General features: G+C 42.6%; 2 protein-coding genes across 3 annotated transcripts; both read right to left on the minus strand.

The window, feature by feature from the left end:
- Window positions 1-1,389: 1,389 nt before the first annotated feature.
- Window positions 1,390-4,673, minus strand: LOC306780504 (voltage-gated potassium channel regulatory subunit KCNG1-like; the record flags this gene model as incomplete). The annotated part of the gene is made up of 2 exons (XM_079272903.1): window positions 1,390-2,262; window positions 3,900-4,673. 2 exons carry the CDS (start codon window positions 4,671-4,673, stop codon window positions 1,489-1,491), a joined length of 1,548 nt encoding a protein of 515 aa, XP_079129029.1. The 3' UTR covers window positions 1,390-1,488.
- Window positions 4,674-28,949: 24,276 nt separating this feature from the next.
- On the minus strand, window positions 28,950-47,910 carry nfatc2a (nuclear factor of activated T cells 2a). 2 transcript variants are annotated; one of them, XM_079273008.1, is made up of 10 exons: window positions 47,708-47,910; window positions 44,943-45,876; window positions 44,645-44,813; window positions 42,371-42,573; window positions 42,079-42,251; window positions 40,628-40,768; window positions 38,643-38,698; window positions 38,383-38,515; window positions 37,491-38,198; window positions 28,950-31,133 (listed from the first exon to the last, which is right to left on the minus strand). In XM_079273008.1, the coding sequence occupies exons 1-10, from the start codon at window positions 47,763-47,765 to the stop codon at window positions 31,078-31,080; spliced, it is 2,631 nt and encodes an 876-aa protein (XP_079129134.1). In that variant the 5' UTR covers window positions 47,766-47,910; the 3' UTR covers window positions 28,950-31,077. The 2 variants fall into 2 exon arrangements, with proteins under 2 accessions (XP_079129134.1, XP_079129133.1); XM_079273007.1 differs by lacking the exon at window positions 47,708-47,910 and adding an exon at window positions 46,225-46,449.
- Between the last annotated feature and the right edge of the window lie 4,392 nt (window positions 47,911-52,302).

The following is a 52,302-nucleotide window of genomic DNA, read 5'->3' on the forward strand; positions in this document are numbered from 1 at the left end:
TTTACCTGCATCTGTGCACAGTATATTGTATTCAAATGATTTCATCAATAAAAGTAAAAGGTTTGTGTATTTCACTGGTTCATACATAGTTTTACGTAGCACACTTTGTTCGTCAGGATTAAATCCATCAGTGACTGGAGTGTGACTCAATAGTTCTTTATCTTACTTGGCAGTTTGCACTCTTTGCTGCTGCCATTACTGGTATAAAATTGTCATCTTGTCTGACACAAACTCATAAAAAGAATAAAAAAGGTCCTTAGATAACGGAATCTACACATTCTTCGGAGTCACAAACCAACAACATCCTTCTCTCGATCTATAGTTCCTTCCAGTTGATCAACAGGCCGACACATTCCTGAATGTGTTCACTTTTTTAGATTGCCGGTGGCTTTTGATCGTACAACATCCTTCAAATGAATAGATCTCTGAACTCTCTTCAACAAAATCAGTCACATTTAGGTTATTCAATGAGAGTCTTTTGATCACTAATGTAACAATATGTTCTCACTTTCATTCAATGAGTCTCTCCCGATGTGGAGTACACAGTATTCCTCATAATAGCACACTCGTATTGTGTAAATGTAATGTTTTTGAATTCCTGTACCTCTTTTATAATATGATTTGTGTCTTTTAAGTCTACATGACACTCAAATAAGCAAATCAATCTCTTAACTCTGTCATAGAATGTGTGGAATTTTAATCCAAAAAGTAAAAATTGTGACTTTGCACCACTGATTGCTGTATTGTTGTCCTTCTGCATGTGTGTTATGACACCATGCATGCTGTCAATGGGATTGGATGTCTACCAAGTGTGGACTTTTTTTTTTTATTATTTAACCTTTGGGACTGAACGAAAGCAGAGAGCATCTTTACTGACGTGACACTGGTTAGCACGACATCAACAAATCCATTAAAACGTCAACGATCAACGATGAGAAACATCACTATGTTGTTGGATCATGAGGACACCGTGCTCTTCAGCTGTATTTTTTTGTCAAATGCACATTTCACATATTGGAATTACGTCATTGTTATGCTCGAATGCTTTATTGTGGGTTTCTTTCGTAACTTAAGACTTCCATTTGATATTCTGTGACCATGTAATGTTTCATTCATCTTTTAAATCATGAATCAATCATAAATCTTTTGAAGGAAACATTTATTTAATACTTAAATAATATATATATGTGTTCCTAATATTCTTCTAATCCTCTTCTCTGTGTGTTCGTCATGTTTATCCAAAAGTACACTGCTACACAGCACGGCTGCATTTCTGGGAAGAAAAAAACAAAATCAGTTTTCTCTGTATCTTGTTTTTAAGACTTCTCTCTCCACCCTTCCATCTCTAATTCTTCTTCCTCACTCCTGTACTTTATTTTCAGAGTCTCTCTCTCCTCTCCATACCCCCAGTCTTTCTTTGAAGCCTCCCTCTTCTTCTCCTCTTTCTCTCCCACTCCCACTTTGTACGTCCTTCCCTGTCCGACAGTGTCACTCGTTCATGTCTCTGGTGTTCGTCGACGCTATGGGGAAGAGCATGTCACTCTCCAAGGAGAGGTTGCTGCCCAGGCCGGCCATGCGGCTCCGCAGCAGGAAGTGCGTCCTCCTCTGCAGCACCCTCTGCTGCTCCTGCTTCAGCTCCACGTAGGACCGCGAGAAGGTGTGGAAGATGGAGGTGACGGGGAAGGCCATGAGGAGGATCCCGCTCAGGATGCTGCTCAGAGCCACCACCTGGCCTGGGATGCTCCTCGGCACCATGTCCCCGTAGCCCACGGTCGTCATCGTGATGACGGCCCACCAGTAGGTAGCAGGGATGCTGGTGAACTCCTGCGTGGGGGCCATTTCATTCTCAATCAAGTACAGCAAGGGCGAATACAGCGCTATGGCCACGCACAGGAAGAGGAGGAGCAGTCCAAACTCCCGCGTGCAGCGGCGTGCGGTCAGGCCCAGAGTCTGCAGGCCCAACGAATGGCGAGCCAGCCGCATGACATAGAGGATCCGCAGGGCTCTCAGGACGCGCAGCACCAGTCCCACCTTGTCCAAGTAGCTGTTGCCGGAGCCCTTCTTTTCTTTGGAGGTGCTGTCCACCACCAGGGTGATGTAGTACGGCAGGATGGCCACCACGTCTATCAGGTTCAGCGGCTGCCTGAGGAAGGCCAGCTTGCTGCGGTCTTGAATGAAGCGCAGGGTGAACTCCAGGGAGAACCAGGCCACGCACACCGTCTCCACTATGAAGATGTTGTAGCACATCTGGGAACATTTGCCCTGGTAAAGACACTTGAGTTAGCATGGTCATCATCAGCATGTGCGAGTGGTAGCTGTAGTCACTAGAGGGAACCACTTCTATGTGAAATGAAGGAGCGAAGGACTCTGGGAGGCTGCAGCATTGCACACAACGTGCACAATGTTTCTCCAACAAACAAAACAAAGAAAGGAAAGAGATTTGCTCATCATAGACGAAGCTATGCCAGTTATGATTTAATGTATGAGTCGAGCCATGAAAACAGAGCAACTGTAACCTCAAAAATGGTCCTTCTTTATCATCTATGTTTTAAGCTTTTTTTTGGAAAGCTTTGTGTTTTGTGTGACACGGTGATGATGCTGAATCAGTGCGTGGCTGAGAAGGCTCAAAGCATTTCAAAGCACATGGCACGGAGCCTTTGAACGCAGTCCATATCAGGGAGAAATATCATTGTGAAACACACTCCCACAGAGGAGGAGATGGTTTGAGTAGACCCATACAAGCACCTGACAACTCCAGTAAACCTGTCTCTCACTCCGAGAGAGGAACACTTACACACTTTTAATCAGAGGCGTCGGAGTTGTTAGAATGCAATTACTGGCACTTTCAATTAAAAAGCGTGATTGAAACATACACCGAGCATAGCAGGTTCAAATACAAGTGTGTCAGGTCGAATAGAACACTGGAACTTCATCAGTGCAGTCGTTGTATTTCTTTCATTTCGTTTTCATTATCCCGGTTACATTTTCCCAGAACATTGCCTGATGATTGACTTAATGACTGTACAAGAGATGATGTTAAAACTCGTCCCACGTTTAAAGCGCTTAATGCACTGGAGCACCCACACGATAAATGAAACGTAAAGAGTGACAGTCCAAGATTAAAGTAACTACTGGATCTGAAAGGTGAGTCAGCAGCATGACATATACGTTTAGCAGTATCTCAAATAAAAACCGTTGAGCTTTTGGTTTCGCTCTCCGCCCACTGACAGTACCCCACATGCAGTATCTGTACTTGATTTCCTGAGTGCGTACAAGAAGTAAAGGTAGAACATTTAAAAACTACTAAAACATTTCTTTTAAATGGAAAGCAAAGTGGTGGAAGCTGCTCTCCACTTCCATCCAAAGTAGATATTTCTACAAAAGATAGATTGATTCATTTTAATTAAAGAACTGATGTTCACGCACTCTGCAAGAAAATATTGTGTGTGACTCAAATATTGTCCTTTATATTTGACTGAAGAGGCCAGTGTGCTAATTATGGTTGTGATTGAAGTCAGACAAAAATATGAAAGCAGATTGAGACGTCTTCAAATCCAATTTTGTTTTCTTAAATGGCAAAACAACCTGCTTTCTAAGCAGCAGGCTGTTTTAAACGACATGACAGATGAGACATGCCGTCATTAGAATGTTCTAATGACTGCTTTTCAGAATAACATGTCAATTTTCAAAGCCAATCTCACCAGTGTGGGGTTCAAATGTTCACTGTCTATACTTTGGTGTGACTTTATGACAGACTCACAACAGACAATGAAGTTGTGTTGGGCCATGTCTTCACTTTTACTTCTCCTCTCTGACATGACAACACTTGACTCTGACAACAACATGTTTTGTACTTAGTAACTTTTTTTGCGTTATGTCAAAGTCATGAGCCTACTCACCGCCTCCTCCTCTTCCCTCATGGCGGGCATGGTGCTGATGGATAGGTTGACGGCAGTGATGGTGACAAACATCACTGACAGACAAGCAAAGATCTTCCCCGGCAGGCCTGAGTGAGGCCTCTCCACCATGTCTCTTAGCTTGCCCATGTACCGATTGAGTCTGGACTCTGCTGCGTGTCCACTGTCCGAATCCAGCAGATCCTCCAGGAGTTCCTCCTCCTCCTCCGCTCTCTCCATCGCTTCAAACTCCTCCACGCGCTGCAGCAGACGCCGGCGACAGCACCACTCCATGCTCTCCTCGGGGACCCCCCAGTAGAGCAGCTCCTCCCTGAAGGAGAGGGCGCACATCTCCCTGAGGGACCGCAGCTTACCCGCCCGCAGGAAGGTCAGGATGGTACGGAAGGCACAGGGGCTGCGGTCGAAGAAGAACTCGTTGTGCGCGACGTCATAGTCATCACAAACACGCATGATCTCGTCAAAGCTGCTGCAGAGGTGCAGCTGGCCCAGACGAGACAAGGGGAAGTCCTCTAAGGTGGTCCAGGGCAGCTGGTAACGCAGGCCACCCACATTGATGATGGCGTGGAGTTTACGGGCGCTGGACAGCAGGGTGTCGCCATGGATGGAGCTGAGCTCAGGGGCACGCTGCGCCCTCTTGTAGAAGGCCCCCTTTTGAGCCTCCTCTTCATGTAGGGGAGGCGGCTCAAAGGAGGAATCAGAGGCACAGCTCAGGGCACTGTAGTCATAGTCGGAGCCATCACCCGCCAACAGGGTCATCTTTACTGGTCCACTCACATCCCTGTGCTCAGCCTGCCACCATCACACTGTCACCTTCAGAGGGGAAACAGAGAATGAACAGATTAGTCTTATACAGAAGGGCATTTGTATTTTAAAAATGTATTAAACGGACGTGTATGGCTTTGATGTACTTAAAACCTACTTAAACTCATAGGGACTGTGTGAAGAGTCGGAGCAATACTGACACTGTTATGCCACTATAAACATTGACATCCCTTTTACTTAAGGATGAGTAATACCACGGTGCAGCAGTATTGCAGCAGGAGGCACTTAGATTATTGATATTTTAATGGCCACATGAAGGCAAAGTCATGTGTATTATATTTCATGCAGGCAAGCATAGACCTGCTCGAAATATTCCACCACAAGACCTCTGATATTGTTAAGAGAAGAAATGTATTGTAAATCACTGCAGTTTTTCATGGTGGTTAACCAACCTCGTTTTTCTAATGGTCAAACTATGTCCACCCAAATTTCAGGCAACATCAGAAAATCCCTGTAATGATGGTCAAACTTTGTTAAAGCTCTGAAAATGCAGTGTTCCAGTAGTACAAAAGGTTTGTTGAAGGGAACAGTTGATCATTTTAAATGTTTCTATAATGTTCGTCAAGTTAGATCAATTGACTGCTTTGTATGGACAACAGTGAAAAGACTATTCTAACATGTAAACTGTATAAAATAGGGAAATAGTCTCTGTGACGTCACCCATTGATTTCTCAGGTATCATTGTGGAGCTTGGTGGCTCCAGCCCTTGCCATCTTGGCAGTGACGACACAGCTTAAAAGTGGAAGTATTTTTACTGCCTCTCAACTGCGCTCAACATGGCGACGACGTCAGCCATTTTTTTGTAGCGGGCTGTAAACATTTCTGCTATAAAGTTGGTTGTTAACATGGTGATCTATGGGGACTGACCCGCTTTAGGAGCCAGACTCAAGTTGCCATTTGAGAAACCTCAGTTTTTGCCACTGGCCTCATTTTTCCACATCAGACGTTGCCACTTGGGAACTACGCTCATTAGCTTTTCTGCTGAGATTTTGCTGTGTAGACTGACACCACTCTCATCTAATTACGGAGCAGCAGTGTCGATTAGCTTAGCACAGTTTAGCTTAGCATAAAGACTGGAAGCAGGGGGCAAACAGCTAGCCTGCCAACTTTGATTTCATCTTTTGTACGAGTTTAACTAATTTCGATGGAACATGTTAATTATTGAGCTTTAGCGCTGCTGGTACACGGATTTTTGAACTGTGGAGAGAACCGGTCTTGCTGGCTGTCCCTACTTTCGTTCGTTATACTTAGCTAAGCTAGCTAACTCTGGGCTACAGCTTCATGGTTAGCGCATGAACATGAGAGATGTATTGAACTTCTCATGTCACTCTTGGAAAGAAAGCAATTAAGCGTGCTTCCCAAAATGTCAAATTACAAAACAATTAATTAAGCTTCCAAACCTACAACCTTTATACACTAATTGCATTACAAAACCAACATGTCTGTGCCATTATCAAAGCAGTACGAATATGTCAGTTATGTTTCATTAAACATGATCACTGAACTTGATACATTAGGCATCGAGGGATAACAATTTCACTCCCAACTGCGTGCATGAACATCTGTTACCCACAGCAGCCTGGGAATTATACATAATGGCCTGATGTTATACTGGCTGTTATAATTCACTGAGCTAACTGCTTTGTGCAGCTGTTGAATACAACGATGATTCCACCGTTTCTTCTCGGCATTGAGATGCTTTTCAAGCAAAACCAGATAGATAAATCAACAGAGCGAGAGACAAAGAACAATGTGTCTAAAAATAGGAGAGCGAAGGAAAGAGAAGATGTTGACTGTATGTCACCAGTGCAGGGGGTACCTCGTGGCCTGTGTCCAAACTAATTTAATCAATTACAGTAATTTAGGGGGAGGCAGGTTAGCCAGTCTGGAATTAAAATGTCAGTGCCTGGATTTGCTGCACCACCAATTCTGGGTCAGGAAGGAGGCCTCGGTTTCTAAAAACGGGGATGTGAATGTGTCACTGAATAGTTATTAGGCACCTGCACTGTCAGCCTCTGTGAGCCCCTGATTATAGTCAGCACCATCTCCCTCCCAGGAAATTAGAGCAAACTCTGCAACACTCTGCCTGTATTAATAACCTACACTACATCCTAATGGTGTTTGATTTCGGGCATTATTTGATAGTTCACATGTGGAAAAGAATGTAAGACTGAAATATGTCTCTAATGGATCCTTAGTTGCACGATTTCCATATTTTAAGCACAACTATTGTCTATCACATCATCACTAGGGCCGCTTAATAAAACCAACACACAAGAATAAAAAAAAACATTTCTTAAAAACAGAGTAAAATCCCTCCTTTTTGCTGCTACAAATCCGTAAAATTCTCACATCCTCCCTCCATGCGGCGGAGGTTATCGATACGCCTACAATGCACCACCAGTGTGGATGTGCACAGGCCTCAGCCACTCTCCAACTCGATTAAATCACACTTAACCCCTTGAGGCTGTTTGATTTCTCCCTCTGCCTCAAAATCGACTGTGCTTTTGCCTCTCCACAGTCACAGGAGCATTCTTTAAACTACTTTCCGTTGTGTTGTGTTGTGCCTCAGATGTCTCCTCCGGGGGACGAAGTCTATCTCGGACGGAGAGATGAAACACTGCAAAGACAGCGAAGGCTGTTCTCCCCACCAGATCGGCTGAGGTCTGGCCTCTCTCTGTGCCAGCGTTATCACAGCTAAGCCACAGGGCATGTTCTCCAGATTGCCTGGTGAGTCACTGGGTTGTGAGTCTCTGGTGCTTGACTGCATTGAGCATGCATTACCCACAGTGCCCTCCTCAAGAGTCCTTGAAGAGCTTCACCATTGGCAATGTTAATTGCATGATTCTAATGAGCGTAACAATGATAACTGTCACTGCGAGGTCAAAGCAGAGCAAATCTTCAAAGAATACTGGAGCCTTTTAGAAGGTGAAGTTCAGTCTCTGCCGAGAAACGTGGGCGACAATCCTGTTCATTAGGATGCTCCTGATTAATAAAATATATTTCAAATGAACACGTGCAGAGCATGTATCTCACAAAGAGACATGCATAGCTCAGTTATTAATGATGACTATTTATGGCTGCATAACTGCATATTGGTGGAAGTGCTGCAAGAGTCGGGATTGGACAGATTTTTCCAATCTGTCTCTGAATCGAGGATTTGCAATTCAATGACTCAGTCTGTGAAATACAAACACATGGTAATTAAATGGGTGATCAGGAATTCTGAAGGAAATCTGAAGCTCAGAGACTTACAATTAAAGGAAACATATTTAACAGCTGTTAGCCTTCCGGTGACAGCTGTTCAGAGTGCCGTCTTATTTTCACGCACATAAGCAACCATATCTATTCTTATTGGCAATGTAATAATTTATCATTGTACAAGAAAGCTCTTTGTCAAAGATATTTCAGAAATGATCTCTCTCTCTCTCTCTCTCTCTCTCTGGCTAAATGGCCATTAAGATCCCACGATTTCCCTTTTTCCTCGCCTACAACCAATACTCCTATCTCCTTAACAGCTCACTGTTCTCTAATGGACTATAAGAGGGTGGCTTTCCAGAAATGGACTTGAAACTACCAAGACCCAACTTTCTATCTCTTTCTCCCTCTGGAATCTGATTAAACGCTGAAACAGTCAGGCATGCCAGAAGCATTTCTACCCCAGGAGCCCTCTTCCGCACAGTTAGTCCAGCAGGAATAGTTGTAAACATAAATGTCTCTCTTGGGTTGTAAGTGGGCGGCATTAATGCATACTGAACACCCTGGAAGAAGCTATAGCTCCAGGGCAATATGTGTCTCCCTAACTCTAACTCTGTTGCTCTCCATTTCTGAGGCGCAGAGATGTATGCTGTGGATATAATGCACTTCAATAATGAACTATGTTAGCATTAAAAATTGTTTCTTTTGTGTTTTGTTAACTGTTCGATCTGAAACCCACACATGCGTTTGAAAATGCATCTATCTTTTTTTTTTAACAAGCTTCATGATCATATTTTAAATGCTGAAAAGACAGTAAGCTTTTGAAATGGCCTTCAAGTATTTTCTTTTCCCATCTCCATCTTTGGGTAAAATATTGCCGTAACAAAGAGCAAATGAGAAGCATCACACCTCTGCCATTTTCTGTCCACAGTTTATTCCCCAGCCCATCCCCTGTCTGTCTGCCCGTCCTCTTAAAGCACTCTATCCCCCAGACAGAGTCTGAGCCGACCCACCAAATCCCCACATTTCTGCATCACCGCTCCACATTACGCCTCAGCACTCCTCTTAACCCGAACAAACTGGGACATACAATATCTAATCAGCCTGCAAAACATCTCACCATCACCTCAACTTTACACCTACATACATATGCACTGTACATGGGGTTTTTTTCTGAGTGGATGATTCTACACTCACCATATGCAAGTGCTCAACTAACTTGATTATGTAAAGATTGCACAACATTAACTTCTCTGCATTGTCTGTGTGGGCATTCACCAATTATCTCGTTTCACATTTTGATTCCCTTTTCCAGCTGCCGTCAGGTAAACTGTTTCTTTTTTCTCACAGGCAGATCACGAAAGTGGTGCAGAGGCCGGGCATGTGCAGGCGGGCACGACCTCATACCGGTGAAGACCTGACTGTCTGTCTGTGACAGAGTGTTTCTCTGCACCGGGACACAGAGCAGGTTCCCGGCAGGATGAGGTGACAGAGGGTTCAAGCAATGACCGATCAAAGATAGGTGACGGAAAGCTCTTAGCACCATTACACTGAGTGAAGGAGTACTTTAGTTGATGGGATGGATGAAATGAACCAAACTACCACACAGGGCTTTCTTTCCGGCTGGGTTGATAGACGCAAAGTGAGTCGACATGAAGAAATAAGATTGCGTGATGGGCAGTGCTTTAAATGTTTGGTGTTGAGTGCAGAAAATGACAGCTTCCCTGTCACAGAGTATGACAGGCCAGGCCATATGAAGAAAAGGTGCAAGTGACAATTGGTGTCGATAGGTCTATTGCTCAGTTTAGACATTATATGAAAGAAGCAAATTCACAGCCTGCAATGGTTTTGCAAAAAGCTGTGATTGCGGAGATATAAAATAACTATCCTACTTCCACTTTCACAGCAAATCCATCACTCGATTTGTGTCGAGTCTGAGCCTTGACTGAAGATCTCTTTGTGTACCCACTGGTGCTCCTGGGAAATAGTGTTGCTGGTGGTACCGCAACTCTTCAGTCCGCTTTAATGAAACTTGAGAACATGTATCCCAGATACCTTCGACATGAAGGCACCTGGGAATAGCACATTATAATTACCGTAGTTTGTGGTCCCATCTTTGCGGGGGAGAATCAGACTATTAGCTGTTAGAACAAGGGAAAAGTCATAAGTTCATCTCATTATGGTCACAATTACCTGGAGGAGGGAGAGAGGATGATCTATTACATATCATACATCGCTGATCCAGGGAGGCATTTGCGTTGTGGACTCATAATCACATTATGGGGCATAATCTAACATCATCTTCAAAATGAGACCATGTGCTGTTTTGAAAAATGATCTCTCACTGAAACATAACAGCCATGAGTCAATGTTTGGACAATGTTTTTCATTATAAAATTGAATACAATTTTTTTAAATTGGTTGCAATTTCAAATGCCTCTGTAAACGTATATAGAGCAGACCAGGGAAAGTATCTCTATAACAGTGAACCTGGTCTCTGATATCAGAACATCCTGACTGATCATAACATGCTGTAATGCAGCCTTGTTACCATGGTGTAGTGCAAGGTATCCAGTATGCAAATCACTCTCATATGTTAAAGACATATTGTAGATGGGTCAAAAGATCTAAATTAAAAATAATGCCACTTTTAATCTTACTTTATTAAAGCATTAAACAATCAACAATGACTGGTTTTAGAAAAGAGTGCACTGCATAATCCACAAATCGGTTTTGTTTTTGTAAAGTGGGAAGAAAACCATGGGATGTACAATAACCCTCACGAATTAAATACAATATCCAAACAATGATCGAAATATCAAACCTAATCGGCTGCAAAAATATCAGTCAGCCCAGTCATTTCCAACTTCTCTGTGAAAAAAACCCCACCGTGATGCTTGTGACAACTCTCAAAGTGTGACTTACAACTACAAAAGTGTGTCTTAATGCACAACGAACGCCAAGTTTGACCCCATGATTATTGTGAAATATAAATATAAATACTCACTGTGCTCCAGAACCGGTTCCTCGGGCAGCTGTTAGTTTGCTGAAAGCGTTGAGAAGAATGCACATGAAGGAAAGCATGAAATCTGTTTTCAGCTTCTGTTGCTTCCTCCGCTTACCTCTGCTCCATGAATGCACATCAGGCACTAGGCTTGTGGAGTACGAAGTGGTTACTTGATGATCATGAGCAACAGGCTGCCCTCCCCTCCCTCATCCCCTCATCCCCTTCCCTTTGCCCTCGTCTCTCCCGCTCCCTCTCTCGCTCAACTCCTTGCTCGAGCGCTGACATCAGAGGTGGGTGTGCCATTATACCAAAAGCTTTTGAGAGAAATCCATGGCAACCACCATCTAGAGAGCCGTGCATCCCTTCCACCTTTGAATGAGAATATTCCCAGTTTTTGTTCTTTTCTTCCTCACAAGAGGCTTGTATTAGTCCGGTGGGTTAACCGACTGAGGGGAAGGGAGGGAGGGAGGAGAGGAGAGGAGAGGAGGGCCGCTGACTCAAACTCACCAGGGTGTCCAATTTTAGACAAGTGGTGGGAAATGCTATCATGAGGTGTGCTGATAAGGAGGAGGGGATGGCTCATACAGAGAATACTCATCACCGCAGAGCAAATATTCTCTTTATGTTTTTGCTTCTTATCGTTTGTTCCCAATGGCCAGTGACGTGATGTCCTCTCTTGAGGCAATGGTGTTTACATTGAAAAAAGGAGGTGGTGTCCAAAGTGATTGAGTAAATGCAATTTAACAGAAAACGATATCAAATAGATTTGACATGTGTGCATCACAAAACATTTGCAGTTGCGTGGCGCGTCAGCATTTTGTCCACTGAGCGTTACCTCAAAACTGTGTTTGAGTTCATTCTACCTGTATTGATCGACCTGTCTTGGATGGAAACTGCAGGAGTAAACACACATGACAAGTCAATCTCATTGGATTATTTTCACTTCAGTGCTGTTATTACGCATAATGGGGAAGGGAAAAAAACAAAATGTGCATCACTGTATATGACTAGTGCTGAAGAAAAAAAAAAGAGATTATTTTACGACTATAAGCCGAGCACCGATCGTGTGTTTTCATAAAGAGATGTAAAGGAAAGGAAGCATGTTATTCATGCGAGTTATTATGTCTCAGGAGCAGAGCTGTTTTCTAGCTGGGTGACCAAAGGCAACTGAAGAAAATTATACAGACCAAGAATGAGAATACAACATTGTTGCAGCACAAAATCATCAGAAAGACCATGGCGCATGAGATGCTGAAGCGCTGATGTTATGCTGCAATATGAGAAATGTCTTTGTCAAAACAAACCAAGTCAAATGAGTGTCATCGACATGCACTGTTGCATCCACCAGGCAGCATGTCGATTTAGTTTGGACTGAGCTTACACAGCACGTAGCCAGGACACGGTGGCAAACCAGATATATGATCGTGTCCCATGATATCAAGACTAAGAAGCGCCACTATTTTCCACATAGCCTCCATGTTAGCAAGAACAGTGCTGTAATGTAAAGTTGAATTACAGTGAATGCGATATGTTGGATCTTGGCATTAATTAAAATAGACAAGACTCTGTCTACAGACTAGTAGCTCTCTGAGGGTGCACAGTGGTGCTTTGTTTAGCAGGTAGTTTAGAAAACAATTTTAGTTTAACAGATCTCTGGTCATAAACCAAAGTGTTGGACAAATTAAAATGACAGCTAACATGTTAAGACGTCACCAAAATGATTACAGCGGATATTAATGTATAACTAATTAAAATCCATCAAATTTGTTGTGGAGTCGTTTCATCAAATGCCACCGAATGAACATCCAATGTATCATCAAAGACCACAGGGGGATGACGGGGTACCACACGGAGATAAAGCGCTGTTATTGGTCGATATCTATAACACGACTCCCGCGGAGAGAGAGAGACAGAGATTTTAGAGGAATAAAACCCGCAACTGTGAGTCACATTCTCAAGCACGTTTACTGACGGAAATAGAGCTCAGAGGTTATATATATATATTATTTTTTAAAGTTTGCACAAGGGCAAATGTGAGTGAACCGTTTTGTGTGTCTCTGTAATTGTTTGAACCCAGTTTGAGCAATGAAAACAGGGGCGATGGTCTTGGTGACTTGTGAGTCTATTTCAGTCTGGACAAATAAAAATTAAAAAAAATCCAAAGTGGTGGACCAACCAGAACCAGACCAACATTGCCATCAACAGAGCCAGCCTGCTAAGTAAGCATGTTACAGCTTTTGGTGGCAAGACTGTGCATTTTTCTATTTTCGATTAAGGATGGCTTGTTGTTCATGACTAAGTCTTGATGAATGCTAATTTTGGCTCGACACTTGAGTGGGCCAGTTTATGGGTGTTAACTGAGGCTCAGTTAGACTGCATGGCACAAACAAGGGGCCTAAATATATTCTGAAATGTTGAATCACATCGGTAACAAGTCCTTTGCTGTATTTTCAATTCGTAACTATTAATCACAGTACGTTGGAAATACAACGTACAAATCGTACAAATCAGGTTGAAGTACTACCTGGAATAGAAAATCATCCAAAAATGAAAAACAAACAAGCACTGGATGCTCTGTGAAGCTGTTTCACCAAGTCGGCACCAGCAGTGATTGCACCTACAGGTGTTTGCCTGCCGATTGTTGATTGCTAATTAGGCTACTGAAACAATTTTAACACATTTTTCTCTTTCTCTGACAGTTTTCTCAGTGCTGAATTGCTGTCTTTCCACTGTGTCCTCCTGTTTTAAGAGGTCAAATCGTCTCTGAACCTCCGGCTTGTGGAGAATTTCCTTGGCACAACAATCAAATGCCATTTTCAAGGCAGCTTTTACCTCCAAAACTTCGGAGATGAAAAGTCATTCACGTGTCTTCCTGACTATGTTGAAGCTACTTTATTGAAGCTTCTGAATGAGGAATGCAGATGTGGCTCTGTGTCGGCAGATATGACTCGTCGTGCACCTCTACTTGATAAATGGTAAACAAACAGACCTCTTTCCCATGAAACATTTTAACGTTATCTGAATTTTAATAAAAAAAACAACATGTTCACTCTTAATCAATGTGGCTTTATTTATGCTTCACTGATATGTCTGGTGTGCCACCGGGTTCAATTATTGGGTCACTGCTGTTTTCCTTATGCTAAAAAAAAGGTACTTGGTAGCCACAAACTCATGGACAACAGATGGTTTTGAGTGCCAGAGTATATGTCTGTGAACAGACTTCTTCCAGAGACATAACGTCGCAGCCGTGCAAGATATCAGTCATGAAACTTCCAAACAGCCTCAATCGGACATTACACAAACTTTGTACTGTAGAGCTGGCAAGGTAAAGTGTGTTTAATGTCCGGTCCTAATGAGTCAGGCTGGACATTAAACACATGTTCTCACATTCAGCTCCTCTGGGTGATGTCTAGGTAATTTCATGGTTGTGTAAAAGGGGTTCATGTTATGGTCAGATTCTGTGGCAGCCAACTTTCATCAGCTCAGCTGTATTTCTACTTTAGTTTCTAACACACTTCCTGGCAGAGAGAAATATTATCAACGTCCCACTTCCAATGCGAATGGGTCTAAGGCTGTGGTTGAGTTGAAAAGCACTCAGAAGTTAATCCTAATTATTTGTACTAAGTATTTATGCTGCTTGGTGAGAGGAACCCATTTAGTTGTCCACTGATAGTCAAGAAGAAAAGTCTTGAGAGTGGCTGCTTATGTCTTTACAGGTTATAAATTAGCTTGGGTCACTATTTCACTCAGCGCTCAGAGTGATGTCGGCTTTTATTGATCTAGAAGTTTCATACTCTCCTGTTTGTAGGGATAGATTTGGAACCAATAATAAATACAGAGAAATCTCCCCCATTTCTAGAATTACATTTTTTTTTTATATAAAATCTTGGGGTTTACATTTACAAAGCATGATAATCATTTAAATGTGTCCAAATGTCTGTGTTTTTTTACCCACTGACATTTTAAGACTTCTGATAGGAAATTCGAGACCATGTTTGCCTCTATTGCTTCAACCATGAAGAGAGAACGAGGTGAAGACCTTGATGGAGGTATTCTTTTAATAAAAATGGACAAGTTCTTTATTTCCATGCAAACATAGACAAAGAAGTGTTCTCACTCACATGATTGCATGGGTTCAGCAGCTTTTGTTCCCTACCAAGCTGAAATGGCTTTCTTTGTTATTAACAGCGCTCGCTCACTGCATAGTTGATGCCGGTCGTGCAGCAGCCCTGAAAATATAAATTTAAAAAAAAGAAGTAATTTACAGCAAAAGTTAGACAAAGGCCTTGTAGTTAATGGGAATCACTCTCATTGGCCCCTTGTTTTAACTGAAGTTTTGACCAAATGGAAACATATTCCAGGAATTGCTGCTTGGGGTTCCCAGAATGACATTCAGCATGCGCTAGCCTGGCTCTGATGAATGAAGAAATGAATGTGCGTAGGAGGAAAAAATTAGATCGATCATCTAATTTTCTCGTTCGCTGACCTGTATGTTATACTCTGCCAGCACAGAGGTCGATACAACAGCAGCGAAGGTATAATGTGCAACCTGCAGCCATGATTTGATTGGAGCAGAAGCACAGTGGCTTTGCTTCTATGTGAAGGAATTGGGTTCAGATGCTGGACTTTAAAGGGGACACGTTTAAGTGCTTGTGCACACACACACACACATTTGGGTATCTGGAGCACCCTGCCAACCTATAAACTGAAATAAAACAACCCGGTCAGTTTTTTTGTGGGCTGCCCAGACATGTGATTCAATAAGCCATTCAGATTTGGGCTCACCGTCATCTCATGCAGGTTTATTGGAATATATAACTTTGTGCCCCTGCCAAAGGATCACAAGATTCATCTGGGGGGGTTGTGAGATGTTTAATTTGTAAAATAAGTTATAAAGAAGAAAAAAAGAAGATTCTGCTAAAAATGTTTTCTAATCTTTGCTTATATAGGGAAATACTGGATAATTAGACCTCTTTTGGCCTTAAACAGTTATCAAAATGAATCCATCTGAGAAGCTTAAAGGTAAAATGTCAACTCAACTCATTGATGTCTGACATGTGGCAGGGGGCCCAACTTGATACTGCTTTACTGTAAGCCAAAAAGGTCTGTCAAATGTGATCTGTAAAGTAATAGTTGTCAAGTAAATGCAGCAGAGACTTAGTAAATAGCAGACTAGAAATAGAGATACTCATGAAATGTTCAAGCTCAGTTATGTAGGTTGTAGGGATGCACAGAGAGCTCAGTATTTGGAACTCTATTTGTTATGGCAGCAAATTATTTGTATCCAATAAAAGTGTAAATAGGCAGAGCAATCCTGTTTGCCAGAGCTAACCTATGGCTAATCTCCTCCAGATCAAACAAACTCCACTTTACATTACGCAGGTCCAACAGGAAATCAAAAGACAAGTTATGTCATCATAAATGACCTCATCAAAAAAGAAAAGAAAAAACAAATAGAGGCGTAGCCATGTAGGCTATATTTTAATCAAGCAATACCCACCGCGTACAGTTATGTGGAACACTTAGCTATTTGACACGTTTTGTTTTTTCTCCCCGAAACATAATATCAAATAAATATTCGTAAAACTATTTATGCTTTGCCAAATACCGGTTTCGGCTCCACCCTTAGTAAGTTACCTAACAAACGTAAGTTTAAAAAAGTCAACGTTGACTTTTGGTTTCACACTGGACACAAAAAACGGTCCCCTGGGTGAAAGACCCGTTTTTGTTGGACCCATCACTCCACCCCAATGCCCTACATCACCTGACTTCCTGAGAGGCAGCCCTGCACAGCCTGGCTCACGGTCACATGCGTTATACATGATTTGTGGTGCGTTTCACAGGTGAAAGTATGAACAGTTAATATACAGCGTGCTTGAGTAAATGTACTTATTTACTCCACACCGCCGGGGATATTTTAGATACTTCACTTTTCATGAAATGGCTCAAAAACCGTTGCATGATTTGCACCATCTGTAAAAATCCAAAACCAAAATGAGGTTCAGGCGCCAAAGAGGCACAGCTGCATTTGTTTGACTGAGATCAGTAGTAATCTGAGCTTTACCTCGCAAACTCAACTGACTTGATCTGGCATTGCAAGTGTAAATATTATAACTTCTTTGAGCGCGAGTGTGAGATAAAGACAACCTCAGTATGTGCTGGAATCAAATAAGAGAAGGAGTACGCAGTATAGCGAGACCGGCTATCACGGAGCGGAAGAGTCGGAACACAATGTATGACAGTGTGGAAACGTGTGGGAGGCGTCTGTGACCTCAGCCTATTTCTGCCAGCTGCCAGGCCGCAGTGTTGCTTCAAGTAACACACTCTTCATGCTAATCACATGTGAAAAAGACTCTATACATCTCCCACTTAGAACTGTATGTTGAGAACGAAGATGTGTTTTTGGGCTCGTTTCTGAGACGAAATACGCAAGACATTGAATTAGATATGCAGGAAAAGAAAACATTCAAAAAATATTTTCTCTTTGACACATTTTCACCCTATCTTTAAATGTTAAATCATCCACCTGGACGCTCTAAAAATCCCATCTTCCAGTAGTAGGCCAGGGATCTATTTCAAACCCAATTTCTTTGGCAGGTAAAGTGGTCCATCTGTTGGGTGAGCCAATTTGCATAGCTCATAAAATATGTGCTCATTTTGAACATTTTCCTCTTGAAGCAATAGCAGACCACCTCAAGGTGCCACTCAGACAGAACCAGCACATTCTGATGTAGCGTTTCAAAATGAAAGCCCTTCAGCATCTCATTCGTGAGACAATTTGTCATATTCATATATTGCAGCAGAAAACAGAGTTGACAGAATCATATTTGTCGACACAAACTGCCAGAGAACTGAACATCCAGCAAGAACAGAACAAAAGCACGAGTCCAGAAATAATGAGTGTTTCAGAGTTTATAGAATTGAGACTGCAAATTAAAGATAAATCTCTTTCTGTGTTTTGGGTTGTTCTCATCCAGAAGAATAATACACAATTTAAATACAGTGTCTTTCATTCATATTTCTTGTAAAGCACTTTGGCCGACGCAACACGAGAATAAGTATAAGTGCACCGAGTGCTACAGCTGTTGATGACAGAATGCAATCATATCACCGTTTCACATAAAAGAAAGTAGAAACCACAGTTGGCATGGTAATATCATGGCCACATATCTGCCGCTTGAGTATCACATACCAAAAATAGCACACGGTCTTAGCCTAGCATGCGGTTTTGTCAAGATGAAGATGCTACGGGCAGAATAATGATTCCTGTTATTAGTTCTGTTGTTGCCGGGGATAAAATGTCTCCTTTCCTCCCTGCCTCCTCTCCAGAGACTCTTTATTCAGCCTGACCTGCATGACGTCATCCTCAACCAGCCCGCATACAGAATTAAGATTATTAATTACACATGTGCTTATTCTTATATTGACATGTAGGTATTCTCTGTTTTACCTCAAAACAAACTTTGAAATGTTAAATTTCATTATGAGAGGTGTGCCTCTACTCATTTAACTTTATTTAGGCCGATTCATTTTGTTCTTAGTCCGGTGTGTGTATGGGGATGCTAAAGTGTACAATGACTTCAAGCAAGAGGCAGGTTTTTAAGACAAGACTAAAAAATGCACTCAGTCACACGTTTTCACTTCATATGCACATTTTCTAACTCACTGGAGTTACACTTCATTCTTAGTTAATCCGTACAGCTTTGCTCCACTTGCCCATTCTTGCTCCGTTAAGTTAAATGCTGCACACATACTGTCTGTCATCATGATCAACTACTCCTGCTGCCACCTCAGCCCAACAAGTTTTACTCCATTTTCCACGTCTCCTTATTAACAACTTAATGCTCTAACAAGACTATCCAGCTGACTCAGGTGTATTGCATTTCAAAAATGTGCCTTCTCTTCAGGAAAGTGTGAGCTGTAAGTGGTGGTGCTGTTCCGATGTGAGGGTCCCGGGACAGAGGAGTTCATATGTGTGCAGTTTGTAAAGCACTCTGAGGCAAATTTGTGATTTTGGGATGTACAAAATAAATTGAATTGGCCAACACTGTTCCTTCACAGTAAGGAGGATCCTGGTGTTTGTTCCCAACATTGCTGCATTTTAAAACAGCCGCTATTCCAAGCAAATTAGTTTTGTTCAACATTGCACACCAATGGTAATAATAATAGTTGTTGAAGAGAGATAATAAAGCTCTAACAGTGTCAGTTAACCAACTAGTTTAGGGTAGATTTGGTCAATGCTAGGTTCAGTTTATTCAGGAGATGCATTTGAACCAAAATGTTTAAATTTGTATTTGTGACAAAGGAGGGTAAATGGAAGTGAATGGTACAAAACAGCTAATGGTCTATGATAGCTTCGTCCGTTGACTTTTGGACTCCCCGGCTCTCCGTGCCTTCAAAAGTTCAACACTGTCAAGACTGCTCGACCAATGGGGTCAACGGAACAAATTTTAGAAAGTTCACTGAAGTTGAACCCTACTTGGAACAATGGCACAGATACATTTTTGGTTGTTGGTTGATCGGAGACTTTCGGTTCTCTAAAATGTAAAAGCACCATCTTTTTAGCAGAAGTGTGAACACGGAAATATTTGATGGAAAATGTTGCGTTTTAGTCAAAACCACACTACTTCACTGTGTTCCTGTATTTGATATTAGATTTGTGTTTTTTAAGTATTCCACATAAATTCACCCAAAATTAAGTGTAGAAGAAAAAGGAAAGAAGATTTAATGAAAAATCAGCGGTGATGCGGTCACCATTAAGCTATACTTGATCAATTCAGTGACTGCTAGAGGAAGCCACAGTATAATTGTGGTCTCGTGCACTGGGGATACATTGACTCAACGTTTTGTTTTTTTATGTTCAAGTTTACCAATGAGTCATTTTTTGCTGGCTTTCATTTTTTTCTGCTGGAAGTGAGCCCTTTTCTCTCTAATAATTATTTTCTGCTTCTCCTGCTTTCAGTCTGAACGACTGTACAGCAGTAATTCTCTGTAACTTGATTACAGTAATTTAATGTTCTCTACTGTGCCTTGACCCTTTCTGGACCGAGACGTTTGGTGCAATAAATATTACAACACAGGTCACACTGGAGTTCAAGTATGAAATCATCACCGGATGAAGATGAAACAAATGTAATACCTTAAGCATATATATACCGTTTTAATCTTGGCTGGACATACACTGAATGCAAATCCTTATCCAAGCATCAATACTATCATGTAAGCATTGAAATAACGATGTCAGTCAATTTAAGGAATCTTAGAGCTTAATCCACCTGTCAAACGTTGCCAGCGCTGCATTTTGCCTTTCATTACTTCCCAGGGAAAAACAGCTTTCTGCAGAAGAAACTTGAGAACATGAGGATTCATACTGTGCAGCCAGCTTTTAAGGATCTCATCCCGCTGACTGTGAGCAGCTGACGACCTTTGGCTTGGCAGCGAGCAGCAGGACTCATCCCTGTGCAGACAGAGTCATCTGATCACTCGGGGAGTTGTGAACATGAGTAACACATACTGTACATCCTCTTGAAAATGGCAGGATGGGTCACTCTGGTACGGAGGTCAGTGACCAGAAAGAGTGCATCCGTAAAAATAGCAGAGAAGTTCCTTTGAAGATCCAGCTGTTCAAAGACACACTTGACATTATCTGTCAGTCGGGAGCACCATATGGAGCTCTGAATGTCTGAATAAAGGTGTTTTCAGGACGATATGGATTGAATTGCGAGGCTTTACTTCGATGTTATCTATGAAGGTCTATCCCAATGGTTGTGTTAGAGCTCTAGTTTCCAGGGCTCTGAGCCCCGCTGACATTCAACTGAGCCATCAGAATGCAATATCAGACTTTGGATCCACGGGGTTAGAGGAATTCAATTCAGTCAGGCTCTTGAGATGTGTGAAGGAATAATTGAAATCAGTGACAGTCAGGTGCAGAGTGCAGCCCCATGTCAATCTACTTTATTATTGTGAATTTATTTTTCAAAAATCCTCCAATCTGTAAAGCAGGCCAACCTAGTCTCCTAGAAATGATGCTTAAACAGTGCTAAATTGTATTTCCAATGTGGTGACTAATGTAACCGCAGGCTGGTGGAAAGTCTAACCCTGAATCTGGACACCAGAGTCCGGGGTTATCCTGACTGCCGTTTGTGATTAGTTATATCAATATGTCTAAAGCCACTGACATTGTTTCTGTGTCCTTTTCCAGGTGCAACAACTAAACAACGCTAGAAACAGATAAAATACACCTATAAAACTAAACCTACAAGAATGAACGTATCGTCATAATAATTATGATCTCATGCAGTTACCGTGATTTAAATGAATGTAATAACGGAACGTTTCAGCAGAAATGTTTCTCTCAGGAGTTGGTGGAGACCAAAAACAGATCAAATGAATGCTAATGTTCTGTAGCTGCTGTATGTGTGAATACTGTAAGCAGCTGCTTGCAAACAAGTTTGCCATATTAACTACGTTCGTGTTGTTTTCACAACCTGGTCCTCACGACCGAGGTGAGATTGTGTGATATGATTAAAGCTCCAGAACCAGCTACCTTGTGGTGAGATTATCTAGTCAACTGCTATTTCCAAGGTGAAGAATGAACTCAACGCTTGTCTGGGAATGTATCTCAGAATCACTTTTCAAGAAGAGACCCGAGTTATTAATAGGAGGGTCATCTTATTGAAACCGAACATCACGAGGCCAGCAAGTCAAATCGTGCAAAGTCAGACGCAAGGCCTTGTAGAATTATCCATTACTATTTAAAGAATTGTTTTCGATGAAGATATAAATATCCTTTGTTATAAATTGGATTCAGTTTCTAAGGATACTTTGTTGCTATGAGACAGAGTAGAAAAACGAGTTGTATGTGGCATGTAAAGGTCTGTGGTGCATGTACAGTGTATGTGTTTATGACTAAATGGGAAATATTGCTTTTGCTGTCCATATGGCAATAACAGGGATAGTATTTTTGCAGAATCAGTCTTTAGTGATGACAATTTCAGTATTTATTATCAAGTTATTTCAGTAATATGTCATAGATTAAATGAATGAATGAATGAATTTTATTTATAGAGCGCTTTTCACAGACATAATATCACAAAGCTTTAAAAGCATAAAAAACACAATGTGACCCTAGGGTCAATACATTTTATACACGGAGAAAAATAAAAAATAATAAAAAATAAAATAAAAAATAATAAAAAATAAAATTAAAATGTAAAACATATTTTAAGAGCAGGTCTAGGACATGGGTTTACTTTTGCAATGCAAGGCTATCTGCTCTTTTCTGCAAATATTCACCTGAAATTTGATTGACACTGAGGTCAGTGGTGAGGATAGCCATTCCCTTCAGGCTGAACACTGAATATGGGCCGTTTGTGAAACGTCTTCGATTAACCGAAACCCCAATTAGTCAGGGTTCATTTCATCAATGAAGCTGGTTGCTGCTTTTCCCTTTGTTTTTTCAGCATTGTTTGAAGCCTCTTTGTTTTTGTGATTGGGCTTCACAGAAACACCAAGTGATTAATGACGGAGAGCACATGGATATGCCAAAAAGTATTTTTCCCTCTCTATTTCGCTTCCTTTCCTTCTGTTCCGCTTCTCTGGAGAGTCTACTTGCAGTGTGAGAAGTCGACGTCTGCTGTCAGTGTTAAGATGTCAGTTTATAACTCGGCAGGTCTGTTGATCACTGTGGCTTTGATTATAGCTGTGCAGAATAACAGCTCCCCTCTCAGTGCAATCTGTGCAGGCCTTCCTCTGCCTGCTCTGCTGTGTGCCATTTAATGGGCTCCTTTGTTTCTTGGATGCTTTTCTCCGATCATAGTTATCATCAGCGACGTATTACTGGTATAACAATGTCCTGTCTTCTTGTTGGCTGGTTGGTAATTAAACCCAGATATTTATTCATTTAAATGCATGCTTTCTCCATCAGTATTCTAACAAAAAATGTTCAACCCGTGCTTTTAATGTGAAAATATGTGAACTAGGTTTTTAATGTAATGCCATTTTTAATCACCATTTCTGTTGTGTTGAGCTTGTGATAACCTTCCTAAAATAATAACAGTGACCACTTAGCCATTCAATTCTTCAAAAGAAATTTAGCAATTTGATTTTGTTTCCAAACTCAGAGCTTCTGGGGTCATTTAAAATGTGTTTTCTATTCATCTTTGTACTATTACTTTGACATTATTCACAGCATTTGGACTGCGATTGATGCCATCAGATGCCTCTGCTAGATGTACATTACGTCTTGGACTCAATGTACAAGTGAGATGAAGGAACAGGAAGCCTTTGTCTCTCGGCAGATGGATCCCCCCTCTTTCTCACGCTTTGCTCAAAGACAAAATGGACTTTTGGAAACAGCCAAGTTGGATTCATAATGAGAGAAAGGCCAAAATATGACAAATTTGACATCACTGAAATGACAGATGAACTGAAAGATAGGACTGTACTGTTCAAAAGTTGGCAGAGCGACTTCATTCTATGTTGAGGTAGACTTTACTACACTATATCTTTACATAGCAAATAGTTGTTAGCTGATATTTCACTGTTCAGAGCGTTAAATACAACACTTTAAAAGGCTATGCTTCTCTCTTTTACAACTTCACTGCTTCATTCTATTAAACGTAGTTCCTTATATAGAAACGTGTCCGTGTCCGCATGCTCACTGCCAATAGCGGCTATTCAGAATGATTCTTATTCAATAATGTATGGTAGGTGGTCAAATTGCCCACATTTCATCAATTCGGCAGTCATTTTGCATGTGCATAAATGTTGTGCACAAAGTAAGAACATTTCTCCGCACAGATCAGGGAATGAGGCCCATGGACAATGACAACATGTAGATCTTAGTTTAGCATGTTAGCATGCTAACATTTGCTGATAAACAGATAGGAAGATAGTAGTTGGTAAATGGTTTTGTTTCTGAGATTTCTGAAACCACTGATGGCACTTTCATTCTCCTCTGAGACATGTAGCTGAGTACTTGTGAACTTTGAGAGGAAATGAAGACAGAGATCTATGTCATTTGTCTTACGGGCAGCATTTCATACTGAACCTCCAAAACACTCCCTTTATAAGCAATTAGATGTGATACGAGATTATACAGACTGTGCGCAAACCCCTTCACACCATCAATATCATGCTGCTTCTACGGAGTTGTAAACAAACAATGCACAGATATCCACAATGATAGAAAAACAAGTCATGTTAATGTACGAAGCTTTCATTTTCAGATATTCACAGTTGCATTATATATAGATATATATATATATATAGATAGATGTCCATGAGGATATTTTTACATGATATCATAAGGCATTTTCGTTGTACAAAATTACATTATGGATATCTCTAATGGATTTTCATTTTGGATATTTCAAATTAAAATTATGACTAATAATTGGATTGTAGATATCTGAAATGGCAGTTTTTCCAATCATTTTTGGAACAAAAGAAAAAAGCAATTATGAATATCAATGGCAAAAGTGACGGTTTAAGGACATTTTAAGCAGCTCATGATGTTTCTCAGCTGAAATTAATTCCACTTACTGAAAGTTCTGTCGTAAGCTCCCACCAGTCTGAAAGGACGTGTCATCACACTCAACTCCTAAAAAGGAACACACAGAAAGTTTCCTTTTATCAAAAAAAAGCTTTCAACTTTTGAAGTCAAACTACCCAGATGAAGCTCGCAGTTGACTTTAACAGACAGGCATCCATTTGCGGCTGACCTTGCAAACATGATTGGTGATCACCAAGTTGTTCAGCAGTCATGGCTCAGTCAAAAGGATTGAACCCTGGTGAACTCAGACAAGCAGGATCGGCAACAGTCCACATTTATTTGTGATCAAAAAATGAGCAAAAAACAAAACCAGGCCAACTTTTCCAAAATGGGGTCAGGTTGCAGGGCAGAAATCTGAAGATCAGGCAGGCTGAACATTAAGCTGGAAAGATAAGAAGGAAGCACAAAACACAATCTGGAAAGGAGTTTGTAGAAGTGGGCGGGTATATGCTGACAGGGCTGATGAGGGAAAGTGGAAACAGGTTTGTGAGGGCACCGGCAAGGGTTCCTAAGAACTGCATGGCCCTGGGGGAAGTGAGCAAAAGCCGGGGCAGACTGAGTAAAATGAAAACAAATGAGGCAGACGTCGTGACACAAAACCACAAATGTCAAACTCATCGTCGGCCCTGGAAAAGTCAGGGGTTCACCAAAGTCATTTGGATCCATCGCGTGAACATCATTTTGTGCCAATCCATGCAGTAGATGTTGAGATGATTCACTCGGTAAATGAAAACTTGTACTTGCCAGCGGTCTGCAGATCTTCATCCTCTGTAGTTCATGAATACGTATAAATGTACAAAATCTGTATAAATGTATATCCATCCGATAATGTGTGAGATACTTTCGTCTCAAAGTGGTGTACCGATCAATAGACTAACTGACCGTGACATCTCCAGAGGCAGAATCACCCATCCCTCCATCAACAATGCGATATCACAATAACAATCTGTATGTTTTGTGTGAGGGCCGAGGCTGTTACCATACACATGACACAATGTTCTCAAACTCGTCGACCACTTTACCTGCAACCACACATACGCCTACCTTTGATTAAAGGCAACACACTGTTGCTTGTGGTAGCTGCTGAAAGTAATTCTGGGAAACGCATGTTGAGGGGAACTGAGATATTTATATCCGATTGACTGAATCTGAGCGTGTAATTATTACTGCAGCAACACATCACTCTGCAGTGATCTAACAGCATATTTAGATGAACAAACCAATGAGATCTTGCGATTTACTTGCCTTAAAAAGATTCCTTTACATAAAACCAGATCTTTTCTATGAATATCCTGCCAATTATTCCCTTGTCAGGAGTGGACTGCAGCGAGAAGGAAGCATTATGTAAACGCAGGAACTCTGACACTGGCGCCGGTGGCGAGAACTAAAGAAATGATCTATGGAGCAGCGTGTTGCTCGTGTTGTTGTTGGTGGGCGGCAGCAGCTGTATTCACCACTCGAGCCTGTTGTTTCCTCCGACTTAATGAGCATCAGGGCCACTTCAGAGCTGATGTCCCCCTTCACCTCGAAACAGAAGTGGGATTTCACCAGCTGGTTATGATGATAATAATAACAATAAACCATTGGAACAGTTTGGACAGCTCTCTGCTTTATTTTTGTCACTGTAAAATGTAAGTGAAAGTGTAACATTTGATCACTTGACATTTGAATACTAATACAATAGAATTGAGGCTGCAATTGTGACGTGTTGTGAGTTGATTTGGGGATGTAGCTTGTTGCTAATGTCGAGTCTAATCAGTATCACTACAGTGCTTCTGTCCATTGTGTGTTACCGGTATCCTGATGTGGCAGTCCTCCAGCAAAAGGGAAAGGCTGTAGCCATTGACTATTGATATGTTATAGCTGGTCAGACCCATAGACTGTATATGGACATGGTCACCGTGACATCACCCATTGATTTGTGGACTACGGTTTTGAAGCCTCTCATTCGGCCAAGGCTTTTGAATGGAAGGCTGGATCTTGAGCTTTGCAGTGTAACTGGGACTGCAATGTTGAATAGGTTACATAAGACAGAGATAGAAATGAAGGGATGTTGTCTTCTCACCTGCTCTTTAGTTGCGCTTGGCCTGACAGAACTATTTGGGTACACTCAAAAGGGCGTCTGCAAACAGAAAGCATTTATTATTTATCGTATTTTATGAAGGATGTTTTCAATAATTGGAGAATTGCAATTCTCACTCATAAAGTAGGCTACTATTGACACCCTCAGTGAAACAAATTGTTCAATGATCGTGTGCCGGCTAGTGAGTCCTTCAGTAAGTGCAGACCAGATTTTACGGCGCATGTGTTGTGTCCAAAATCACATGATATTGCCCTGAACCGAACATCGCTTTATGGCCGGCTTTATTGTCTATTTTATTCTAAATGGGACCATCGTTTTTTAATAAAATGAACATCACGTTGCATTGATGGAGACAAAGCTCGTGTCAGAGACTATAAACTCATTAGGAAGATGTTTTGTCTCTCATTGATATTGAATGTGGGTTAATAAAAATGACTTGTGCCTGACTGATGTTGCTCCCTCACAACAGCCCACAATCAAAGGGCTTTACCATCTGTACAACATACACAACTCTCTATTTACACCCCTTTCCATGCCGGTCCACACTAAGACATGTTGGCTGGTTAAAGTCATGATATTAGTAATAAAATGCACCATTATGTTTATGTAAGGTTCCTCAGACTGGTCCCCACAAATGCACAATTTGCTTTCAAAACACACAAATGAGTGTGCACCACCAGCTGAAGATAAAGACGCTCCATTTGTGCCTTTGTCTGCCCCTTTATTTGTGCTTCCTCCTGATCCAACAGAAACTGTGGCCTGCTGAGGCAGTATAATAACGGCTTTTTAATGTGTTCAGAAGCCGCACCAATGGGTCTGCCTTCAACAGACTCATTATGTGTCCACACAAATCTCTTTTAGAATTTCATTACAACTTAGAAAATGGTTGAATACGCTGCAGTTGTTGAAATGCTAAAATGTCGTCAGAGAAGCTAAATAAAGCATACAGCTGTTTTGTCAAAGAAGCTTTTGTAAGCTGCTGACGTGTGCTTCATCGCATTCAATTTGCAATACTGACTGCATTTTCCAGTTCAGTGGTTAAAAATAGCCTGTGTTGAATTATTCCCCTCTGTTCTATAACGTGCCTCAGTTAAAGTCTCTTGATTGCAGTGGAGTGCTGCTGAACAGCTTCTAGTGCTTCTGGATCACATTCACAACTTCTTGTCTCCCCCTGCAGGACATTAGCAGAGCTCACCACTCACTTTTAGTTTTCTCCTGCTACACTAGCTGTCACTATAATACAGGGTATGGACATACAACTTTCCTAAATCTATACTCCCACCTAATAATTCAATAATACGGCCTACTTCAGCATTCAGAAGGGGGATTTAAACACCTGAAGCCCAGGAAACTGACTCATGTCTCTGAAAAGAAATGATGTGGAGTTTTTCTGAAGTGTCTGCAAATGGACAATGTCATCTTTATTCCACACAAACAGCCCGTTATACTGTTGCTCTGCAGCGGACCGTGTCACTTTAAAAAAAAAAACTTTATTCCTCAAGACACCTGAGTGGTGGAGTAAAAGGTTGGTAAAATGAATAATACAGCCAGTTCAGCTTAGCACATGGGTCATTCAAAAAAATCTAAATTCATGTGGAGGTTTTAATTTACAGTTGAAAAAAAATGTAGCTGTTGTTGTGGCCCGTGAAACTTGAGGCCCTTTTGTGTCCCGATGAGCTCACTTACTTTATTTAATAACTCAAGAAGCGAGCTGAATGGAATGCCAAGCTCATCATGTATTTCATTCTTGTTCGATTTCACGCAGTAAATCTGTATGCGCGCCGAACTCATTGCACAATCCAGTGCTAAAGGGCGCGTGAGTCATCGTGGCATCTCTCTACGAGTGGGCTGTATGAGACGGCTCATGCAGAGAAGCCCACGTGCTGCTTCTTTTTTTTTATCCGTGGTGATGTCATAAGCAGAGACTTCCTGAACACAAGGTTCATTCACAGAGTCCTTCCTGCGACACGGGGACCAAGCACCAAACAAGCTGTCTCCATAGCAACTGCAGCCATTTGAAACTGTGTGTGCACTGTACACAGACATGTGTGTCTATGTAAATAGCACATAATTTTACCGGGTTAAACTACTTTTATGTTGGATGAAATAAATGATAAACAAACATGTTGAGTCTCCCATGAGTCTGTCTGTTCAGGACAGGAGGGGAGCACTTGATGAGTCACTGTCTACTGTGAGTCTACTCAATTTGAATTTTCCTCTCATAATAGGGAGCATAGAGTGCAGAGACACCTCTGAGCCGTCTTTACTGCACACACTAACAGGCCACATTATGTTCTCGGGTCGGGTTTAACATTCATTCATCCATGAGAGTAACTGCAGAAGAATAATACATCACAACAAAGACAATCAGGATGTATATGGTTATTATTTATTGCTACTCTTAAGGATACAAAAACAGCATGAAACAGATTTTTTTAAGGCGGCACAAAGTCTAGCAGACACAAAAACATCAACAAAGAAAATAAAATAAGACCGTATTAATAACATTTTCATTACCAATGTTTTCTTTAAAGATTGTTAAAATAATAACAAATGCAGAAACAAAAATATAACCAAGACTTAAACATTTTAGGTCATGTATCATAATTCACTTCAGAAAAAGGTTTACATTGTAACAAAACAAATAAGATATGATGATAACTAGAACTTTGTGTAACATATAAACACAAGACATGTAAAAGATCAACAGACAACTAATTGTTTCTATTTTATCATAAGACGTGGACAATTACACCCTAATATTTACAGAAAAGGGGAAAATTATTTAATATCGATTACATTCAAGAGATATTAAATGCACTGGCTCAATGAGAAATATTAATAGATCGATATTAGCTTTACTAATATTACAAAATAAAATCTTATTTTATATCAAATAGGTGCATTTCGAATAAACAAAATCGAGATTCAGTCTTACAGTTTCCCTTAATTATGTGTTTTTACCGCTTGCTTTACTTCACTTGCAACATTTTTTTCTTTACAATCATAGAAAATGGCACTTTGCACTTTCAATATACTCCAATTCGCTCAGTGAAATATTACAAAAATATTGTTTTAAAACATTCCCGTCAAAGCTGTATTAGCACACGAGTTATACACACTGTGTTCCCCTACTGTGCTTACAGTGTGTATGAAATACAATGACATCACATTGCTCTTACTTCAGAAAGCATGAAGTTTCTGCATAGGCAGGCATCTAGCTTCGAGTATAACGATTGTCATTATGGATAGACTCAAAATTCAACTATACACAAAACAATACACACAGTATAAGCTTTGGAATATTTTGTTTGAGACTGTGAAAGCAGCCACATTATGTTATTACAATCAATTTTAAGAGTAATACAAATAAAATTGACAAAAACACTGGATTTAAAAAAGCAAGAAGACCGTCTTGAAATTTTTGGGTACAGAATCTCTTACTTAACTTGCACGAGCCAGACTTCAGATACATTAAAAAAATTATTTTCAATGCAAGAAAAATCAACTCAAGCAAAGAAAACATTTAAAAAATGTCGACCCATGCCATCGCTGTAGCATGGCAGGCCTCTGTGAAGCCACTTTGGCATTATAACCTGAATATAATGCAATATATATTTTATGAATATAAAATGGTACATTATTCACATGACTCAAATATTATGTAAAAAAGTCATAACATTGACCCCGTTGTTGGAAACAGTGCATATTAGGAGGTGTCACAATAGTCCTTTGAATATGGTTAAGGCAGTGTGCGCTTCACTTCAATCAGAAAACGGCACTAAAAATGAGATGATCAGCATGTAAGCTAAGGACAATCTTTTCATGTCAAACTGCATATGAAGTCACACTCAGTCAACACATTTTGTGCAAGAAGAATAAAACAAAAAGATGAGAAGCTTTTGGCCACAAGACATATTTGATATATAATATTTGGGCTGAATCTTTGGAATGAGCTATTGAGCAACCAATTTACTTCAAATAGAAAATCCACACATTTAAAACTGCTGCATGTTAAAAAACAGTCATTCACTAGAAAGAGGCAAACGGGTGTGAGTTCATTGCCTGAAGAGTATGGCTAATGCTTTATTTCATTTTTATCTCTATTCCTCTGTAAAGCTAACTGCATCCAAACTTGAACAGAAAATAAAATATAAAAAATAAGGCATATTCGCCTGTTGTTTCTGTTTGTTGGAAACCTTCTGGGTGTCTGTGGCAGACGTTATGGGTCAAATGCATTCTTCCGTTTGCCAAATGGAACTGTTTATTGCAAGAAAACATCCAAAAGCAAACACAGCAGCCGGGAGCTGATATTTCTTTCGCTATGGCTAAAGAAAATGAGGAAGAGAAGGTCTGATTGTTGGTGGATGTGCGTCACCTCCCTGGAAGGTTGAAGACCGTGTCTGTGTGTGTGTGTGTGTGTGTGTGTGTGTGTGTTTGTACGTCGGAGGGTGCGGATGGGGGTATGTTGTAATTTCCTGCTTGGGTCCGTCCTCTATGTCTGCCCTCTGGCCTGAATGCCCGTCAGATCCTTTCGTATGATCTCATTCACTGTAAAGCAAAGAAGGAGAAGGACGGTGAGCAGTGGATTGATTTAAGCAATTTTACAATAACGTTCCAAAACAGAGTTAAAACAGCCAACATCAAAACGTTAAATCAATGATATTACTGAAACACTGTAGACATATTCCTTATGGTCTGATTGACATTTCTGTGCAGGGCATTGCCGGAAGATGGATAAAGGCTGCATTAATGTTGAGTAACCACTAGAGGTAGAGCTATGCAAGAGCCTATGACTGATAGCTACCTGTTGCTCGGATGATTTAAAGTGTGTGTATCCACATCAACAAAAGAGGACGTTTGAAATGGAAACTTTTGGTGTCATGGTTCCAAAAATAGAATCATGATGTACAGTGGAGGGCATGAAACCTTTGTAATGCATTAAAAATACATTTCTTACATCTGGCATCATGTATTTGAAGCTTTGTTGTGTATGAGCGAATAAAATAACCACTGACATCCACGTGGTGATGTATAGAGGAAGTGTAACTACCTGTGACTGCTCATCTCTGTTTAAACACAGTCAAAAAAGTTACGCTTTCAACAGGTAGTTCTGCATTTAGCAGGAAGGACTGTAGAGTATGTGTGACATGTCATCTCTGCAGATATGCCACACCATCTGTGTGTAGCTGTGATGTTTATCTGCGAGCACAGGCCTGGAAGCCTACTGTGTGTCTGTGTGTGTGTGTACACTGGCACTTGGAGACATTATAGGCTGGTGCCACCGCTTCCACCATGCCTCGGGGAACTCATTAGGGTCGATGAGTAATAGAAGTATTTAAATGTGGGCCAAAAAAGCTTTTTGCCTGTAACCAAGCCATCACACAGCATATTGTGTCTGTGATTTTGTAACCATGTGTCTGTGATTTTGTAACCATGGTAGCGGGATTTGGTTATTCAACCAAAGTTAAAAATGTTAAGATCTGAAAATCGGTAAACATTGGCGAACACATTTTGCGATAGTTTTGTGGTGTATTAAGTTACGTATTAAGTATCAGTTAAGGCTTATTTGTTTTCTTGCCATGAGTTAGATAAAAAGATTGATACCACTCTGTAAACTAAATATTAAGCTGCAGCCCCCAGCCGATTAGCTTAGCTTAGCATCAAGACTGAAAACGAGGGGAAAAGGCTAGCCTGGTTTTTTGTTTGAAAAGAAACAAACAATAACTAATGTATTAATTAGTAAGGTTGAGACGTTATTGTAGCTGATTTTAGTCAGGCTAGCTGTTTACCCCATTCCCAGTCCTTGAGCGAGGCTAAGTTAAGCTAGGCTAAATTAAGCTAGGCTAATTAGTTTTGGGATGTAGCCTCATTTTCAATGGACTAATATGAGAGTTGTATCAATCATCTTTTCTGTTCTAAGTATTGGTAAGGAGGCTCGTAAGTCAAACCGTTAAACTCAAGATGAATCAAAGATGAAAACTTTTAAGCTATCAACAGGATTGGCCATTGAAAGAACGTCCAGCTGTTCAACAACACTGAATGTTGCTCCCTTGCACTGCCTTATTTTAGAGATTGAGGGACTTTATTCAGTTGGCTCACGTTTGCTCTATTTAAAGCCTTGATTGAGAGGCAAAGGGTGCAACTATTAAAACACATGTTAAATGAAAGCAGACACCGTCTCACCCACACAGATATGAGAGAGTGTTACGGGCAGAACAGCTCACCACAAAGCAACTTAAAAGCTGATGGCATATTTTTCTTGAAGACTAGCAGTTAGGAGGTGCAAATGAAAAGCATATGGATCCATTTGGTCGCGGAGATAAAATATTGCTTATAATTGAAATTATGAAGTAGTAACCACAACTGCAGTGTTATGAAATCTAATTAAGCTATGAGACAGATATCCTCTTCTATCCAACAGACCAATCTTTGTCTGTTTCTCTTTCACTCTGATCATTTGCAGATGTGAAAGAGAAACAACCCATTACAGCAGCTCAACACGGGCCACATTTTATAGCCAGAGCAAAATCAGAAACTACAACAGCAGCCAAACTGGGTGCTCTTCATCAGCGTCCCTGTTTATTTTAGTCTGTCGTAGAATTCCCTCTGACACCTAATGCCTTAAAGAAACTTTCATCTCCCCAACGGTGCCACAGGATTTTTCCGGAGCAATAAAAAAAAAGCTCAGAGAAGCAGCAGGAGCGCCGCAGTGGGGCAACATACAGTGGGGCTTTGCTGAATCTAATGAAGGGTTGGCACAGATCGGCTATTTGAGGCTGGCCCGGGGAACACTCAGGCTAGTCTGTTCAATCGGTAAGTGTCTGGCTCCTGAGTTCTGCACCAATGAGCTGCACTGTTTACCAACCAAATGTGAGAGGAGAGAGAGAGAGAGAGAGAGAGAGAGAGAGAGAGAGAGCGAGAGACCCTGCACAGTAGCTGACTCAGTCACTGCCCGCTGCGAGCTGGAATGTGTGTGTTTGTGTCTGCAAGTATTTACATGATACTACAGTGTATGTGTTTGTGTGTAGGGCGCATGCAGTACGTTCATAGCTAACGAGGGATTGTAATGACAGCATGAAGCTGAAAACCAAAGACAGAAAAGAGAAAGTAAAGTTAGCAGACCGACAGCTAACCAGCAATCTAGCCACAGATATGGTGCGTATACGTGCTCACATTTCAGTGAACAATGCTCACACACTCATATTTAAAAAGAGTTATCGGTTGCTGTTATTGTTGATTCTTTCTACACTGGCTGGGAAGAGAACCCTTTCTAATATGATTCCAATGGAAGATTCCTCCATCTCTGTGCAAAAATGTATTCCAAAGTAAAAATGAAGCTACTATGAGGCTTCAGGAGTCCGAGTCAGGCCCTGTCTACACAAATACATACAGATACTATTTTCCTCTATGTTCTGAAATAAAATTCTGTCTACACGACTTTCGTTTTACAAAATATCTCTGTACACACTGAAACGCCAAACGCTCACCGGGCCAGTAGGTGGCGATAAAGGCTACGTCAGCAAGTCGTCAAATACCAGAGAAGAAGATTGTGCGCAAGCACAGTAAGCTAATTTGTCTTTCGCGTGTCAACAAATAATAAGCTATAGCTCGTAAACAATAGCTAATTATTTCTTTAAAATACAAATTTGATATTTGGTGCTGTGGCGAAAATGAAATTTGACTCGTATGTGTGGACGGACGACAAAGTAACATTAGAAATATTCAGTTGCTTCAACTCTCCTTTTTAGAAATTCCTTTTTTTCTTATCCCTCCAACAAAGATCAACAACACTGTCTATGGAAACACAAAGAGGGAATTTGGCACCAAGAAAGCTAATTTTGGAAGATTCCCACTTCATTTGATTCACCCAGACAGCTTCAGATTAGCTGACCAATACATCTTCACCCATGCTAGCAGCATCTCTCTAGGGACGGCGATGTACCGGTTGGTTGGTTGTTTGGTCAGTCGGTCCATCACTTCAAATATTATTAGTCGGTGGATTGCCATGAAATATTGTAAAGACATTCATGGTCCCCAGATGATGCATTCTAATAACTTGTGTGATCTGTTTTCATACTAGCGCTAGGATGAAAAAAAAATGTTTTGAGTCTCAACAACTCTTGGTTGGATTGTTGTAATATCTAGTACACATATCTACGTTACCTTCAGGATGAATTGTAATAACCGGTCAAAGTTTCAATTTGTCCAATATTTTGTTTGTAAAACGAATGCCAATCCCTTCAGCCTCAACTGTCGTACTTTCCGTTTAGTGTTTGTTAGCTATTGTAAGCAGGAAATTTAACCTCTGGGGTCCTTTGAAGTTCAGTGTCTCGCTCGCTCAACACTTCAACATGCGGACAGTTGGACAGACGGATCAAACCTTTTACCTCGTGGACACTGATGCATCTTGCACTCAGTGTACTGTACAGTAGGCCTACACATGGTCATGTGAGTATTGCTTTAGGTTGACACATGAACCTCTGCATGAACAAACGAACTGAAATGACTTGTAAATGTAACAATATAACGGTTTTAGAGCAGTCGTCGTGCGCTCATCACTGCGGTTGTAGCAAAGCTGTGTATTTGATCAAGCCTTTGAAACGGGATGGAAGTGAGCTGAGACTAATGCGTGGCCACCAGGCTGTTGCTGTGTGCTTTATCTCTCCCGTCCCTGATCTCTACCTGCTGGAACAATTTCACCTGCTTTACTGCCTCTGGGCTTTATTCCACACCCACTAAATCTGCCACTCTCAGCCTTTGGAGACTATGCCAGTGGCTCTTTTACCGTTTTCACAAACTATGTGGCACGCAGGGAGGCATGCTGGATGTTCTTGACCTTTGTGGTCTGAAAGGCAAGGCAGGCTCCCACACAGGTCTTCTTTTAGCTGAATAGATTGATATTTGTAATTATTTATCCATCAACAGACGATCAATCTGTCGTTTGAGCACCAACAAGAGTCATGGGAACTTGTGTGAGGGTTGAAGATACAAGCCCTCTGTGTGGGAGATTATGAGCCAAGTTTGGGCACTAAAATGAAATACCTGACTTTCAGTTCACACTCTTCACAAAAGTTGACACAGTTGACAAAAGTTGGCATGTTCAGATGTGACGGTTATCGACCACAACACTGTGACGATACCAGGATGTGGCATCACCCTTTTTACCAAATGACAACAGACTGAAACGTCTCCATGAGTAATGTTGACAATCTCACTTTGGCGAAGACGTGTTTGACGGTCACAACTTAAATGACTAAAACTTTGCACTCACACACAGAGGGGATTTTTTTCGACTCACTTATCTTCTCACTCTGTCTAAAATGTTTCTTTTTGAAGATCTGGAAATTCCCCTTATTTTCATCATTAAATCGTCGATAGGTAGATGCTACAATAGTGTGGATGAGTGGACTATCACCTGACGATCCAGCGTTATGAAAGTAGTTTAAACAGTCAGGGATGTGGCATTATAGAAGTGGCAATCATTATGTTGTAGTTAAAAAAATAACAAAAATCATCTGCGCTTCTCTGGATAAAAGAAGGCAAATAAAACAAAGTAACTGCTAATTCTGCAATTTCCACAAGATGGTGTGCCATTTAAAATAAAAACTGAAATGAAGCAAAAGGAACCTGGCCTCAGGTTTTGATGATGGGAGGATCAAACAGTTCCACTGTTCCTCTGACTGACTGTGTTAATTCATCAACTCACAGCCCTGTTGCTGTTTACTGTGGAGGGAAACCCTGCAAGTTCCATCCAAAAAACACAAATTCCATTGCTGGCCCTTTTTCTTCGTTTCATTTTTTCCATTGAAACGCGCGCGCGCGCGCGCGCGCGCGCGCACACACACACACACACCCCCCCACCCCCCACCCCCACCCCCCCCCACACACACACACACACACACACACACACACACACACACACACACAGCCCCTTCCCTTTTCCTGCGAACTACCCTCCACCCTCCCGCTATCTTACAGGGATCAGCCTGGACTTCTGGAGGAGAGCAGCTGCAAATAGGAATTTCTTTTGCCAGATTGGCAGAATCCCGCGGTCGGAAAAAAGGCTAATCCTCTGGTGGGTTCCCCCACAGAATCGAGGGGCGTAAGGCCAAGGAGAAGCTCCGTCCAACTATAACAAACAAAGAGGCTTTCCTCGGCTCTCCCAGGCAGCCCGTTCCACTGTTTGACAATGGTTGCCATGGAAGTTGTTTTTCACTTCATAACAGTGTCAACATGTCCAGGCGGCCAGCGGAGTGACACTTTTTTCTCCCTCCCTCTCTGTCTTTAATGTGAGATAGAGGGCGGGGGGGGGGGGGGGGGAAGCTAATTTCCTGATGTGCGGCGCTGCCAGACGAACCCCTGCGACCAGAGGGATGAGCGTTATTGAACGGAGCCACGTGACGATGACAACCTCAACCTGCCTTCAGACCTCACCGGGCTGACCCACACTTCAGGTGAAACACAATATAGTTTGGAGAACCTTTCAACTCCAAACTAAAGAAGAGGTTCAACCTCCTGCCTGCGGCTGGATGTGGCCTGACATTAATTCTGTCAGAGGGTAATGGGGTTGACAAGAGTAAGTATAAACACATGACTCATAATCCCTGTTATTTCCACCTTGAGTGGAACAAAACTACTAACAGTGTGAGCTTTTTCTGTTGGCTTAGTTCAGAGGGATACTATAGCACGTCGTCGATCATACTGTAAATATCCTTGAATTGTTCTTCGGAAAAATGAAATTTCTTATCATCCATCTCTTTCAACAGAGGGAATTGCACATATCCATCACTTGTCCGCCGGTTTTTTTTTTCCCCCACCTCACACCACTTAGCTTATAAAGACACACTGTGCACACAACAAGCTATCCCACTCACACAGAGTATAAAAGCATTAACTTACACTCACCATCATCTAGGTAGGCCTGGTCCAAGTTCTCCTCCTTGACCGTCACCCTCCTCTGTCCGTCTGCTGGAGCCTCCATCTGCTCCGTGCCAGGCGGAGGCCGGCCTTTCGGCTGCTCCTTCTGCACATAGGGCTGCTGCTGGATAACGGTGGGATAGTGCTGCGGGTGGGTCACCCCTGTCTCAGCCTGGGGGGGTGTGGGCGAGTGGGCGGCGGCTGCCTGTGGGGAGTAGCCGTCGCAGTAGATGATCTGCTGGCTGTCGGGCTGCGGAGCAGTGAGAGGTTGAGGGTCACCTCCCCGAAGCAGTTGGTGGTTGGTGGGGGAGAACTGGATGATGGAAGGGTGCTGGCCTGCACCGACGGGACCTGCAGACTGAGCCGGGGAGCCCGTGTGGACCAGGACCGACCGGTGGGAGTCAGGCAGCAACCCTCCAGTCTGCTGATAAAGGCCGGGGCTGCCGCTCAGACTCTTGTCCCCGCGGGAGTACACAATGGCCGGGCTCTGCTGCTGGAAACGTGCGTCTTGGCTCGGAAGGCTGGAGCTGAGCCGCTGGCAGGAGGCCATGCTGGAGACCAGGCCGTTGTCTGGATGAAGGACGCTGCGCGGGTTATGGTAGTAGGAATGGGGGGATAAGCCCAAGATCTGAGGCACAGTGAAACCCATGTGGTCCGCTTCATATTCATCGATGGGCTCTGTCTTGATGGATGGAGCTGGAAAAAAACAGAGAGATAGCCGTTACCGTCTGAAGGAAATTGGTGTTTGCTTTAAAAAAAAAAAAGTTCTACTTCTAAGATTTTCCATGTACTAATAACAATAGTAACCATTATAATGGCTGTACATTTCACTGCCACGCTGTAATAGAAGCATAGCACAAAGAGGCTGAGCAGCACTTACATGACAGCGGTATGTAGGAGAAATGCTGAGGCTGGCTGCGCTTCCTCTTGCCGTTAATGACGTAGAAGTTGACTTTGACAGAATGGCAGACAGACGAGTCTCGGTAGGACGGCACCTCCACAAACAGCATGCTCTGCAAGACAGCGCTCTGTTATGTGCTGAAACTGGTCTTCTCGTTTGAACCGAACGACTAAATCATGACAATTGACTCTTTTAGTGTGATTTACAGGTTGTCATACACAGTTCTACATAATACATACAGGCTGGCTCTTGTCTTTGTCCACTGTTGCTTCCATTTCCCAGATTTGCTGCCCATCTAGATGGAAGAAAAGAGAGAAAAGCGAAAAGCGAGTCTTAAACAATGTGGTGATTAGCTCAGCAGTAAAGTAAGTAAGGTTGATTGTTTCAAGATGCACTAGACGGTGGTAAAATGAAGTCTGTAGCCTGTAAATTTGGAAAATTCCGAATCCCAAGCAATGAAGAAATAGCCTTATTCCGTAGTCTTTGTATTTTCAAAACACTGGTTCACTATATTTCACGAATGCGAATACAGTTATATACATCAGATGTGTAGCCACCATAACGTCTGTCTGGCAACATTTGATTCAAAATTCACGTGGACAGAAAAGGCCTCATTGTGCATGTAGATAATATCACTTTCAACACCACTTCCTGTCACACCAGCGAGCACGGGCTAAAAGTAGAGACGTCCTGCAAAGGTTCACCCCGAACACACGCGCAGCCTTCCTCTAATCACAGACGACTGGCTGCGACAGACACACCTCCGAGCACTCGAATGCAGAGCACTCACAGACACACCGCAGGCTTCTCTGCTTCGCCTCTGTCACGATTATGGCCTCTGTCATGTTACGCAACACTTCATCAGATTACATTCAAGCGTCTGTTTAGGTGAAAAAGTAGAAAGCCGAATGTGCTTGTAAATGTAAACTCCATATGCCCGAATGATACGACACGTGGTGCAGGGAGTTGTGTTTGACTGTTAGGTGGGAAAACCCTCTGTTAAATTAAAAACACATGGCTTAAATGAGTCAGCAGGAGAAAGGGGGATTCCACACACCTCGACAACTTGTCCGCCACACTTTACTTTTATGATCGACTCTCTCCACGTCTAACAAAACGTGATGACTACTGCTTTCTTGGCGTTTGCATTTGTTTGCGTTTTGTTGCAATTCTACTCCCAGGGATACCCCCGACTCTTGTTCTCCCATCTGGGGATCATTGTGTGTGGAGGTGGAAAGGAGAGAAACTGGAGAGAGAGCCCGGGCAGGCTTGGCTCGGCCGGGGCAGCTTTCCTTCGCTCAACCCTCCCTTGTCCAAGCACGGGAGCCAGGGGAGCTCCAGCCAGAGGCTGCTGTCTCTCTCATTCAGAGGGATTTCACAGCTGCAATGGGCCAAAACTTTGTGTCACACAGAAACTCTCCAAAACAATGGCAATCCCTACGGTTTCTTTTTCCGTCCCCGTCTTACTATCCATTACTGTGGTGTGTCGTAACACAGCGGCAGGGAACCCCCAGAGAAGAGAGAAAAGAAAAAGAAGTAGCCGGGGTCCAACTTTTAGTGGAGGTAGCGTGAGCATTTAGAAAGCAAAGCTCTCCGGCAGCAGTGGAGCCAGTGAGTCACAAAAGCATCAGTATTTTAACATAACTGTCCTCCTTAGACAGAACCTAACATCACATCATAAAAAGAGCTGTATTTCACTGCCATGAACTGACATAAAAATGAAATCCTTTCCTTCCGTCCAGATGCACTAAGTTTCAACCAGACGCATCAACAAACACGTGGCATGCCACGCGACACGCAGAGCTATTCATCACACCACAGAAGGCCCATCTGCGTCGTCGATAAGACATCGTGGAGGACATGGAGGAAGAAAAGGGCAAAGGGAAGTGAGACTGCAGTTATCATTTGAACCTTGCAAATAACTGGTGTGGCTCCAGCTGAACAATGACGGTGGGGAAATGTGAAAGCTTTGAACGTGTTCGACACGGACATAGATATTTATGAGTCATTGTTATCACTGCGGTGAGACTGTGACACTTTGTCACGTAATAGCAGAACTAACGGATGCAGAACGCAGAAATGTTTTATGGAGCAAGTCATAGGTTTCCGGGCAATGTATGTCTCTAAAAAGCCTGTAAAAAAAAATCTTGTTTGAACATAGAACAGGACTCTTTCCTACAGGTTGCTTGTGATGCCGGCGATGGTGCGATTTGATGCCACTCACCCTGGGTTTTCTCCAAAAAAATGACCTTGGAATCGGAGCTGAAGTTCTGCCCAGTCAGGATCATCTGCTGGCCGCCCAGAACGGAGCAGCTGTCCATGTCCTGCTTCTCCACCATGGGAAGCTCATGGGCTGAACGCTGGGCTGCCGGGACACACAGAGGGGCGTGTGTGTTACATTTACTGTCACACACACACACACACACACACACACACACTCGCATAAGGAGAGTGTTTAGTATTTACCAACAGTAGAGCTGAAATGATCGCTGGATTAATTGATTGACAGAAAAATAATTGGCAACTATTTCGATAATCAGTTGTAGTGAGAATTTGCCAAAAATCCTCTCCAGTGTGACGATGAACTGCTTCTCTCTATTTTAAATGATTGTAAACGGAATATCAATGAAGAGGTGATGCTGAGTCATGCAATAAGCAGCAATGTAAATTTGTCAAATCACAATTCAGGAGAGTGCTGTGCAGTGTGCAATGAATACTGCTGTGTGACGCATCGAATGTTAAATCTTGGTCACAGACATTCATCACGCATGAATAACATGATGTACAGGGCATTATGTTTCCGTCTGATAGAGTAGCAGTACAGGGTTTGAATATAGGGTTGTTAATTAAGGAGTGAATGGCGGTCGTGCTTCCTCATGTTGTACCTTATTATCAACAAATTGTTCAGCCGGAACTCCGCACTCACTGAGGCGAGCCGAGGTGTCCACAAACAACGCTGTGACCTTTGAACGGGCTTGTTCGCCCTACTACGCCACGAGCGGATGACATCCAGCAGAGGCCCCGCCTCCTCAAACACACTCCAAATCACACATTGTGAGCAACTTTTACACTCGATTAAATCTCGGGGAATAACCGTTGTTCTGCCCTTCCTGTGATCGTACAACAGATGGGAAACCGCGATTATAAAATGATATTTCATATTCTGCGTCATGATTTTAATGAAAAAAGAAAGAGGAGCATATTGCATGCAGCCCATGTCACACTGATATGATTCATGGTGTGTCTTGACCAGGGTGTTAGTCAAAGCTAGATAAAGGGCCTTCTTGTTTGAGGAGGGGAGTTTTGATGACACCAGAGGGCTCTAATAACACTGTGTACACATGCACTAATGTACCCAAACACAGACTTTACTACTGCGCACATACAAGCAGATACGCTGACACATGCAGCGCCCACCTACTGGATGGAAGGCCTGGCTGCATAAAGACATCTTTGTGTGCAGGACTCTGGACTATCAGCCGAGCTCCAAACTCATTTGAATGTGGGTTCCTCTTTTTTTTTATTTTGTATAAAGTTTTGTTAACTGATGAATAAATCAGCAGTTGGATTTCAAAAGGAAGCGTGTGTTCATAATACATGAATCCTTCACCGAATCAAACCATTTTTCAAGAGAAACAAAAATAGTTGAAAGAAAAAGCACAATTAGCTGCTTACAGCACTCGATAGGATGCGAGGCCACTTGGAGAGAGACGTGCTGTCCTCCAGGCTGAGGTATGTGCACACGAAACACAAGACGAACGCGGGTGTTCTTCCGACCGACGTCCGTCTCGCCCTTCCGCAGCTCGATGTCGGCGTTCCTGAGCTTCAGGATCCCAGCGCAGTCCATTCTGGGAGGAGGGATGAATATGTGAGCAAAACTGACAATAGAAAATGCATATTTGACACATGTTTGAGTGGAAAGACGTTAAATAATTAAGAAATCAAATGCACGTTATTCTATTCTCACATTGCTCTCATGCTGTTCTTTGGCTCCAGGGGGATCTCGAGGACTTTGGTGCCGTGGATAACCTTCTCATAGCTGGTGGTTGTGACGGTCTTACCAGTGATGCGGTGGACTTGATAAAAGGCGTGGGGCTTGAGGATGCGCTCATCTGCTGTACCAATGAAGATCTGCAGGCCAAGTGGCTCCTTGCCTCTGTAGCCATGTAACTGCAGACATTAAAAAAAATAAATCATAAAAACAGAGAATCGGCATGACTGAAATCGCTTTAAGTTAGTTTGTTTTCTCCATAGCCGCTTGTTCTAACTCTGCCTTTCCAGATGTTGTTTCCCCCCCAGAGGTGACTAATCAGTGTGCCAACGCACGAGTCTTCTTTTTGCAGCCTTGAACAGAAACCAGCAGAGAGCTCACATCCTACAGCCTTGTTCTTTCAGAACTAGATGAAGGGTCCTGACTGAAACAGTCATAAACCTCCAGCCTGACTGACACATTCGGCATTAAACGTATTGAGAATAGGTGAAGCTGTGAACTGGAGATAGAGAGAGAGACAGAGCGAGAGAGAGCGAGAGAGAGAGAGAGAGAGAGAGAGACAGAGCGAGAGAGAGCGAGAGCGAGAGAGAGAGAGAGAGGTTACTTTTAACCTGAGAGTGCCTCCTGTGGAAACCTGCAAAAACCACAAAGCATCAACTTGCATCTAAATGCTGTTTTTGTGCAAACAGTGTCGTGCATAACCTTTATGCTAGAATATAACCGTGAACTGGTTGCAGAGGGACTGCACAAACACTACAGCTAACTTTTTTTTTTTCTTTTTTTAAATGACTATTTTAGTCTTAATTCCTGGTAAATAACCAGTCGATTTAAAATCAGACGCATTTCCACACCAGAAGGTATTTTTCCTATTTGGACTGTTTCTTTGTGGTCCGAAAAAAAAAAACTACATACGGCACACATACATCAATCACATGTTAGAAATGATTATCTGACTGGATGTTACTGCCAAACTTCACAGCAGCAGCAGCTGCTGAATGTGAGCTGAAGCGATGGGAACATGAATGAGCATGCCGGCTCCATCTAATCCAGGTAGCCGACACACGGGGTGAAACAGAGGAAGCTGACTGCAAACACTCAACGGGCCATGTGAGCAGTCAGGCCAGTTGTCATGGCAGTGGCCGGAGCAGTGAGTCATGACAGAAAGCAGTGTAGGAAAAGTAAAGTGGAGGGTACGAGGCTCAGAGAGAGGACGAGAGAGGGAGGAAGGAGGAAAAACAGAGGGAGCAAAGGAGGAGAAGAGGATGGAAAGACGAGGTGAAGGAGTGCAGTTGTGGCTAGCCAGGCCTGACCATCTGATTGGCCTGGCAAACCAGGCAGAACTGACCTCAGGGTGAGGCCTTTGGGGATGGGCAGAATATGGAAAAGAAGCGAGAGAAGCCGTATTTCCAACGTGACCCGACTATCAACCAACAAAGAAAACAGCTTTGAAATGTTGCCACGGCAACAAAAAGAAAGGGAAGTTGAACCGATTCTCGGTCTGTACAGCGAGCCACAACTGTGTCACGGCTAATTTCAACACGCGTTTGTGTTCCATGTTGTGACTGTAAGAGAAATATTAGCAGACCTTTTTTTTTCCTGCTCCTAGAATTATCTTAACCACAGGCACTATTCATTTTCTTTTACACGTGTCTGGAGAGTGTTTCAACACTTTGAGTCAGCTTCTTAATATACGAGACCCACGCAGTCAACAAACCAGTGTGTAAGAGGAAGTCAGGGACAACATGAACACAGGCCTGTTTGTGTGGTTAAAACCATGGGGGCGCGGGCGCACAACAGCAAACTATTTTAGGCTGGAAGGCAGAAAAAAAAAAAAAAAAAAGCTTGTGTTGCTCACTGACCCGAGTTCAGTTCTGAGGCTTTTCATGAGGCTATGGGGCGGTTACGGTGTGTCGTACGTCTGGGGCTAGGGCATGCTTTAAATGATTTGTTTTAGAAAGTGAGAAATAAGAAAAGGTGCTATGAGACAAGCCAGAGTAACTCACAGTGATTTTCATACAGCTGGCCCTGGGCAATAACACCACTGAGTGCATAAAGAGTAGGAAACACCATTACACGCTCTCCCATCAGGGCCGCCTCGGGCCCCCAAACTGGAAGGTTACTGTAATTAACTGGACAAACTCGACAGCATGCCTTCATATGGTTGTTCAGCACTTTGCGTTGAAGTGCTAAATGCATTGCCGGGTACCAGTTTCAGTGACTTTGTTCATTTACTCCTGTTTTTGTCCGTACCTGTACAATAGGATGTCCTCCTGTTGGGGCCTTGACGGCACCCCTGCTTCCCTCCGTCTCATAGTGAGCTCTGTGGTGTGGTTTGGGCTGCACCTCAATGTGGAGCTCATACTGGTCTGTGCGTCTGGGCATCGGCCATTCCAGCGGGGGGAGAGAAGCCACAGGGATGCTACAGGACATGAAGAATACAGAAGAAGATATCAATCATGGGAATCATTCAAGTTGTCCTCTTAGAAGATGGAAACGCATCTTTTGTGTGAGCCATGAGAAACAAGTTCTGACCATCCTGCTAATTTACCTGCAGATGCTGGAAACCAGCGGCTTGGACCAGATTGGGGGGATAACAAAGTAAGGCTCTGCAGCAGGTTTGGACTTTATGTCCTGCTCGCAGGACACCAAGTAGTTCCCTTCTCTGTGGTTCTCTGGGTACAGAGTGTAAACCTGGTTCGACGTCTTGACTATTTTAGTGGGCACCAGGCCTGGCTGCCCGGCGCCAAAACCATTCATGGCATCAGCAAGGCTGCTGTGCGTATAGTGGGCACCTATGTTGTGATCTTCATGGCCGCTGTGAGGGGAGGGACTGCGGGAGCGGTGCCCTGGGACTAAGCCTGGATTCCTGTACATGTCGTAGGTGCGTTTGCCCTGTGGGGATGTGGAGCGGGAGTCAGGTCTGGAGGAGGGCGAGCGGGTTCTCAGGCAGCCGTCCTCGGCTAGGCTGGTGCGAGGGGAGGTGCCGGGGGAGGTGCGCGGGGAGCCAGCGTGGATGTTCTGTAATCTGGGGCACAGGTCTCCGGTGTTCTGGCCGCTGCCGGGGGACACACAAGGAGACGTCCAGGGGGAGTAGCTCTCAGAGTGCCAGCTGGTGGAGGAGTTGCTGCTGGCGGGACTCAGGCACTGAGGCTCCCGGTACGACAGGTTTTCATGGCCAGGCACAGTGAGGGTGGGTCTGGGGCTAATGTTCAGGTGGTGGTTCTGCAGGGAGTCCCGACCATGGTTGTAGTGCTCACGGGAGGGGGTGATTTCGATCCGCGGGCTTAGGGCCAGGCCTGCAGGCCGGGTACTGTCCAGATAGTGTCTGGCCTCCTGGTTCTCATATCCTGAGAGAACCTCAGTGTTGTGGTCACTGTAGGAGGGACTGCAGGACTTGATGCCGTAAGGGGAGGCCTCCTCCAGACGGAAAGCCTGCTCGGACTGAGGGCTGAGGACTTTGTGAGGCGCAAGGTTGGGGTCATCTGCAGGGGAGGGAAGATGAAATGTCACCACAACAGAGCTATTTTCCATTACTTCAAAGAATAACAGCATTTGTTTTCAAGTCAGCACAGACATTAACGTGCACCTCTCTAAATGACACAAATCAAATCATTTTGAAAGACAAACAAAAATATCTTTCAGCTGAAAAAAGAAGCCTCTTCATGTTGACATTTTCTCTCACATGGCTCCTACAAGTGAGGCTGCCTGTCAAATGTACTTCCTGATTGTTCTTCTTCATTCACACATTCACATGAATAAAACTCAAAGGCCGCACATTCACTCTAAGCCTTAAAATAATTCACAGGTTGCCAAAGAGCCCCCGGACAAACCTTGATCTCCCGCAGCAAAGTCGCTGCAAGGCGGTTCATATTCAAACAAGTACTCAAACTCCAAATCCTCATCAGGGCAGTTGACTCGACTGAGCTCTTCCTCCAAATCCTTTTCGTCGTAAAAAGAGGTCATCTGTCTGTGTTTTTTTTTGTTCCCCCCTAACGACTCCTTCGAGTTCAGGCGAGGCGACGGACACGCGCTGGAGGTGTTGCGACGCTGATGTGGATTTTGGGAACCTGCTCAAGTGTCAACTAAATGCATCGGTGAGCCTGCAAGAGACGAAGCGCACAAGTTTCCTGTTTCAACCCGCAGCAGTTATTTTCAGATGAAGGCGGGTCTATTTTTACAATGAACGCTCGAGTTCATCTCCGTATCTGATCACTCCTCTCCTCCTCGTTGACGCGTCGAAGAAGAAGAAGAAGAAGAGTGAAAAAAGAGAGAGAAAAAGTACAGCTTGGATGTGATGAAGTGAGTGCCTCCATTCAAACAGATTATCGCGAGTCTTCTGAAGAGACTGTGCAGCCTGGTGCTGCCCCCGGGCGTCTGACACGTGACGGTGACACAGCAGGGTGCTGACTGGGCTCATAACCTGCTCAACAACTGACTTACACAATCCATTTAGACAGGAGGTGCGTGTCTGTAAAGTAGCCTAGATGGATGGTTACATTCATCATGTTCCCTCAGTGGATTGGATTTCATGAAATCAATCAGCCAATCTGGAGATGCGATCTTTTACAGTTCATAAAAAAATGCACTCCTGAGGGAATCCCCAGATTTACGCACGACGCAGCGCAGACACTCTGGTGTTCCTTCCTGTTGTAATAGCACATGCTCAGTCAGCAAAACAAACAGACGCACAGCACCCTTGGAAAAAAATGTTTTGGTGGTGTAGTATCCCAACTTGATTAAACTGTTGATTATGGGTTATTTTTGGCATTGAATCCAAATTAACAAAGTGGTAAAAAAAAATGTATATCAGCCAGAATAGAGTATTCTAGCAGAAAGTTCTTGGCGGAAACCCACATTTGAATCTTAGAATGAACCTGGAACCACATTACACAACCAGCATACAGTCAAGTAGGCTCAGGTGATTTGAAAATGTGTAATTTTAATGTAACTCTAAAGTTTGATAGAATGTCATAACTCGTAAAATCTTGATTTCCTATGAGTACCCAAAGTGGCTCTCCTATTTTGCGCGGATGAAATAAAGTTCAGAGTGTTTCATAATTAATTATCACAATGATTCGCTTTTCTATGGCTTCCCAATGTCTTAGCGCTTCCCGGTGATGCCGAGGCACGCGCTGCTGTGCGCTGACCAACTCAAGCACTCTTCCCAAAACTATCTGTGAACTATTAGACAGTCAACGGACACATGACATTACAGCTCACATCACCGACTTCAACACCCCAGGACTAATACTACTCCATCAATTAAAAAGCAAATGGTTTGATTACCAGATAATCACAACACTTCAGCAGTACCTTGATCCATCGACCTCATGGTGTGGTACTGTGCCAGCATCCAAGTCTCTCTGAACATCTGGATCAAAATACGAAAAACAAATAAAAAGGATAAAAAAAATTACTTTCCGCTAATAACCACAGCAGAGGAAGCTCTCTTCTGTTGAAAATGTGGAAAAGAGACCAAAAAAAGCCCTCTCTGTATGTCTACGCGTTCAAAAACTTCAAGCTGCGAAACAGCAGCTGCGCGCAAACTCTCTTTCTGTTCAAAAAAGCATGCGGCCGCAGCAGCTACAGCAGCGGTTCTGGTATGAAGTCCCCCTTCCTAGAGCTCTATAAGGATTACTTGTGTATCAAGAGCGGCTTCCTTCCCCGCTCTGGGTGTTTATAATGCTCCAATGCTGTAAAATAACGGGATTCCCTCAGTGTTTCCTCCTGTTTGTGCGCCTTTGCCATGGAAACCTGGAGCCGGTCCATGTCGGAGACTCAGGGCTTTCCTGCAAAGCCCCACACTCAGGAATCCATGACGTCTCCGGCTCCTGCGCCAAGGCATTTCTGCGGCTTCTCACAGACAGTAGCACACAAGAACTCCATTGTAGGGATGAATCAATTACTGTAGAACACTTTAGGAGAGAGAGAGCGAGAGAGAGAGAGAGAGAGAGAGAGAGAGAGGATTAAAGGAACCTCCATATACAATTTATTTAACACAGTTTTTTGTAGCAGTTCACTCTATCTTCAGATTTTGAAATGTAGAGCAGACAGCTTTAAAATGTTTAAATGTTTAATGTTTAAAATGTGTTTTGAGTCAATTGATGTGGCCATGGTTAGCTGACGTTTAGAACATGGAATATAGAGAATTCCATTGTTCCCACTGAGGGAAGAAGCTATCCGTTTCCATTTCCTAATGGAAATCTGCAGCATCTTCAAAGGCTGAACAAGACGACTACATAGACTGACCCTCGTATAGTCATCAGGCCAAATTCTCCACGGCAACAGAAGTTACACAAGGTACCATCCCATGTGAAAACAGAATTCTGATATTTTGGATTCATCTGTGCTCAAGTGTTGTTTCCTGTCGCACACCAAAACGTTATTTTTATTATTTTTTTTACATTTTTACAAATAACTTCATCATGTTGCTTGTGTTGTGGCACAAGGTCACTGAACCTTTGAATCTGATAAATCTAATTTTTCTGCCATTTGTCAGACAAAATCCAAATCAAACATAAAGGTCCGTTGATGCACCATGGCTATGTGGTCAGGCATAAGAGTCCATTGTCCACACAAAGTTTCTTCAGATTTAGTCCCCCCCCCCCCCCCCCCAAAAAAAACATAGGCCTACCCAGGTGCATGCTGGTCCTATATCTGCCTGCCTATAGCCCCGGAGGTGGCATCAGTGTTACCCAACTCTAATTATCTAAATATACAAAACAAGAAAAACGAGCAAAAGAAATCACTAGCAAAAAAAGTTATCTCAATAAAGCAAACATCTAGCAATCAACAAGGCTACTTATTATCAGTAAAACAACAACTAAATACTAACAACAGCAACAACAATAGCTCCTAACATCTTTGAGTAAATCACATCTGGTATCACAGTGATGATGGTGTCATTTCTTGCAGTGTAGTCTCCGTCATTTCAAGGTGAAGTGCCTCATGCTACTTTAAATCCCCCACTGACCTTACTCCAGTGTTGACCAAACAACCCGCGAGTAAATCCAATGCACACGTCTGCGTCATGTCTCAGTTGTAGTCAAGTGTATTAATAGCTTCGTCACTAGAAAGGAAAGGCCCAGCCATGTCTGGTCTGTCAGGGTTCCCTTTTCATTTCTAAACACAAAACAAATGAACACTTTTGACGGAATGAGTTCAAAGCTCTAACACCTTCAATCATCCGGCAGCATACACATTTCATGGAATAAGAGATGATAGAACCATTGATTTGTATGTGCTTCATCTGGACAGGAAAGCAAACATGCGTACGGTAGATTATGCTTTTGGTAAACCGACACCGTATTATGATCAGCAGTAATACATTTTGGTGTTTTCTCAGGTAGTCGAGAACACACGGAAAGGCTCAGAATCAATCCTGAATACATTTGCTGAAGTCAAGTAACAGCTAGTTGCAGCAGTTTTAACATCATGAAGTTAATATATTGCCCAAGAGAGGAAGCTGTAGAGCGAGCCAGCCAGAGCAGCCAAGTGAAACTATACATTACTGTTTCAGTGCTATGAATTGATTCCTGCTCCGGTGCTGCTCTTAGTTAGCTTTTTCCAAAATGTAGCTTTAAAAAAAAAAAGGAAAAACCAGAAATGTATGATTGGATTTTGCGAAAACATTTTCTCTTTTGAACGAATCCAAACTGAGAATCAACTTTCAGCTCGTTTCACAGGTGCTGTTTGGCAGATTTTTCAAACCTTACAGATGTTTATTATCGTTTGTATTCCTCCATTAAGTCCCACTGAATCAAAGAGAGAGTTCAATCCAGTCAGCTACACAGCAGCTACAGTACATAACTGCATAATGACACTTAAAGAACATTTCTACCATGTGATTTGGTTCGCTCTTGCTTATAAAATAGATCTGGTAAACAAAACTTGGTCTAACATTTTTTTAAAGTGTCTTAAAAAAACAAAGTGGCTCAATGAGACTACAATATGCCATCACAACGAACACTAGCTAGCTGTTAGCTTCGTGGTGGTGAAGGGAAGTCATGCCACCGTGGTGTAGTGAACATTCTACCTCTGGCGATTGCATTTACGCCAAAAAAAAATTGTGTTTATTTGTGAAGAATGTCTTGCCGAACACAACATGTGATTCATAAACCACAGAGTTTATTGTCTGCAATAATCCACAATCAAATGGAAAATCCCCCGTTGGCTTTTTGTCAAGGGAACCAGTGCGATGCTGACTTCTGGGGGACGCTTTGCCTGCCGTAGGCCTACTCTATGTCGCCCAGCATTTAGTATGACATCATTATAAAGACTTTCAAGACGCACAACCACATTCAGCAGTTTGATACAAATCCAGTGAACACCGTTTTTCTCGGGTGCTAACCCTTCTGCATAGCCTCAGTGATCCCGTGCGTACGTCACGTCATGTCAGACCCAAGGCCATTCGTAGGAAAAAGTGTGTACTTGAGAGAAGGGGTAATCAGAGGATCTGTTTTGGATTGAGACATGGATCAGTCTGTGTGAGGGAGCCTGCTGGGGGGGGACAAGGTGGCTGCAATGAGTCCGTAAAACCACAGCGGCCAAAGCCTTCGTTCCGGGGGTAGCTAACCATCCAGCAGCCTTGTCTACCAGATGTAAATTCCTCCACTCTTACGGAACTCTTATGCAACTCAAATTATGAATGAGTAAATGAATCCGGCACACGCTCAAGAGAAGGAAAACCGCCTGTGTCCAGACGGCCGAGTTTGCACCTCCGTCTTTTTTTTTCTTCTTTTTCTTCAGAGAGCCCTTTTTTTTCCAAGTTCATGCAGTATTTTCCATCACTGTAAAAACAGCTCATTGAGGTGAAGTTTTCTGGGTTAGAGCATCGCCCTCCTTCAGTTTTCCAAGTGAAACATGTGTGATTAAGCTTTTAAATCCAAGCAGTGGAACTTTGATATGGAAATTGTACATTGTATCGCGTCTCATGGAAAACCTTCCAAGGAAAGTCAAGGAAGCAAAATGAAGCATGGACTTTTGCCTCCCTTTGAGCTGCTCTCTTGTATGCCAGGGATATTATACTTTTCTCCTTTGCATAAACTCGAATTAAAACTGTTTTGTGCAGAGGGTTAGATGTGAAGACTGATACCACTCTCATGTCTGTGGGCTGACAATGACACGACAGCCAGCTGCCAGCTAATTTAATAAACATATTTTCCAAAATGTAATAAGGAGCTGTGTCTGATGTGGGTTTTTTTCCACGAAAAAGTTCAATTAACCAGTTAAAAAGTGGTAAAAGCTCATCTACTCCTTCATCATTATGATCTATGACATGTGTAAATGTGTTTTATGGTGTAACTGCTCAAAAGTCCCCTGCTCATTAAAGGTTAAACAACACAAAGCAAAACCTTATTTTGAGTGTAGGGAGACTCTAATGGATGTAATAATATAATTTAACATAGTCCGTTTTAAAGGACGTTTCATAATTATCAATAGAAGTTGGACAAGCAGCGCCTGCCAGGGGTTCAGTCGGGGCAGTGCTGGCATGTCATTGTGCAACAAGGACTCGTATTTCCTTCCTGCCACAACTTGAGATCCCTGGAAAACATTTTCCTTCTTTTTCCGAATTGTATGAATGAACTAATATGTTCCATGAACATGGAAACTACATATACGTCTTCGCTGGTTGTAGCCGCCTCGTTATGTAACAGGACTCTGATCGATACTCGAATGTTTGTAGAGAGAATTCACGTGTCTCAGGTCCAGTGGAAAAAATGGTGGACTAGCTCATGGATTTTCCCCTTTTGAGCACAGACTTATTAAATCCCATGATTTCCAATTCAATTATTTTATAACTTCAACATCTCTCTGTTTCAGCACAGTACGGATTTACTAAAGTCCACATTTGGTCGTCAAAACAAAGTGGAGTAAACTTATTCAGCCGAAAGAAAAACTCTGTCTTC

Source organism: Melanostigma gelatinosum, assembly GCF_949748355.1.
Source record: "Melanostigma gelatinosum genome assembly, chromosome: 8".
NCBI classification, from domain to species: domain Eukaryota; kingdom Metazoa; phylum Chordata; class Actinopteri; order Perciformes; family Zoarcidae; genus Melanostigma; species Melanostigma gelatinosum.

Coding starts and splice junctions, on each gene's coding strand:
- nfatc2a (XM_079273007.1), bottom strand. CDS start 46,357: ATGACCTCTTTTTACGACGAAAAGGATTTGGAGGAAGAGCTCAGTCGA. Junction 44,814..44,942: donor CTGGTTTCCAGCATCTGCAG/GTAAATTAGCAG, acceptor CATGTCCTGTAG/CATCCCTGTGGCTTCTCTCC. Junction 38,199..38,382: donor CTCCTACATACCGCTGTCAT/GTAAGTGCTGCT, acceptor GTTTTTTTCCAG/CTCCATCCATCAAGACAGAG.